The sequence below is a fragment of the Quercus lobata genome, chromosome 5, assembly GCF_001633185.2.
Source record: "Quercus lobata isolate SW786 chromosome 5, ValleyOak3.0 Primary Assembly, whole genome shotgun sequence".
Lineage (NCBI taxonomy): Eukaryota > Viridiplantae > Streptophyta > Magnoliopsida > Fagales > Fagaceae > Quercus > Quercus lobata.
This window is the reverse complement of record NC_044908.1, coordinates 54739906-54811994: the sequence shown is the minus strand read 5'-3', so window position 1 is coordinate 54811994 and position 72089 is coordinate 54739906. Positions and strand designations below refer to the sequence as shown.

The following is a 72089-nucleotide window of genomic DNA, read 5'->3' as shown; positions in this document are numbered from 1 at the left end:
GGTGACCGGATTTCTAGGTTTTCCTCACGGGAGGCCGAGGAGCACGTCTGTGGGGTCGGTTTCGACAGGCGAAGGCTTGATGTGCACAGATCTGAAAAGTTAAGTCACTGCTTTGCTTGAGTTTGTGGATCTTGGACACAGCACTGCACCACGATGGCTACGAGATGCCATGGATTCTAGATCCAGCAGAGAAACACGTGTGACTTCAGATGGTGGTATGCACGTGAGAATCTTCTTTGCTGTGTAGAGATGTTTGTTTGATGCCAAGAACGAAGTTTGGCTCTGATACCATGTTAAATATTAGCATAGAGATATGTTATATCATATTGTGTATGCTAGAGTGGATGCGGAAGGAGAAGCATAGAAGAGGAACACTGAGAACATGAGGGTTACGTGGTTCAGCCTTACGGCCTACATCTACGGAGGAATCCCTTAAGGGCTACATCTTTATTGTATGAGAGTGTAGTACAATAACCTCCTGTGTTACAATGAGCCATAACATGAGTATATATAAACAACTAAACCCTAGACTACTAGTACAAACAGGACTGGACTTGGACCTATTATATTGGACTAATATATGTTTAATATATATCTCTAACAGCATCTATGTCCTCCATCAATGTCATGTACCTCAGGGGTGTCTTTGATTGCGGCCGATTTATCTCCTTGACGACCTGGCCAACGCGTTCTTTGCCATTAGTTTCTTTCGCATCACTCTCCATTAATCTTTCTGCAGAGTCTACTGCTTGCTAGTCACCTCCACATACCTTTACCTCCATAAGACTGAAAGAAAAATAGCCTGAAAAAGCAAAGCAAAGCAAATCAAAGAGTACCCCACGTTTCCACAGCCAGCAAATCATCCTTAAGGCATTTTTTCTTTTCTTGAGCTCTTTATCTTTCAAAAGAAGAATATGGCATTGCTTTTTTTGGCAATGAATCGTGACTGCAACACCTCCTCCAGTCAATCTTCATACTTACATTACAGTATCTTCTTTCCTCTTTATCTTTTGCTTTACTTCTTTAATGATGCATCAACCCGCTTTTCCCATTTCCAATACACTCATAAACCGTCTTTTCACTCATGCTTTGTGAGAGAGAGACAGAGACAAATTTAGATTGTTTGTTTGAGTTTTAGAGAGAGACCCAGATGGATTTCAGTTCGTTCTTGACGTCCTTAGGGACGTCCTTTGTGATATTCCTGGTTTTGATGCTGTTGTACACGTGGTTGTCGAGGAAGCCAGGGAACACCGTGATATACTACCCGAATCGGATCTTGAAGGGTTTGGGTCCATACAAAGGAGGGTCCAGTACCCGGAACCCGCTTGCTTGGATCCGGGAGGCTATGTCTTCTACGGAACAGGACATCATCGACATGTCGGGATATGACACTGCTGTCTACTTTGTGTTCTTGAGGACTGGTTTGTCTCTGCCTCTCTCTCACTCTGCCACTTTCTGTATGTAATTTTGGTCAAGTCCTTGTAGGACTACAATAGAATTCTATGATCACAATCTCTCCCACGATTGTTCTATGTGGCTGTCCATGAATGATGAAAAAGAAAAGTTGTAGGTTAATGTGAAAGTGGTAGATTACTAGATAGGTTAGTTACGGAAAGAAAAAGTGTGGTAATAGTTGTGGTCCTAAAATAATTCTTAAAACTATTGTCAATTGAGTTTTCCTTTCGGCGGAATTCATGTAAATTTTTTCTTCTTCTTAGAATCAGGTCTGAATTAAATTGTAGACAAATTACTTACGTTGGTTTTTGTTTTTTTGGGAAGGATTATTATAAAGCTATTGTTTAAGATTTAATATTATATGACTTTAAAATTAGAAAAAGTTTAATCTATTATGTGGTAATTGAAGAGATCATCCATGTGCAGTGTGACTTGTTTAAAAAATTCACATAATTAGTCTTATATTTGCCATGTAATGAGTTGAAAAAGATAGTTTTAGACTAGTTTGGAATCAAACTTTGTCTAACAATAAAGCAATAGTATAAGGAAAGTTTGTGGGAGGTGATTCAAGTAAGGACGTAGTTGCAAAATATATTTTTGGAGAAGTCAAAGTGTGCAGTAGTTGCAAATGTCTACCTAGGATTACAAGATACAATCTTTTGATAATTGCCCTCAATATTGTAGTTTGACTGTTGAGATTTTTAGCAGGCACAAATGTCGTGATCTGTATTGATATTTGAGGAATTGGAATGGCAGAATAGCTTGCAAAAACGCATCATTGTGTATGTAATTTTAGAATCTTCAGTATTTGGTTATGTTAGAGGTCGGTTCAGGTGTGATGACAAGGACCCTTGGCCCAAGCAATGTGTCATGGGTTTAAGTCAAGATTAGTCTCTTTAAAATTGAGAATAAGACTGCCTACCAACAACCTTTTCCAATCCCATAAAACTGGAATCTTTTACATTGAGTATGACATTTGTTTTTGGTTATATTATTATCTTTTCAAACAAGAAAGGGATAAAGGAATTCCATTTTCAAATAAGAAAGGGATGTAGGACTTTCATTTTCAAATAAGAAAGGAATAAAGGAATTTCATTAGTGGTTAATATAATCTATCCTTGTGAGAGGCACTATGAAGTGCAGAGCCTCCTCCCTCAAATCATAAAATAAATAACCGAGTGGCAAGTGGACTTGTTTAATCATAAACTTGTCACTAGAACGTTTGTCTTGGTGTGTGACACTATTGCAATTAGCCTCACCGAAATGTTTTTCTTGTTAGAATGACATACTTACAGACATATACATGTGTGTGTGTAATATAGGTTAGTATCTTTAAGTAAAACCACATTGTATTCCCATATTTTAACCAATGAATGGCTAAAGTAATTGTTAGTTTAATTGAATAAATGATAATCTGAAATCTTTGAAACATACAAATGATATGAGAAATGAAAATCCTTAAGATAAGATAGATAATGAAGCATGTAGTTTTTCAGTGTTATGCAATGGTTAGGTCATTTTATGGTAGCATTAAACATCAATTGTTCTATTCAACATTTCAACTTAATGGGAATGAGTGAATGTCACTTTTGCTGTCCAAACCTTAAACTAAAGGTTGTATTAATATGTTAACCATACATTACTTATATCTCAAAACATGTTACATTCTCCAGAGAAAAGAAACAAATTTCTTATATTCTCCTTTTCCCAATTAATCTGCAGTGTTGGGAATCTTGGTTTTAACTGGCATAGCGCTGCTGCCGGTTCTTCTACCAGTTGCTGCGACTGATGATAGCGTGAAGTCTACAGCAGCCAAAACCAATGGGACTTTCAGCGATCTTGACTATTCATACATGGGAAATGTTAAGGTATTCTACACTACCTTTCATGATCTGGATCAATAGTTCTGTTTCTTTTATTCTCTCGGCCTCAGGACATGGGATATCAAATGATCAAGAGAACTTAGATATTTATTGATCTTGTCAAAGTCCATATAGTAAATTTTCTCAACCACTAAATAATATTTTATACATATCAAATGAATATGTTCAGGGAATCAGGGGCGCAATTTGCAGAGCTGGTGGTGCCATCAAACTAATCTATCGTTTCTTAATGAATTCAAACTATAAATGGCTTTCTATTTTGTTTGTTAGTTAGCTATCTATTCCTGATTATTTCTTCTGAATTCAGTTTTCTGTGTTTCATTCTAAATGGCAGGCGAGGAGTCCTCGCTTGTGGGCATTTCTGATAGCCACTTATTGGGTTTCATTTGTCACATATTACCTGCTGTGGAAGGCTTATAAACATGTCTCTGGACTGAGAGCTAATGCTCTCATGTCTGATGAAGTGAAACTGAAACCAGAACAATTTGCCATTCTTGTTAGAGACATACCTCCAGTCCCTGCAGGTCAAACAAGACAAAGACAGGTTGATTCATACTTTGAAAGTATCTATCCGAAGACGTTTTACAGATCAATGGTGGTCACAGATAACAAAGTGGTAAGGCATTGAGTTGCTATGTATTTTTTTTGTGCATTAATTTGACTGTTAAATATTGCACAGTACTTATAGAATTGTTTATATCTATGCACTTTAAGTGATATATTTGTCCGAACAATTTACTTTATCATAATTTATCAGATTTCGGTGATACTAAGTAAATTGTTATTATAATACATAGATATATCATATTTGAAGGTTCAAATTTAAGACAATATTTCATTTGAAACTGAATTGTGCCAGCATTCAAGATGAATTAGAAAATATACCATGGGTCAGATGATTATCTCATTTGACTTGAACAGTTTATGGTGTATTTTTACATTTTTGGTGGTGGTATATGCTGTTATAACATTGATTGATTCTGTTAGGTGAACAAACTTTGGAAAGAGTTAGAAGGGTACAAGAAGAAGCTTGCCCATGCTGAAGCAGTATATGCAGAGTCAAAGAAACCTGGCAAACCAGAAGGAGCAAGGCCCACTAACAGAATTGGCTTCCTTGGTCTGATTGGTAAAAAAGTTGATAGCATGGATTACTATACTAAGAAGATTAAAGAAGTAACCCCAAAACTGGAATCGGAACGAAAATTCACTCTCAGAGAGAAGCAGCAAAATGCTGCTCTGGTCTTCTTCAGGAGCAGGGTGAGTGCAGCTTCTGCAGCTCAGAGTCTACATTCTCAAATGGTTGACAAATGGACAGTTTCAAATGCTCCTGAACCTCGCCAAGTGATATGGACTAATCTTAAAATCAAGTTTTATCAGAGGCAAGTACGACAATATGTCGTTTATGTTATAGTGGCCTTGACGATAGTTTTCTTCATGATTCCAATTGGATTTATTTCTGCTTTCACAACACTGGAAAATTTGAAGAAATATCTACCATTTTTAGAGTCAATTGTGAATTTGGACGCGATCAAGACAGTGTTGGAAGCTTACCTCCCTCAGCTTGCACTCATTATTTTTTTGGCTTTGCTGCCCAAGTTCCTTCACTTTCTCTCCAAGGCTGAGGGAATACCCTCTGAGAGTCACGTAGTAAGAGCTTCTTCAGGGAAATATTTTTATTTTACAGTGTTAGATGTGTTCATTGGAGTGTCGGTGAGTGGAACATTGTTCAGTACATTGAAGACCATTGAGAAGAATCCTAACTCTATAGTTCCCTTACTAGGGAATAGCCTGCCACTCAATGCGACGTTCTTCCTGACCTATGTGGCTTTGAGGTAAGATTATTTTGCATTTCTTATATTTATGGTTTCTTTTGTATTCTGTAAAACCGAAAAAAAAAAAAGGTTCTTGTTGATGTGAAGGCTGTTCTTTTGAGTTTTGATCATGATCTGGAGGGATAAACATTTTTTGTGACTCAAAGGTTATGGAAAATAAAAGGAACTATATTATTTCTATTGGTGCCAATGCACCCTTTGTATCAAAATCTGGCTTATCCCATTTTTTTGGATCAGGATTTTGATGAGATAGATTGTCTTCACGATTTTTATTTTTTATTTATTTTTAATACATTATTTGGTCTTTTATTTTTGCATACCTATCTGCTTGCAAGAGGTCACTTTCCATTTAATTTAATAATTCTTTGTTTTCCAGGTTCTTTGTTGGCTATGGTCTTGAATTGTCCAGAATAGTTCCTCTAATTATATTCCATTTAAAGAAGAAGTATCGTTGTAAGACTGAGGCTGAGCTGAAGGAAGCTTGGCTTCCAGGAGATCTTAAGTATGGAACTAGGGTTCCTGGTGACATGTTGATTGCCACAATTGTCCTCTGCTACTCTGTTATAGCTCCTATTATTATCCTATTTGGTCTGGTTTACTTTGGCCTGGGATGGCTAATTCTTAGAAATCAGGTAAAGTTAATTTATTTTTGTTGAATTTATTTATTTATTTTTTTACCAATCTCTTTGCTGAGCTCTAGCATGCTCAACTATTTGCCCTTTTTTTATTCTCATGTCAATTTAGTTTTCTTTCTTGTGTTTTATGTGACAGGCACTCAATGTTTATGTTCCATCTTATGAAAGCTATGGAAGGATGTGGCCACACATGCATAATCGCATCCTTGCAGCTCTAATATTACACCAAGTTACTATGTTTGGTTACTTTGGGGTGAAGAAATTCTACTATGCACCATTCATAATTACACTCATCATACCGTCCCTGATATTTGGCTTTGTCTGCCATAAGAAATTCTACAGATTTTTCTGTGACACACCTCTGGAAGTTGCTCTCCGCAGTTCAAAGGAAATTCCTAATAATGATATGGAACTAATTTTCAAATCTTACATCCCACCAAGCTTAAGTTCTGAGAAGATTGATGTTGTACCAGTTTGAAGATGCCTTGTCAAAAGTTTCAAGATCAGGGTCATTAGTTTGATGTACATTTGTGTTTGTTGGTGTCTGTAATCTGGTTAGCAAAACTTTTTTGAAATTTAGCATATTTGTTTATATGTTAAGCATTGGGAATCATGACATTGGGTTGTCTGTAATATATTATGTAAATTTGCACCAGTTGTGTGGAGTTATCTTATTTAGTCCTGTTTAATCTTTCACTGTCAACTCAAAATGATATCATTGAATTATCCTGGATTAGCAACTGTAGATTACATTTAAGGTTATTGCATTATTCTGCCATACAATGTCTTCAATTTGGTGAGGCTTATTTTCCTAGGTTTTAAAATTTCGTTCTTAGCCTCTGACCATTTTCATTTCATGAAATAAAAATAGAGTAAAGTTTCTCGCTCACGATATAACAAGGAATCCAAGCTGAGTTGTTATCATTACTAAGAATCGAGGCCCAGATCAGAGAGCATAAAACCAAATTGTTCACCTAAACTAAATGTTCTGCCATGGTGTGCCATCACTTGGATACACCAGACTTGACTCTTTGTTTCTCTATGGCTTAGTTGTCAGTCATCTCGCCTAAAACTAGAGTTGATAACGCATTCTATAATGTCAGCAATCATATCTGAAACTACAATCACATGCCTTCTATAGATCTATGAGCGTTTGGATTCAACTTAATCCAGCGTTTTCACTGTAGCATTTACGTTTTGCCGAAGCTGGGACCCACGCACACGCTGAAACTGCGTTTTCGTTTTTTTTTTTTTTGTTCCAGCCGCACTATTTGACCAAGTCAACCGTGAACAGTGCACGGTGTATTGTTCACAGGTTCCACAAATCCTACTTTTCAGCCATATCTATATCTATATATTACTAAAAGCTGAAGCGTAGCATTTAATGTTACTGTGCTCACGTTGAGCCACATCAACATCCATGTCATTATCCTTTTTCTTTTCAATTTTCCTATAATTGTTTTTTAACATTTACTTTTTTTTAATGATTGCACTTTCTCCAACCTTTCTCATGCCTCTACCTTTTCATCTTCCCACTACCTGTAACCTTAATATCACTTTTCATCTTTCTTTATTTTGTCTCTTCATCTTCTCCTCCCTTACCTTTTCATCTCCTCATTACCTTCAACCTTAATATCACTATTCATCTTTCTATTTATTTTCGTTTATTTTGACTCTTCATATTCACACCGTCTTCTATAAATTTGTTATTCTCTCTTCCATTTTTTGCATAGTTTTCCATCACAGAAATGTTGTTTCTCTCTCTCTCTCTCTCTCTCACACACACACACACAATTTTTTTTTTCTTGCATCTCAGCTTAAGTTGATAAATTTTATTGTTTGTTATAACTCTACGTTGGGTTGGTATGATCTAGTTTTGTGTTTTAAGTTTTTTATTTTTTTTTTATTTTTTTTACATAACATGATTTGGGTAATTTGGTGTTTATTGTTATATATATATGTATATGTGGGGCCCAATAATTTATGGGCCAGGCCCACTTGCTTATGGGGAGTCCAAAGGCCCAAGCCGAAAAAGGTTATGGCCCGGAGATGCAGCCGAGGACAGTTTAGTCCTCGGCAGACCCAAAGCTCCAATGAGAAAAGGGGTGTAGGAACAAATTTGTAAGGAGATCTAAAATATCTTGGGAAAGTTATCCTTACTACCCTTCCCAGATAAGACTCTGCACCTAACAGAGCCGTATTCTTCAGCTTTATCAACCATCCCCAGCAATTCTGGGATTAGACTGATGGGACAAATATCAGTCTTGTAAATGTTGACCCTACACGTGGACGAAGGACAACGAACGCAGGCTAGTATAAAAGAAAAAGTAAGTGAATCTGGAAGGGGGTCTCCATCCCACCTCCAAAAAGACTCCATGGGTGAGAACACCTGAACAACAGATGCACATCAGATAAAAGACCCACCATTGGGCAACCGGGGTAAGACCTTAATGATCCTCGGATCAAGTCCGAGGAGTCCAACCCCATAGGATGCGATGCTGAAGGACTTAAATGTTCAAACCCAACTCCTTTTTCTACATGATTTCCTCTAAAATCAAGACCGGAACATCGCTCCATGACCAAAGGCAAGCTTTTCAAGCCCACTCTCTACAAATCATATTGTGAGGGATCTTTCATGTGCGAGCCCAACATCCTTATTGGGCCTCAAAAGAATCGTGTCCCTACAATTGGCGCCGTCTGTGGGAAAGGCTTGCACGTTGGCGCGGGTGGCGGTGGAGTCGACTCTCTAGCAAGCAGAGGTGCGTGAGGTTTCCTACGTCTCCGGCAACACACAGCTGTTGCTCCGACATAAACTTCTGCTAGGGGATACGCCTTACGGTGCCAACGGCGCGGGCAGCTCTAGGCGCTTTTGGCCATAAACCAGCTCTCCCCGCCCTGGTCTAGGGGCTTACGTTCGAAACATAAACGAATACAAAAAAAAAAATCACAAGTTTTGGACAGAACCAAGGCCTTGCACGGTCCTCGGACTCAAGCCTATGGGGAAACTAAGTACAGAAAAGAAATCTCACAAGTTTTGGATAGAACCAAGGCCTTGCATGGTCCTCGGACTCAAGCCTATGGGGAAACCAAGTACAGAAAAGAAATCTCACAAGTTTTGGACAGAACCAAGGCCTTGCATGGTCCTCGGACTCAAGCCTATGGGGAAACCAAGTACAGAAAAGAAATCTCACAAGTTTTGGACAGAACCAAGGCCTTGCATGGTCCTCGGACTCAAGCCTATGGGGAAACCAAGTACAGAAAAGAAATCTCACAAGTTTTGGACAGAACCAAGGCCTTGCATGGTCCTCGGACTCAAGCCTATGGGGAAACCAAGTACAGAAAAAAATCAAGTTTTGGACAGAACCAAAGACTCAAGCCTATGGGGAAACCAAGTACAGAAAAGAAATCTCACAAGTTTTGGACAGAACCAAGGCCTTGCATGGTCCTCGGACTCAAGCCTATGGGAAACCAAGTACAGAAAAGAAATCTCACAAGTTTTGGACAGAACCAAGGCCTTGCATGGTCCTCGGACTCAAGCCTATGGGGAAACCAAGTACAGAAAAGAAATCTCATAAGTTTTGGACAGAACCAAGGCCTTGTATGGTCCCCGGACTCAAGCCTATGGGGAAACCAGAAAAGACAAGTTTTGGACAGAACCAAGCCATGAAGTACCTCAAGGACAAAGCCTATGGGGAAAAGTACAGAAAAGAAATCTCACAAGTTTTGGACAGAACCAAGGCCTTGCATGGTCCTCGGACTCAAGCCTATGGGGAAACCAAGTACAGAAAAGAAAAAATCACAAGTTTTGGACAGAACCAAGGCCTTGCATGGTCCTCGGACTCAAGCCTATGGGGAAACCAAGTACAGAAAAGAAATCTCACAAGTTTTGGACAGAACCAAGGCCTTGCATGGTCCCCGGACTCAAGCCTATGGGGAAACCAAGTACAGAAAAGAAATCTCATAAGTTTTGGACAGAACCAAGGCCTTGCATGGTCCTCGGACTCAAGCCTATGGGGAAACGAAGTACAGAAAAGAAATCTCACAAGTTTTGGACAGAACCAAGGCCTTGCATGGTCCTCGGACTCAAGCCTATGGGGAAACCAAGTACAGAAAAGAAATCTCACAAGTTTTGGACAGAACCAAGGCCTTGCATGGTCCTCGGACTCAAGCCTATGGGGAAACCAAGTACAGAAAAGAAATCTCACAAGTTTTGGACAGAACCAAGGCCTTGCATGGTCCTCGGACTCAAGCCTATGGGGAAACCAAGTACAGAAAAGAAATCTCACAAGTTTTGGACAGAACCAAGGCCTTGCATGGTCCCCGGACTCAAGCCTATGGGGAAACCAAGTACAGAAAAGAAATCTCACAAGTTTTGGACAGAACCAAGGCCTTGCATGGTCCCCGGACTCAAGCCTATGGAGAAACCAAGTACAGAAAAGAAATCTCACAAGTTTTGGACAGAACCAAGGCCTTGCATCGTCCTCAGACTCAAGCCTATGGGGAAACCAAGTACAGAAAAGAAATCTCATAAGTTTTGGACAGAACCAAGGCCTTGCATGGTCCCCGGACTCAAGCCTATGGGGAAACCAAGTACAGAAAAGAAATCTCACAAGTTTTGGACAGAACCAAGGCCTTGCATGGTCCTCGGACTCAAGCCTATGGGGAAACCAAGTACAGAAAAGAAATCTCACAAGTTTTGGACAGAACCAAGGCCTTGCATGGTCCTCGGACTCAAGCCTATGGGGAAACCAAGTGCAAGAAAAGAAATCTCACAAGTTTTGGACAGAATCAAGGCCTTGCATGGTCTTCGGACTTAAGCCTATGGGGAAACCAGGTACAAAAAAGAAAAAATCACAAGTTTTGGACAGAACCAAGGCCTTGCATGGTCCTCGGACTCAAGCCTATGGGGAAACCAAGTACAAGAAAAGAAATCTCACAAGTTTTGGACAGAACCAAGGCCTTGCATGGTCCTCGGACTCAAGCCTATGGGGAAACCAAGTACAAAAAAGAAAAAATCACAAGTTTTGGACAGAACTAAGGCCTTGCATGGTCCTCGGACTCAAGCCTATGGGGAAACCAACTACTTGTAAGGAAAAACTACATTACATGGACTTTAGGATTTATCCGAGGAAAACTTTCCACTAACAATTGGGTTAGTTCCTAAATTGCGAGGATTCTCAAGTCTGCTTTCGGATCTGCAACACCAAAAGGATCGATGCAATATAGAGCAATATGTCGCCTGAAAAACAATCTGAGTTCTCTACTGCTCAGTCAACTCCTCGGATGGATTATTTAGAGATTATCATTCTCGGACGGTATTCTCGCACTTATCACAGAATATTCAATTGTTACCTCGGTTAGTTTCCTAAGTTTAACTTACTATGAATTATCGTCGTAATGCCTGGTAGTGTTGGTAAATTAGAATTAGTTGGATTATGTTTCAAGGTTTCCCGCTCTAAGTATCATTGAAGAAACACACACATGGAGCACGCCCTTTCACAAAGTAGTGTTGCAAAAAGAATAGTATTCAAAACAAGTAAATAAATTTCCCTTTTTACTAAAACAAAGAAATAGTACAGCGTACAATGAAAAACTGGAATAAGCTTATGTCAAAGCTCACTACATAATCGAAAGGAAAGATACAAGAGAATAAGATAAAGCCGAGGAGGTAGCATAGAGGAGAGGTTGGCTACTGCTTCAAGACCTTGTTCTTCCTCAATGCTTTTGCATGCCCATAACTTAGGCAGCAAAAGAACCCAACTTGAGCCTCACACCGCTGAAGGAAAGGTGCAGGGAGCCGGAAGTTGAGGAGCCTTCACCAAAAATTTGCTTGCAACAAGGCAGAGGTGATGATGGCGGAGAATCTTTCTTCTGACACGCCAAAATTCTGGCACGAACAGAACCTGCTTCGGATTTTGACTAAAAGAGGGAGAAATACCCTTTCCCCTCTGTCGAAACGGAATATTCTTTTGAATTTATGCCTCCTTTGCCCATACATCACTATTTTGAGTCTCAGGAGGACACGACGCCTCTGTGGTGGAGAGAGCTCCTTTTCCCCAACCCTCGCCTCAAACATGATATACTAAAGGAGGAAACTGAAGGATTTGTGCGTAGGTAAAGCAACTTTCTCTCCTATTTATTTAAAAAGATAAGGTGGTGGCATTTAATTCACGTAGCGTCCCAAGGAACGCTACAGACAAAATGTCTCCGGCTCGATTTCCAACGCCATTTGCAACCATGAGATTAAAGGAGTCTCGTGAAGGCACACCTCGAACACTGGGACGCCAAAAAGTACCGCGTGACCAAAGACTACGGAAATACCTCTTAATTTGTGGGCCTGGTAAATTCGTGGCCCAGGCCCGTTCTGCATGGGGGCCCAGGGACTACGGCCCACGCCGAGGGATAGTCGTTGCCGAGGACAACCTCCTGCTCGGCACCTTGTGAAATACCTGAGGAAAGGGAGAAACTGAACTATGGTCCTCGGACTCAAGCCTACACAAAAAAAAAAAAAAAAAAAGTTTTGGACAGAACCAAGGCCTTGCATGGTCCTCGGACTCAAGCCTATGGGGAAACCAAGTACTCCAAAAAAAAGTTTTGGACAGAACCAAGGCCTTGCATGGTCCTCGGACTCAAGCCTATAGGGAAACCAAGTACTCCAAAAAAGGTTTTGGACAGAACCAAGGCCTTGCATGGTCCTCGGACTCAAGCCTATGGGGAAACCAAGTACAAAAAAAAAAAAAAAAAAAAAAAAAAAAAAAAAGAAGAAAAAAGTGTTGGACAGAACCAAGGCCTTGCATGGTCCTCGGACTCAAGCCTATGGGGAAACCAACTACCCGGATGGGAAAGTCCTCGGCTCAAATACTGTAAATTATTAAGGCCAATAAGAGTGCTAGATGATGGCGGGACGCTCCACTATTCGGTAGCCTAAGGGGGCTGTTCATTTTTGCGGGTGGTATGTCTTCGAATGATTACTTCCCACACCGCATAAAGCATCCAGTTCTAATCTCGGCATTGTTTTGGGCAAGTATCGTTATTCACAGGTGTGCATCGCTATGACAAACAATTTTATTAAAGTTATGGTGACATCTTTTCATTAGCAAGTATTTTGGCCTTAGTTGTCATTTATTCAAATGCTATATTATTGTGCCGAGCAGCGCTTGCGAATTTATAAAAACATAGAGACAGAACATGCGAAGTAAAATAACAACAATTTTTATTAATATGAAAAATTATTACAATGTACAAAGAAGGGCTCAAACAAGCCTATACACAAGGTGAACTGCCGAAGCGACGATAACATCCGCAGTACAGATAAGTAAACAGTCAGGTGTCTTTTAAACTCGTCTTCAAAGTCTCTCCAATCTCTGCCTCAGTATTGCTCATATTGAGAGAAGAACCTTCTTTGGAAAAAAATGAAGGAGAAGGAAGAAGAAGATGAAGGAGAAGGAAGAAGAGGATGGAGGAGATGAATGAGAAAGATGGAGGAGATGAATGAGGAAGATGGAGGACATGAGTAAAGAAGGAGGAGAAGAAGAGAGAAGAGATGAAAAGAAAGAAAAAGGAGCAAAAGAGGGAGAAGTGAAAGCACCAGGATGGATCTGGTGCTGGGAAGACTAAGAAAGGGAGGCGGAAGGGGCCACCAGTGAACAAAGAGAGGAAGAAGCAGAGGCGCTTAGTCCCTGCCTCGTTCCTGACTTCTAACACACTGGGGCCATATTAGGTATGCTCGTAAGAGAGCGGTTGGTTATGATGATGGAAATTCTCGACTCAGTCACACCGAAAATTTGACGTGATGAGCCCCTGCTTCGGATTTTGGCTGAAAGGAAGGGGGGGCAAATCTTAAGTCTCCGCCATCCTTGCCCTGACCGAGCCATTTCGAGCTTCGTTAGGACATGGCGTTTCTGGGAGGGGAATGGTTTTTTCATTGCTTACTACTATGGTGAGTGCATTTCAAGTTAAGGTATAACCAGAGAGTAAAAATAAACTCCGGAAGGAATCTAAGGGTTTCAAATTTTGGGGGGATTAAAGGGATTCATCTGTGGGAGAAACATTTCTTGTTTCTCCTCTTTATATAGGGGACGAAGAGGAGAATACTTAATGTGTTCAGATCCCCAAGGAAAGCTGCAAACAAGAATACACCCGTTTCGTTCCCCCACGCCATCAATAACCGTTAAATCTGGGAGGTCTCGTGAAAGGAAGATATTAAAGACGACTTCGGATAACCAAACGGCATAGGCGCATCATGAAGAAATTAAGAGGAGCATCTTGTAGACCGATACACTTCCTGGGCAGGTGAAGAGTCGCCAGCGTCAGTCAAAGGCTGAATTAAGTGAGTCATAATAAAGACTTGGTATTACCAAAACCCCCCACTCCAACCAGGATGTTGGACAGCAGGGTTTTGAGGGGCTATTGTGGGGCCCAATAATTTATGGGCCAGGCCCACTTGCTCATGGGGAGTCCAAAGGCCCAAGCCGAAAAAGGTTATAGCCCGGAGATGCAGCCGAGGACAGTTTAGTCCTCGGCAGACCCAAAGCTCCATTGAGAAAAGGGGTGTAGGAACAAATTTGTAAGGAGATCTAAAATATCTTGGGAAAGTTATCCTTACTACCCTTCCCAGATAAGACTCTGCACCTAACAGAGCCGTATTCTTCAGCTTTATCAACCATCCCTAGCAATTCTGGGATTAGACTGATGGGACAAATATCAGTCTTGTAAAGGTTGACCCTACACGTGGACGAAGGACAGCGAACGCAGGCTAGTATAAAAGAAAAAGTAAGTGAATCTGGAAGGGGGTCTCCATCCCACCTCCAAAAAGACTCCATGGGTGAGAACACCTGAACAACAGATGCACATCAGATAAAAGACCCACCGTTGGGCAACTGGGGTAAGACCTTAATGATCCTCGGATCAAGTCCGAGGAGTCCAACCCCATAGGATGCGACGTTGAAGGACTTAAATGTTCAAACCCAACTCCTTTTTCTACATGATTTCCTCTAAAATTAAGACCGGAACATCGCTCCATGACCAAAGGCAAGCTTTTCAAGCCCACTCTCTACAAATCATATTGTGAGGGATCTTTCATGTGCGAGCCCAACATCCTTATTGGCCCTCAAAAGAATCGTGTCCCTACAATATATATATATATATATATATATATATTATATTTTTACTTTTTAATCTTTCATCTTATTTTATTCAATATTTAAACTCAATCACATCCTCCATATAATTAAATTATTTATATTTTCTTTTTTTAATTAAACATATAATATTTTATTTAAATTTAAATAAATTAAATTGTACTCACTTTTTTTTAACATTTACACTTTCTCCAACCTTTCTCTTTCTCTTTACATTTTTATCTCCTCACTACCCTCTCTCTTAATATCACTCTTCATCTTTCCTTTATTTTGTTTCTTCTTATTGTTATCCTTTTAGTATAAATTTGGCATTCTCTTTTCCATTATATGCATAATTTTTCTTTACAAAAAAATTTATTTCTCTTTCTCTCTCAATCTTTGGTGATATATATATAATTTGCATCTCTGCTTTAGGTTGAGAAATTTTTGTGTTTTTTAGAACTCTACTTTAGGTTGATCCAATTTAATTGTGTTTTAAGTGTTGTTGGTTTTTTTATTTTATTTTATTTTATCATATTGCATTGTAAAGAATTAAAGATAGTATATAAGTATGTAATATTTTAATATTACGTAATATGATTTAAATAATTTGGTATTTATTTAGAGATAATTAATTTGGTGTTTATTTTTATATCTTTTATTTTTATTTGTTTCTTCTCAGATTATTTTATTCAACATTGTTATTATTATTTTTGTTGAATTAATATATTAGATTGTATATTTTTTAAAAGTCAATATATTAACTTGAAATAAAATGAAAAACCAACTATTAACCAATAATAACTAAAATAATAATATTATCACGCGCAACGCGCGGGTCTACGACTAGTTTTCATTAAAAATGGGTCTCACGGCACTATTTACACATCGCTACCATGTTTTCAGTTTCAGCAAAAATAAGCTCTATGTACATTATGACACTTGATTTCTATGTGAATGTGAACAATGACATGGAATTGTCTTCAAAGTGGAAAGACAGTTATTTTTTTATCTTTCAAAATTTTAGAGTGTCTTATACTAATTTCTAGTTTGGTTGAATCTTATATTTCTGTTATTGCTTTTCTTTGGTACTTTCAAAGGAATTTTTGCTCATTTTTTCATGTAAGCAGCCTCCATTGTCGTGTGCTTTCCAAATCCTAATGAACATTAATAACAGTAAGGGCAGAGCTATTAATTTTTGTTTGGGACCAAGTTGTGATACTAATAAGTTAGTCGAGGCAAACCCCCACACACATACGACAATACATGCATATGTATATATAAGCCATAATTTTTTTTTTAATACTACAATTAGTCATAATTCATTGAATAGAAAATTAGGTATTTTTTTTAGGTACAAGGTATTAGGTAATTAAATTCAAATACATAAGAGTTTGTTTAAGAACAGCTTATTTTGCTGAAATTGAAATTTTTTGCTAAAAGTATTGTAGATAAAGCTAAAAGGTAGCTGAAATAACACAATGAAGCCATAAATAGTACAAAAAAGTGTAATTGGACCCATGAATAGTAGCAAAAATGAACTAAATAGAAAAAAAAGTTGGCTTTTTAAGCCAATACCAAATGCAACCTAAGTGTATGTATGTGTGCATATTTGCTTAAGAGATGTTGTATTAACCAATGAAGAACAAATAATGTTTTTTTTTTTTGATGGGAAATAAGAGAATTTCATTCAACAGAAAATGTATTACAAAGAAGAGCAGAAGCTTGAGCATTACAAACAAAGATCCTCAACGAGAAGATGCTCAAGAAAACTTGGAAAAGATCTTTTCCAAACCTATGATACACCAGAAAACCCAGCCACCTTTGCAAGCTCATGGGCAACTCTGTTGCCTTCCCTTTTCAGATGTTTAAAAGAACACCAGGAAAACACAGCAGTCAATTCTCTGATGTTTCTGATTATGTGCCCAAGCTCGCCTCCATGGATTTCATCATTAATTGCTAGAATAATGGATAAGGCGTCGGACTCAAAGATAGCGTGGGAGACTTCTAATTCCGCTGCAAGAAGCACACCATCTTGCAAGGCCAGAGCTTCTGAGACCTCAGTCGAGAAAGATGCAGGAAGAACCTTGTTTGATGCTACTAGAACTTCACCCATATTATCGCGGATGACTACACCGATGCACAATTTCCTCCCATCTTCAAAGGCTACTGCATCAGTGTTGATTTTGATAAAGCCCGTAGGTGGAGCATTCCACTTGGACTGAGGGATGGACTGAGAAAGACACGGACAGGAGCAAGCAGCCTTGTATTCGGCCAAGACTCCACCTGCCATTTCCCAAGCATGAATTGGAGGGGAACCCGAGTCCTCATGGATTGCTTGATTGCGATTCCACCAAATAAGGACAATTAAATTTGATACAATTATGTGTTTGAATTTAAATAGAGAACCTATATTGTACCTAAGTTTTATCCATATATATATTTAGTTTGATATTAGACATGTACATATATACAAAAATTGTTTGTGATACAAAAATTATTTTACAATATTCATAATGAAATTCTTAAATTTTTATTTTCAATTTAAATTACCAAATCGTCTACTAAAGTGGAAAAAAAAAATGGAACCAATGAAGTCTTCAAAGACATAAACAATTCAAAATTTTAACAAACACAAGAACAAATTTTTACAATAAAAAAAAAAAAAAAAAAAAAAAAACTAAGAAAACAAAAAGTATCAATTGGTCAATATATTTTTAAGAGCACTATGGAGTATGGACTAACTCAAATTAATAATTGGGAGGGAGGCCAAGTCCTATTTTGGAAGGCTATATTTTTAAACTCCTTAATAATTGTATATGTTATAAAAGAAATTGAATAATTTTATGATATTATTACTATTTGACCCTTATTTTAAAATAAATGTTTGCATATATAAGGGTATTTTGGGAGTTTTAGTTTAAATTTAATTAAACTAGATTTAATTTCCTCTGATTTCTTCTGATTATGGGAGAATGCAAATTTGAAGTTTTGAGAAAATAAAGAAAATGAGTGTTTCTTTCTACTTATTCCATTTCATCCCACTCATTACTCCTAAATAAGGGAATGGAAGAAACATTCCAAAATAATTCATTTTCATTCCTTCCTCTTAAACATAGTGTGAGATAAGCTTTCTAAGTGCACTATATTAATTTATTCAATTAAATTTGGATACATAATTATATTGATTAATAAAGTATAAACAATATTAGTTTGTATTGAGTACAGTTAAATTCAATTAATCTACATAATTTAATTGGAATTCTAATGCAGTGTACCTCAAGAACTCTATTGTGCAGCTGAGACCTTGCATAGCTAGATCAACTTTGACCTCCACTTCAATCCCTCCAACTCCAACTTTTGCAACATTTATGTCCTCCATGAATGTCACGCGCCCCAAGGGTGTCTTTGATGGCTGTCGATTAATCTATCCTTTATGACCTAGTTAACGCCTTCTACACTCTCAGTAACGGTTTTAAGAATTTTTTCTAGAGTAATCATTAAATAAGAACTTATTACTTATGATTTATGGTAAAAATATTGTAAACTTAGCATTACTTTTTATTTTTTAATCAAATCCTTGAAATTTTGAAGTTAGTATGTTTAATATTTTTCTTGGGATTTTGAATTCAAGGATGTCTAATAAGTTTTTGGTAGACAAAATAGGTTAGTTGGTAGATATATAATTTTTTTTTTTTGCTAGTCAGGTTGTGAACACCTGACTTCAATGTAGAGCTGCCACTGTTGGCCTTTGCTTGATTTCCCAAAGTAGCTTTGAAACATTGAAAAAGCAAAGCAAAGAGTACCCCACAATTACCAGGTAATCTTCCTTGAGGTATTTTTTCTTTCCTTTTTTTTTCTCTCTTTATCTTTCAAACAAGGAATATGGCATTGCTTTTTCTGGCAATGAATCGTAACTGCAACAAAAATGTTTGAAATTTAAAAGATAGAAAAAGAAAAAACTATTTAAAACCTTAACGAAAAAAAAAGTTATTAGGTTTTGACTGTAAAAAATTTAAGTTTTGAATCTTTTTTTTTTTTTCCTTTAAAAAATAATTTGAGTCTTTCCTTAAAAAAATGGGGAAGGAAAAGCAATTAAAAAAAACTTTGAGCAGCCCATTTGGCCCAACCAAAATGGGCATTGCCCATGAGTAAAGTCATGAGTTGAGGTTTTTCTTGTTATCTTGGTCCGTTCATTGGTTAACGACCCTCTTGGCCCAGCCCACTTGGGCCATGTATCTAGTAAAAACAGGGTGGGTCAACCCAACCCAGCCCATTGTTGACCCTTAGCAATGGGCATAAGGATTCTTTTATTCACTGGTGCTTTTGGATTACAAAATTTGGGCCTTGCGGATTTGAATTTGGGTGCTTAAATCAAAATACCTTATTTGGATTTGTAGTTAACAAATGGAGCGTTGGCATGGCATTGCTTTCCCTTCTTTGGATTACAAAATTTGTGACAATTGAATTATCAAGAGGAAAAAAAAGTTTTAAGGGATTTTGAAAAAAAAGTTTTAAGGGATTTTTCTAAGTTTTTTATATAAAAGAAAAAAAGGTTCAAAACTAAAAATTCTTGGAAATTTTAGTTTTTATTTTTTTTGGCTGAACTATAATTCTAGTTTTGGGATATCTTTCTCTGGATAATGAATATAAAAAAGTGTTGAACAATTACCATATAGTGACAAATTGCTTCCTGTTATTGCAATAACATATGGAAACCTGAGTTTGTGGGAGGCGATTTAAGTAAGGATGTAGATGCAAATTGCAATTGATATTTAAGGAGAAGTCAAGTGTGCTATATGTGGAAAGACACTAAATGTCTATAGGATTACAAGATATAACCTTTTCATAATTGCCCTCAAATTTGTCGTTGAAATTATTAGCAAGTTTCACACAGATATTGTTATCTGTATAGCTGTTTGAGGAATTGGAATGGCAGAATAGCTTTCAAAATGCATCATTGTCTATGTAATTTAGAATCTTCATTATTTGGCTATATAAGAGGTCAATTCTAGGTGTGATGGCAAGTACCTTTTGAAAGTTCAAATATGTGTATAAACAACCTTGAACGTTTAGACCCCCAACTTACAAATTAACCAATTCAAGCTTTATGTCAAACAACTAGTGTGTGGAAAATGAACATAAGCTATAATATAGAATTGGATAAACTATCTAAGCCAAATTAAAATCACAACCCACAGCAGATAATAAAAGGCAAAGATAAAAGGGAAGGAAGATGCAAACACAAAGACAACACGCGATGTGTTATCGAAGAGGAAACCGAAGCCCTCGGCGTAAAACCTCTCCGCCGCCCTCCAAGCGGTAAACAATCCACTAGAAAATGTAGTTGGGATACATGGACAGCAATAGACCCTCCAAGCCTAATCTACCCAGTGCACCTAAGCCTTCCAAGCTTCTTGCTCCAACAAGGTTGCTTCCAAGCTTCTTGCTCCAACAAGGTTGCGCCGAACCTTTTTCTTTTCTAGCTTCCCGGATTCCGCTACTAGACCGTAGCATCAACTAATGTAGATTGGTTCCTTCCTAACTGCTTCCCAGAAATCCAAACAACCCTCTCACAGTGATGAATCTGGTGAGAACAAGGTTTGGTAAAATGCCTCTCAAGGATTTGACAATGGAAAGGAAGAGAGTTGAGGAATTTGAAGAGACTCTAATGTATAGATTGTAGGTGAATCAATCTTGTTTTTCTTTAGGGTTTCTCTCTCAAAATTCTCTCTGGAAACTCTCTTACATTTGTGGGTATAAGGGGTATTTATACTGGGGTGAGAGAGGAATGTGAAACGTTAGGTTTTTACAAAACAGGGGTGGCTCGCGGCTTGGCCTCGCGACTTGACTAAGTCGCGAGACCCAGTCACGAGATAACTGTATGTCCAGTTATCCTGTTTTGTCCTGTAGTGCTCCAGCTAGCATGACTGTTCACCTTCTAGCACGCTTGGCACGTATGCTGCGTTTGGCGGCTTGAAGCCGCGAGCTACCCGCGAGAGCAAGCCGCGAGTCTCTGTTTTCTTGCACACTCTTGAGCAATTAACACTCTATCTCACTCACTACCCTTACATCAAATCCATCTAAATACAGGGTTACTAAATGCTGAAATACAAGAAAATTTGGCACGAAATAAAGCCAATAAAATGGTTGATTAAGTTCAACCTTACAATCTCCCCCTTTGGCTATTCCGTGACAAAACCCTAAAACAGACTCTAGACTTAACATGTGAGTTGGGAACAGTTGAACAAAACTCACTCATACCTAACTCTAGAAGCTGTGTAGCACTTGAATCATAAGATCATAAAACTCCTGAAACACAACAATACACCATGATCATTGTATGCAAAAAAGCATGAAATGCATATGAAACAAGCTAAAGGTGATCAAGCAAAGATGAAGTGAAGAATCAAATCATGGCTTGATCAACCAAGTGAACACCTTAAGGTAGAGTTCACAGTGCTCATTCACACTTGGAATGAACACTTGAACATACAAGTTAACAAGAACAATGCAGGATACTTGTATGCCCAACACTCAATCAATGCATAATACACTAAGTATATGCATCTAAGAATAATCCTACAAGGGCACAAGAGTGACAGTACATAAATCAAAATGCAAGACATTTAGATAGAAGTACTGATTTCAACATAGCATAAAAGGCTGCATTAAGCAAGGTACAAACCATAAAGCCTACAGAATATGCATAAAAACATTAACCCTAAAAGCTTACATAAGCACATGGGTACAAACACAAAATACTGAATATAAATTTAAACAATATAAACTAAAAGTGCTTAAAATTTCTCCCCTTCAAAATGATGAGAAGCTGTGATGCACTTGGAACATATATACTTGTAGCCTGAAACACTTGCACAAAACACATTAGACTCCCAAGGTAAAGCAAGTAATAAAGGACAAGTATAATATAACAAGTAAATTACGATCAAGTAAACATGATATGAAATATGTGAGCAACTTGATCAAACTGAAAATCATATAGAAATGACTACAATGATCACATAGCAAATCAAATGATCATCTGAACATGCATTCAATGAAGCATAATAGCATAGGGATATATGCATGTCCAAAGCATAGACATGATGCAATGAGAACAACAAAGCATAACTCAAAGCACCATAAAGCCAACAAGAAAACAAACAGAACAAAGTTTTCTAGTTAACACAATGTCTTCTCCCCTTTGGTATATGCATCTCCACTATGGAAAATCTCTCCCTCTACAAATGTGCACGAGAAATAGAATTTCTCTCTCTAAGGATGTGCACAAGAGTCATATAGAAATGACAAAAACTCTCCGGTATACTCTTTAGAGTACACCCTTTGCCCAAGCACGATCATTAGTGGTTAATAGAATCTTTCCTTTTTGAGAGGCACTATGAAGTGCAGAGCCTCCTCCATCCAAATCAGACAACAAATAACCATGTGGACATGTTTAGACAATGTATGTGCCACTATATTTCTTACTGGTTTTTTCATGATTGATGCTGCACCTTTCGAGCACCAGCCTGATAGTGATAAAGTTTACATCCACAGTGATTATGCCCATAGAATCTAACTACTTTGATAAAGGGTAAAGTATGGATTACAGCTAGCAGAAAGAGAGAGAGCCTATAACATATGCAACTATGTGCAAATGCTTAGCTTAATTGTGAGATTCCTTTATGGCAAAACACTCAGAGAGAGGCAGATATAGAGCCTGGAAACCTCTATGCTAGTGGTTAGCTTAATAGCGAGATTAAGGACTTCAATTCTTTTCACTAGTATGTTTGTCTTGGTGTATGAATCTCCCACCACTGAATTGTTTTTCTTGTTAGATTGACATGCTTACAGACTTATACATGTGTGTAATATAGGTAGTATGTAAATTCTGAAATCTTTAAGCAAAGCACATTGTATAGTATACCCCTAGTTTAACAAATGAATGACTAAAGTTATTAGTTTAATTGAATATATGTTAATTTGCAACAATTTGAAACTTGCAAATGATATCAACATGTGAATTCCTCTCTTTATCAAGAATGAAAATCCTTAATCTAAGATAGATAGTGAAGCATGTTAGTTTTTCAGTGTTATGCAATGGTTTAGGTCTTTGAGAGTACTATTAAGTATCGGTTGTGCCTTATTTACAACATTTCGACTGAATGGGAATGAATGAATGTCACTTTTGACTGTCTGAACCTTAAACTAAAGGTTGTATGGATATGTCAAAACATATATGTTACTTTTCTGGAGAAACACAACAAATTTCTTATATTCTCTTTCCCAATTAATCTGCAGTGTTAGGAATCTTGGTTTTATCTGGCATAGTGCTGCTGCCAGTTCTTCTACCAATTGCTGCCACTGATGATAGTTTGAAGTCCACAAGAGCAACCGCAAGCAATGGGACTTTCAGAGACCTTAACAAGTTATACATGGGGCATGTTAAAGTATTCTACACTACCTTTCATGATCTGGATGGATAGTTCAATTTCTTTCATTCTCTCAGGACATAGGTTATCAAATGATCAAGATGACTTAGATATTTGTTGGACTTGTCAAAGTGCATATAGTAAAGTTTCTCAAGCACTAATTAATATCTGAAACATATCAAATGAATATGTTTAGGGGCACAATTTGCAGAGCTGGTGGTGTCATCCAACTTATATATTGTTTTGTAATGAATTCAAACTATTAATGGCTTTCTATTTTGTTTGTTAGTGAGCTATCTATTCCTGATCATCTCTTCTGAATTCATTTTTCTGTGTTTCTTTGTAAATGCAGGCAAAGAGTCCTCACTATTAATGGCTTTCTCTCTCTCTCTTTTTTCTTTTTTCTTTTTTTATTTAAATAATTACAAAATTCAAGTATAATTCACAAAAATCCTAATCAAATTCTATAATCACAAGACCCTTTTGTAGTGGTACTTTGGGTTAAGTAATGTGTTTAAACTTGATAAGAAAGTGTGATTAAGTGTGTATGTGTTTAACAATTAGTTTATTTCTCAAAAAAAAAAAAAAAAAAAAAAAAAAAAAAAAAAAAAAAAAAAACTATAATCACACACATATAAAAGAAGGAAGCCGTAATTCTCAATTAATTCCACAAACTATATCAAATGAAAGTTTGAAACCATAATTAAACAATAACCCATTTATTGTTTAATTATGGTTTCAAACTTTCATTTGACAACAACAACAATCTTTAGCATATTATAGTCACAAAAATTGTATAGATTTCCAATAATTAAGAGACTAAAAAACTCTTATTTAACAACAACAAGAAGAACAACGTTATTAGAAAACCAAAGAGGAAAATACTTAAGATAGAGAAAAACAAAGGTAAAAACCACAAGAAGAATAAATTGATTTGAGTGTAGTACAAACTTATAATATGACCATTGGAGAGTATTGGACTTGTAGCATTCTCATTTAAGCACGGTGACCCACCGACTCTATTTTCTCCACTTTAATTTGAGTTTCTCTTTTTTTGACTTTATATTGTCAGGTAATTAAAAACTAAAATTTAAAAAATAAAACAAAAGTTAGATATATATACTTTTTAAAAAAAAAAATCATGAATTGCTTTGAAGATTTCAAAATCCCAACAGGACAAGAGTACATAAAAATTCAAACCTCAAAACCTCTGATAATAAAAAAATAAACTCAATCTAACTAGTCCAATTAAAAACACATTAACATTATCTATTTATATTTTTTGGCTAAATATTAGGAACATAATCTAAATATCAGAAACACTTATTCCGACTAAAACTAGTCGAGAGGGGGAACAATCTATATAATTTTAACTCAAACCCTTTATTTCTACCTCCTCTACAACTCCAAAATTTCTTGTAGGTTTTTTCTCTATTTGCGTCCAACATGATCTTCAAGAAACAACTTGTTCATGGAAAAGTGGTGTTAATTCCTGTGGTGTTAATTCCCGTCCTGCAGGAACAAGAAAGATGATGTATGAGGATGAGTTTTGGTTCGCACTACACCCCTAAGGACAAAGGAGGAAATCCTCAATCTGAAGGCAATGATGCTCACTTTATCTGTGCAGAGAAGAACACTATTGGCGTGGCCGACAGTGTTGGCGGTTGGGCTAGATATGGCGTAGACGCTGGAAAATACGCATGCCAACTGACGTCGAATGTTGTGACCGCAGTCCAAAAGCAACAACCACCACTCAATCGTATTGTGGACTTGAGACAAGCTTTGGAGGAAGGTTTCTTGAATACCAAGGTTATGGGTTCATCCACGGCTTGTATTGTGACTTTCACGGATTATTATTTACGTGCTATCAATGTGGGAAACAATGGGTTTATGATTTTCAGGAACAGTAAATGTGTGTATAAATCACTAATACAACAACATGGCTTTAACTATCGGCACCAGTTGGGAAATAGCATGACATTTGATAAGCCATGTTTAGCTATTGTAACAACAGTGGAACGTTTATTACCTGGAGACATTATAGTTCTTGGTACTGGTGGGCTTCTAGACAATATGTTCACTGTAGAAATCGAAGATATTATCAGTAAGGGCACTTTGGAAGGTGTAAACACAGAGAAGTTGGCTTCCACTTTTGCACACTTAGCATTGTTCAATTCCATGGATGAAAATGTTGATAGCCCATTTGCACAAGCTGCTCGGCTGGCTGGACTGTGACAGTGCAAGCTCAGAATCAAATATTGAAGGAGAAGAAGCAAATGTTCCAACGGCTAGTTCTCAGTCCAAAACGGTGTCGTGTAGTAAAGTGGTTAGACACAAAACACGCCTAAAGTGTAATGGTGTCGTTTCTCATTAAAACCTAACGGTGCTGTTTTGGATTATATTAGTTATTGAAGGTCTGAAGGATCACACACGTGTAAGGATTTGTTATGACTCGTGTGAGACAGTTACAAGTATGTTATACCAGACTCCGTTGGGCTTCTCTCTCCCTCCTTCTCTGATGTACCTATATATATGAGTATCTATTCACTTGTAAAGCATTGTATTGTATTGTTCTCTTTCATAGCAATAATACTTGTGCTTTTCAGTTTATTTTTCAGTCTCTGTTTTTCATTCCTGTTTTGGTTAACACAGTAACAGTGAGATAGAGAGTGGTTTTCTCATGGTATCAGAGCATTGATCCATATCAATGGCTTCTGCTCAGTCCAGTTCATCTTCTTCATCGTCTTCTTCAAGTGTTGTGCCTGCTATGGTTTCTTCAGGCCTGCCAGTGAATTCTTCGTTGCTATTGCTATTAAATATGTCATCTATGATGACTGTGAAGTTGGATTATGGGAATTATGTGGTGTGGAAACATCAAATTGAGGTAATTCTTGATACCTACTCCATGATTGATGTTCTTGATGACTCAGTCACTGCGCCAAATAGATTTCTTAAGGATTCATCTGGTAATTTTACTACTGAAATTAATCCAGCATTCATAGCTTGGAAGAATCGTGAACAAGCAATGTTCAGATTCTTGAATTCAACTCTTTCTCTTGCAATTCTTGCTCTCACAGTTGGGCAAAAATTTGCTAGAGGAGTTTGGAGAGTGTTAGAGAGGAGATTTGCATCAATTTCAAGATCTCATGTTATGAGTCTCCGTAATGAATTGAATGCAATCAAGAAAGGGAATAAATCAATTGGTAGTTATTTTCAGAAAATTAAGCAAGCTCGTGATAGATTAGCTGCTGTGTCTATGTTTGTGGATGATGAAGAGCTTCTCCACATTGTTCTTGATGGTCTTCCATCTAGCTATGATTCTTTTAGTTCTGCTATTAGAACTAGGAGTGATGTGTTGTCAGTGGAAGAATTGAATGCATTACTTAATGCTGAAGAGAGAGTTATTAAGAAGAGATCTAATGGTGTTGATCAAGTTTCTATGGCCATGGCTGCAAACTTTCATTCACAAGGCTTTCCTCGGGGAAGAGGAGGAACAAATTACAACCAGAGAGGGAGAGGTGCTCGTGGACATGGACCTCACTCTGGTGGAATGAATCACTCTGGTGGAATGAATTCAATGAATTCTCATTTTGGAGGGGGAAATTACTTCAATTTTGGTGAATCTGGCTCTCAGTTCTTGAGTTTTAATCTTGGTAATCAAGGTTTTCCATCTCAATTTCAGTCTTTTAATCAACCTAAACCTTCTCAAAATCAAGGTCAATCCAATAGGCCTATTTGTCAGATATGTGGAAAGAATGGTCATTCAGCTCTTGACTGTTACCATCGCATGGACTTTGCATATCAAGGAAGGCATGCCCCTGCTAAACTTGCTTCAATGGTGGCCAATGCTGCTCAAATTCAGGCTTCCAACTCTTGGCTTACTGACACAGGCTGCTCAGATCATGTAACTCCCAATTTGTCACAACTGTCTCTTCATTAGCAACCTATTCAAGGCAATGAGACTATCACTATTGGGAATGGTCAGGAATTGCCAGTCACTCACATTGGTAATGGTAAGCTTCAAATCCTAACTCATAATTTTAGGCTTGATAATATTCTAAGGGTGCCTGACCTTGCTTCTAACCTTCTATCTGTTCATAAACTGTGTCTCCAAAATAATGTTTTTTGTTATTTTGATGCCAACAAGTTCTTAATTCAGGATTTGCCCACGGGGAAGATCCTCTATGCAGGGTTGAGTAGAGATGGGGTCTATCCTATTCCATCCATCTCTGACCTATCCTCATCATTGAACCATTTCAAGTTCTCTGCCTTTGTGTCTGTGAAACCACACCAGATTTTGCTCTGGCATCACAGACTTGGCCATCCTCACTCTAGAATTTTATATTCTATTCTTAAGATTGTATTTTCATCTCTTTCTTTGTCCATGATTGATGAGGTTTGCTCCCCTTGTGAACATTGTATAAGTGCTAAGATGCACAGACTTCATTTGAATAAATCTTCAATTGTTTCCACTTCTGTTCTTGAAATTATGCATAGTGATGTTTGGGGTCCCTCTCCTATTATTTCCTTACTTGGCTTTAATTACTATGTACTTTTTGTTGATGATTACACTCGTTTCACTTGGCTAGTTTTGCTTAAGTCTAAACATGAAGTTTTATCTGTCTTTAAGCACTTCAAGAACATGGTTGAAACTCAACATAATTCCAAACTTAAAATTTTAAGAACTGATAATGGTTCTGAATATACTAATGCTGAGTTTCAATCCTATTGTTCTGCTCATGGTATTCTCCATCAATCTTCCTGTCCTTATACCCTGAGCAAAATGGAGTTTCAGAAAGGAAGCATAGACATGTTGTTGAAACAGGTTTTTCTCTCCTTTATCAGTCACATCTTCCTCTTAATTTCTGGTCATATGCTTTCACTACTGCCACTTACCTTATAAATAGGCTTCCTTCATCAGTGTTAAGTTTTCAGTCTCCTTGGAAAAAATTGTACTCTAAAACACCTTCTGTTCTTGCTCTTAAATCCTTTGGGTGTGCTTGCTATCCTTTTCTTAGACCCTATAATAAGAACAAGCTACAACCTATGTCTACACCGTGTATTTTTCTTGGCTATCCACCTTTGTCTAAAGGGTATATTTGCCTTGATCCTATATCCAACAGAATTTATATTGCTTGTCATGTTCTATTTAATGAAACTCTCTTCCCTTTTGCAACTAATCCCAATCTTACTAATCCTCATGTTCCTTTTTCTTCTTCCTTGTCTGATTGGTTGTCTCATCCTGTTCCTACTTCTTTAGCACCCCCTAAATCTGTTGATACTCCTCATTCTTCTTCTTTTTCAGTTGATTCTGATTTGTTATCTTCTCTACTTCGCTCGTTTCTTTCTACTTCTTCTCCAATCCCTGTTGTTCCTACTCCTCTTGCTACTCCTTCCTCAGCGTCTGCAACTTCTTCCTCTATGCTCCTAGATTCTGTCCAACCTTCTTTATCATCTTCCAATCCTGCTCCTCTTGCTCTTGTTCCTTCCTCCACCAATACTCATCCTATGGTCACAAGGTCTAAGCATGGAATATATAGGCCTAAAGTTATGCAGGTACAATGTGATTATACTGAAGCAAAACCTCCTTCCTTTGCTATTGCTTCCAAGCATCCTCAATGGGTGGCTGCCATGGATGCTGAATTCCAGTCATTACAGAAGCAATAGACTTGGTCTTTGGTTTCTCTTCCTCCACATAAAAATGTTGTAACTTGCAAATGTATTTATAAGCTTAAAAGGCATAGTGATGGGTCTGTTGCCAGGTATAAGGCTAGATTAGTGGCTAGGGGCTATCTCCAACAGTATGGATTAGATTATGATGAAACCTTCAGTCCAGTTGTTAAGCCTGCTACTGTTAGACTTCTTCTTGCTTTGGCTGTGCAACATGGTTGGCAATTGAAGCAATTGGATGTTTCAAATGCTTTTCTACATGGTCTTCTGAAGGAGGAGGTCTTTATGGCTCAACCTCAAGGATATGTTGATCCTTCTTTTCCTAATCATGTGTGTCTTCTCCAAAAAGCCCTTTATGGTCTCAAACAAGCTCCTCGGGCTTGGTTTGAGAGATTTACCTCTTAGCTCCTTCATGTGGGTTTCTGTGCTTCATCTGCTGATGGAAATTTGTTCATCTTGAGGCATCAATCTTTCATTGTGTATTTGTTGCTCTATGTAGATGATATTATCATCACTGGTCATAGCTCTTCTTTTGTTTCTACCATCATCAACCTTTTGGGCAAGGAGTTTGATCTTAAAGATCTTGGCTTGCTTCACTACTTTCTTGGTCTACAGATTGATTATACCTCCACTGGTCTGTTCATGCATCAGTCCAAATATGCCTTTGATCTTCTCAAGAAGTTTGGCATGATTGATTACAAGCCCTGTAAGACACCTTGCTCTCCTAATCATCATCTCCTTTCCAATGACAGCCCTCTTTTATCTGATCCTAAATCCTATAGGAGTCTTGTTAGGGCTTTACAGTATCTCACCTTCACCAAGCTAGACTTGTCTTTTGCTGTTCAATAGGCCTGTCAACATATGAGCACTCCTACCCAAAATCACCTTCAAGCTGCTAAACACATCCTGAGGTATCTTCAAGGTTCCCTTCATTTTGGGATTGCTTTTACTCCAGGTCCCATCTCCTTATTTGCTTATAGTGATGCAGACTGGGCTGGGGATCCTGCGGATAGAAGATCTATTACTGGTATGGTAGTGTTTTTTGGTAATTCTCCCATAACCTGGTCTACTAAGAAACAGTGCACTGTGTCTCATTCTTCCACAGAGGCTGAGTATCGTGCTTTAGCTTCTACTACAGCTGAGTTGTATTGGCTTCGAATGCTCCTTAGAGATTTTGGCATTTTTCTTCCTCAACCTCCGCTTTTTTGGTGTGACAATGTTTGTGCTTTGGCCATTGCCTCCAATCTTGTGTTTCATGCTCGCACCAAGCACATCGAGGTTGATTACCATTTTGTTCGTGAAAAGGTCCTCAGGCATAACTTACTCATTAAATTCATTTCCACTCATGATCAACTTGCTGATCTGTTTACCAAGGGCCTTCCTTCGCCCCGGTTTAATTGGCTTACTTCCAAACTTATGTGGAAATTCCCCATTCGTTTGAGGGGGGATGACAGTGCAAGTTTAGAATCAAATATTGAAGGAGAAGAAGCAAATGTTCCAACGGCTAGTTCTCAATCCAAAACGGTGTCGTGTAGTAAAGTGGTTAGACACAAAACATGCCTAAAGTGTAACGGTGTCGTTTCTCATAAAAACCAACGGTGCCGTTTTGGATTATATTAGTTATTGAAGGTCTGAAGGATCACGCACGTGTAAGGATTTGTTATGACTCGTGTGAGACGGTTACAAGTCTGTTATACCAGACTCCGTTGGGCTTCTCTCTCCCTCCTTCTTTGATGTACCTATATATATGAGTATCTATTCACTTGTAAAGCATTGTATTGTTCTCTTTCATAGCAATAATACTTGTGCTTTTCCAGTTTATTTTTTAGTCTCTGTTTTTCATTTCTGTTTTGGTTAACACAGTAATAGTGAGATAGAGAGTGGTTTTCTCAGACTGAAGCACGGCGGAGGAAAGAGAGATGATATTATAGTTATTGTTGGCCATGTTATTTCATAGATTGAGTTTAGGTGTGTTATTCATCCCAAAAAAAAAAAAAGTTTAGATCTTCTGTTTTGTTTTAGTACTGTTCTTATTTGTAAAGAAAATGTTTTGCATTGAAACAGTGCTGAGCCTTTTGGCTCTTAGCTCAGCTTTGTATTGTGTTTTTTGATCATCAATAATATTTCATTCATCACTTTGTTGGGCTCGTGGAGTTCAGTTTTGTTAACTTGAACTGTTTTTTGCCCTTTTTTTGGACTCATTTGTTTGAGGAATTTATTTATTCCTTCATAATTAGAGTTTGCTATATGTATTTTTCTCTCTAACATTGTGAAAATTGCTGCAATTATATGAATGTAAGCATATTGACGACCACGCAAATTTTTGTTTTGGTTTAGGTTGGGATGAATGGAAATTTGGAACTAGATCATATTGCTAGAGCTTGGTATTGTTTTGCATCTTTGCCAAGAAATTGTGAAATCATTTCCAATAATTAAGAGATTAAAATTTTATTTGACAACAATTATTAAAAGAAAAAAGAAATGATGACGACAACAAAAACATTAACAGAAAGCAAAGGGGAAAACAATTGAGAGAGAGAGAGAGAGAGAGAGAGAGAGAGAGAGAGAGAGAGAGAGAGAGAGAAGACAAAGACCAAAACAACAAGAAAAAATTAATTTGAGATTTTTTTACTAGAAAAGTTAATTTGAGATTCTGAGTTTGTTAATGTAGAGACTAGAGATTGCATGTTTTTTTTTTTTTTTTTTGGAAGTGATAGAGACAACTATTGTCATTGCTTGTTCCATAATTTATAAAAAGGAAAATCTTGTTGCACACTATCATTGCAAATTTTGTACACACTATCTTTGAAATCGTGTTTTGAAACTCAATTTTAGCTAAAATTGTAAAATTGTGAAATAGTGAAATCGTGTTTTGAAATAATGAATTCATTGTTTTAATTGAAATTGTGTTTGTGAAAGCACGATTTTAGCCCACGTGTGGTAGTGTGAATTCCACAAGAGCAACCGCAAGCAATGGGACTTTCAAAGACCTTAAGAAGTTATAAATAGGACATGTTAAAGTATTCTACACATAGGAAGCATGGGTGCGGCTCCAGGGGTGCTGCACCCGCATTCGACATGCACGGATGCGCCATGTGGCCGTCGACATAGCTGCACTTGCATCTGTGGCAAGTCCTTTTTTTTTTTTTTTTTTTTTTTTTTTTTTGTATTCGGGCCAATTTGGGTGCCGAAATGGGCTGAAATACGTGTGTAAATTTTTTTTTTAAAAAAAAAGGAAAAGAAAAACCTTAAAGACTTAGGCAAACCTGTACAGCTTACATCGGTGAGTTTGATCTAGCAGTGATTAGTTATTTTGAGGGAATTGAGAGTGAGAAGCGGAGAAGAAATACAAGATGACCAACGTAAACTAAAGAACAGAGAGCCCGAGAAAAGTAGAAAGCAAAGAAAGTTGAAGATGAAGATGAGAGATTAATGTTCACATTAACTTATGTTAGTGTTATTTTATTAATATCTCATTAATTGCCTAAGTTTACACCACACCTTTCTCTATTCTTCTCGTCTTTTAGCATACCTATCGTTTTAGTATTTTTAAAAGGGCAAAATAAATAATAATAATTAAGGACTAATAGTAATAACTAACCACATAAGGCCCTAAAGAGAGATAGAGAGACATAAAAATGTTATAGATTATCAAATAAAACGCACTATTCCACTATATATTACCAAAATAAAAGACTTGAAACTAACAAAACATTTGAAAGAGACAAAGAGTAAGAGCAAGGGTTACCACATCTGTTATACTGGCCTCCCACCACCATCAAGACGCCGAAACCCATACGGTTAATTTTTTTCTTTAATCTATTTAAAATTAGGTGCTTAAATATGATTTAGGTTTGGGTAATTTTGTTGAATATTTTTTATTTTGGGTATATAAGTAGAGAGAATATTTGGAGCACAATGTAAAGCCATATTTTACTATGGTTTAATTTTAAATCATTTATAAGACACATGAATATACACTTGCCTATGTCGTGTCTTAATGTCGTACTATCGATGAGTAGAAGACCGTGAGAGAGTTGAGCATACTTTCATTTCATGGAATGAAATATGTGAACATATCACAAATTAGTTGATTTTCATGGTCTCGTTACTTTTTGCATTGATCTTTGGTTGCATTATTTAAAAAAAAAAAAAAAAAAAAAAAAAAAAAAAAAAAACTTACCTTGAGAAGGCTACAAATATGCAGTGAACCTACTAAATTAATTTTTAATATTTCAAAATGTATATGTTTTTTTACTCTAATTTAGTTTAGTTTACTTTTTCGTTAAAATATATGTATAATATTATCCAAAATTTTTTTTACATAAAATATCACAAAATATTCGTGCATTACACGTGCAACTTACTAGTTTTTATAAAGCCACTACTCACTAGCAACCTTTTCCGTCATTTGGTAACCTGGAAGAGTTTTATACAATTTTTTTTTAATCAGTTTTATATAGAATTATAGGATACACTTACGTTTTTTAGTTATCTATGCTACACATAAAAGCATGGACTCTTTAAGGTGAAGTTTGTATGACCATTATATGAAAATATATTTAATAATTTTTTAATAAATGTATTTCGCCGCACTTGCACCATACTTTTTCAAAAATTGCCAAGTTGCTGCACTGCACCCGCACCCACACCTGAAACTGAACCCAAATCCGCACCCGTGCTTCCTAATTCCACACTACCTTTCATGATCTGGATTGATAGTTCTATTTCTTTCATTCTCTCAGATATTTATTAGACTTGTCAAAGGGCATATAGTAAAGTTTCTCAACTACTAAGTTTCCGTTTGGTTACACATTTCTGCATCCACGTTTGCGTGTTTGCAAGTTTTACTCCTTTTTTTTGTTGTTTGGCATGCGTTTCAGGAGCAAATAACACTGTTACAGCTACTATTCATGCACTGTTCATGAACAGTAGCTGTAATATTTGACTTTTCAGCACATCAGTGGGTTTGTGCACTGTTCACAGGACCCACAAATCTCACTTTTCAGCAACTTTTTTCATTTAAAATGAATCTCACGATACTATTCACACATTTAAAAATTACTTTGCTATAGTGTTTTCAGTTTTCAGTTTTAGCAAAATAAATTCTATCCAAACGAACCTTAAATAAAATCTCAAACATATCAAATGAATATGTTCAGGGGCACAATTTGCAGAGCTGGTGGTGCCATCCAACTAATATATCGTTTCGTGATGAATTCAAACTATTAATGGCTTTCTGTTTTGTTTGTTACTAAGCTATCTATTCCTGATCATTTCTTCTGAATTCAGTTTTCTGTGTTTCTTTGTAAATACAGGCGAAGAGTCAACCTATTGGGCATTTCTTATAGCCACTTTTTGGGTTTCATTTATCACGTATTACCTCCTATGGAAGGCTTATAAGCATGTCTTTCGACTGAGAGCTGATGCTCTTATGTCTCCTGAAGTGAAACCACAACAATTTGCGGTTCTTGTTAGAGACATACCTCCATTCCCTGTAGGTCAAACAAGAAAAGCAGAGGCTGACTCATTTTTTAAAAGTATCTATCCCGAGACATTTAACAGATCGATGGTGGTCACAAACAACAAAGAGGTAAGGCATTTTTTTGCTATGTACTTTTCTTTTTGTGCGTTAATTGGACTGGTAGAGATTGCACAGTACTTGAGGGATTCCTTATTTCCTACGCACTTAAGTAATATATTTGTCCGCGCAATTCGCTTTCTTCTTTTAAGTAATTTCTCAGCTTTTGATAATGCTAAATTATTAATATAATACCTCGATATTTCATATTTAAAGGATCAAGTTTTAGATAATAGTGCATTTGAGACTAAAATGTGCAAGCTTTCACGATGCATTAGAAAAAACTACAGTATGTCAGATGATTATGTCATTTGATTTGAATGGTTTATGTTGTGTTTATAAATTTTTGGAGGTGCTATATGCTATTTTGTTTACATTGTTTGATTCTCTTAAGTGAACAAAATTTGGGAAGAGTTAGAAGTGTACAAGAAGAAGCTTGCACATTCTGAAGCAATATATGCAGAGTCTAAAACAACTGGCAAACCAGGAGTAAGGCCCACGGATAGAATTGGCTTCCTCGGTTTGATTGGTAAAAAAGTTGATAGCATAGAGTACTATAATGAGAAGATTATTGAACTAAACCCAAAACTGGAAATGGAACAAAGAGACACTCTTAGAGACAAGCAGCAAGATTCTGCTCTGGTCTTCTTCACGCGAAGGGTGATTGCAGCTTCTGCAGCTCAGTGTCTACATGCTCAAAAAGTTAACAAATGGAGAGTTACAAATGCTCCCGAACCATGCCAACTGATATGGACTTGATGATGCTGTAAAATCACCAGTGAGCTACACGATCCACGCTCGCTTAAACTAACAACTTGCAAGAAGAAAGAAGTGATCTCGCAGAGGGCACCGGTGTGGTGTCGGCCAAATATCCTCTGAAGGTCAAGTTAGAATTATTCTCAATTCTAGAGTGCTAGAGAAGGTAAATTATGCGTTTGTAGAAAAAAAAAGTACCTGCCCCCTTGGGCTTAAAAAGACACAAAAAGATTGTAGCAAGAATAGTTAAAGAAAAACTAGTAAATTGTAGCTAAAGATTAAATAAACTGGGAAATTAGGGATTTGTTCATATTCTCTCTACTGGTAGTATTTTCGTAGATGCTCTGCATTCCAAGGGTGCTACACCTTTGTTCATCCATTGTCTCGAGGTGGTAGGTCCCCTTCCTTTGCCATGATGCGATCCTGTAGGGTCCTTCCTAGTTGGGGCCGAGTTTTCCTTGTGAAGGATCTCTAGCGGCACCCATTACTTTCCGTAGTACAAGATCACCGACTTGGAAGTCCCTATGCCTCACTTTGGTGTTGTAGTGTTTTGCCATGAGATTCTGATAACGCGCCAACCTTTGCTCTGTTGTCGCTCTGACTTCGTCCACTAGGTCAAGCTGGAGGCGTATGGCCTCTTTGTTCTTATCTTTGTCGTAGCTCTCCACCTAGTAGCTTGTGAGCCCCACTTCTGCGGGAATGACAGCTTCGATTCCATATGCAAGTCGAAATGGTGTTTCTCCAGTGGGTGTTCTTGCCGTGGTCCGGTATGCCCATAGGACGCTTGGTAGTTCGTCCGGCCAGATACCCTTTGCCCCCTCGAGTCGGATCTTGATTATCTTGAGTAAGGACCTGTTCATGACTTCGACTTGCCCGTTTACCTGTGGGTGTGCGGGTGACGAGTAATGATTCTTGATCCCTAGCTCCAAGCAAAAGTCTCTGAACGCGCTGTTGTCGAATTGCTTACCGTTGTCAGAGACCAGTACTTTGGGTATCCCGTACCTGCATATGATATTCCTTCATAAAAAACTTCGGATGTTCTTCTTTGTGATGGTGGCTAAGGCTTCTGCCTTTACCCATTTAGTGAAGTAGTCTATGCCAACTACCAGGAATTTTAGCTGTCAGATCGCTGTCGAGAATGGGCCTATGATATCAAGTCCCCATTGTGCGAACGGCCAGGGTGCCGTCATAGGTGTCAGTTCTTCGGACGGCTGCCTGATGAAATTGCTGAACCTCTGGCATTTGTCGCAGGACTGGACATAGGCTTGCACATCCTTCATCATTGTAGGCCAGTAGTATCCTGCTCGGATCAACTTGTGTACTAGTGATCGTGCGCCCGAGTGGTTTCCGTAGATACCCTTGTGTACTTCTCTTATCATGTAATCTGCTTCCTCTTGGCCTAAACACCTCAGGTACGGTCGAGAGAAACCTCTTTTATATAAGACGTCCTTTATCAGCACGAACCGTGATGCCTGGACGTTCAACTTTCTTGCGGCGCCCTTCTCGTCTGGTAACACCCCAGTTTTTAGATAGGATATCAATGGCGTAGTACAGTTGCATTCAAAGTTTACCACCTGCATATTTGTTCCGTCATCGATAAGTGAGGAGATTTGAACGAATGATAATACCTGTTCGGGAACCAGCATAAATTCGACGGATGCAACTTTTGCTAGATGGTCAGCGCATTCGTTTTCTTCCCTTGGGATCTGAATGAATTCGACTTTGAGGTCGCTGATTCGGTATTTTACTTCTTCTAAATACTTCTTCATTCTATCGTTCTTGCACTCGTAGTCACCAATGATCTGGCTCGTTACCACCTGTGAATCACAGTGTACGACTATGTTTTCTGCTCCCGCGGCCTTTGCAAGGTCTAGCCCTGCCACCAAGGCTTCATACTCTGCCTCGTTGTTGGTTGTGGGAAAATCCAGTCGGATCATACATTGGATCTTATCCCCCTGTGGAGTTTGGATCACTACGCCGGCTCCTTCGGTTCGTCTATTTGAGGATCCGTTTATACAGATATTCCATTGTTCTTTCCCTTCCTCCACTTGGCCTTCCCTGAGAGTGAACTCGGCAATGAAGCCAGCTACTACCTACCTTTTTATGGCCGTCCGCAGGTGGTATTGGATATCAAACTTGCCCAGCTTTACTGCCCACAAAGCCATTCTTCCTGCTGCTTCTGGGCTACTCATGGCTTTTCTCAATGGCTTGTTCATTAAGACAACGATTGTATGCGCTTGCAAGTATGGCTTAAGTCTTCGTGCGGCGATTACCAACGCGAAAGCCAATTTCTCCATTTGAGGGTACCTCTCTTCTGCTCCTCGGAGTGCTCGGTTGGTAAAGTAGACTGGTTTCTGGGATCCATCCTCCTCTCTCACCAAAGCTGCGCTTACTGCAGCTTGTGAAACGGCTAAATACAAGTAGAGTTCTTCGCTTGGCATGGATGGACTGAGCAATGGTGGAGATGAGAGATATGCCTTCAAGTCATGTTGTCTGGCATTCATTCGTCCACTCAAATGATTTCCTTAGAGTGCGGAAGAATGGTAAACACCTGTTCGTTGCCCTTGAGACGAACCTGTTTAGGGCTGCTATCTTTTCGTTTAAACTTTGGACCTCCTTAACCGTCCTTGGTGGTTTCAACTCCATTATGGCCCGCACCTTCTCTGGATTGACCTCTATTCCTCTTTGGGACACCATGAAACCCAAGAACTTCCTAACTGTCTCCGAATGCGCACTTGTTTGGATTCAGCTTCATCTTGAACGATCGGAGCGTATCGAATGTCTCCCTGGGGTCGTCTAGGTGATCAACTTCATGCAGGCTTTTTACCAACATGTTGTCAACATAAACTTGTACGTTCCTGCCGATCTGATGTGCAAACATCTTGTTCATTAGCCTTTGGTATGTTGCCCTAGCATTTTTGAGTCCGAAAGGCATCACCTTGTAGTAGAATAATCCCTGGCTTGTGACGAAGGTGGTCTTCTCTTGATCAGATTCGTCCATCCTGATCTGGTTGTAGCCGGAGAAAGCGTCCATAAAGCTTAGGAGTTGGTGTCTTGCAGTTGAATCCACCAAGGTATCTATTCATGGGAGCGGGTAGTTGTCTTTAGGGCAACCTTGTTGAGGTCTATGAAATCTACGCACATTCTCCAGTTTCTGTTAGCCTTTTTAACCATAACGATGTTTGCCAACCAGTCAGGGTAGTATACTTCCCGGATGAAACCTGCCTCCAATAATTTTCGAACCTCCTCGACTGTGGCCTTGTCCCGCTCCTGGGCGAAGACTCGTTTCTTCTGCCGGATTGGAGGAAATGAGGGCGACACATTTAACTTGTGGACCATGACTGAGGGGTCGATTCCTGGCATGTCTTCATGACTCCAGCCGAACATGTCTTGGTTATCTCTGAGGAAAGTCGTGATCGTTTGGCGCACTGGCCAACTAGCTAGTGTGCCAATTTTAGTCGTCTGTTCAACTCGTGTGTCATCAAGTCTCACCTCTTCTAGCTCTTCAACTGGCTCTGCTAATGCTCGCTGCTTTCTGATACACATTTTTTGCTGTTGATCCTTCATTTCTAACATAGCAATATAGCATTCCCGCGCTGCTATTTGATTTCCCTGTAGTTCTCCCACCCTGTACTCCGTCGGGAATTTAATCATCAGGTAGTATGTTGAAGTTACCGCCTTCCAAGAATTGAGAGTGGGTCGCCGAGGATGGCATTGTAGGCGGACGAGCAGTCGACCACGAGAAAAGTTACCTCCTTAGTGATCTACTGAGGATAGTCACCTGCCGTCACAACTAGTGTTATTACGCCCAAGGGGAACACCTTCGTTCCCCCAAATCCCACGAGTGGGGCATTCGTTGGGGTCAACCGTTCCCTGTCAATTCTCATTTGCTGGAGTGCTGGATAGTATAGGATGTCTGCTGAGCTGCCGTTGCCGACGAGGACCCGATGCATGTTATAATCCCCTATTTGCAAGCTGACCACAAGTGCGTCGTCATGAGGATGGTGAAGTCTCTGAGCGTCATCCTTTGAAAATCCAATAATAGGGTTATCTATTCGCTGCAACTTGGGTATGGATCCTATAAGTTGGATGCCATGGACCATCCTGAGGTAGGTTTTGCGGGCTTTTTTGGAAGATCCAGTTGTGGTTGTGCCCCCTACGATCATTCTTATGTCCCCTATAGGTGGTCTAGGGCACTCGTTCTCCTGTCGTGGGGCCTGTTCCTATGGAGGATCGGTTCTTTCCCTACTGACAAACCTCTGTAGCTTCCCTTGTCTGATAAGAGCCTCAATCTGCTGTTTCAGTTCGTAGCAGTTGGCTGTGTCGTGCCCGTGATCTCGGTGAAAGTGACAATACTTGTCCCTTGGCCTTTTGTTGGGATCTCCCTTTAATCTACCAGGGAACGTTAGTGCTCCTTCATCTTTGATTTGCATCAAGACTTGATCGATCGGGGCGGTTAATGGGGTGAAATTGGTGAACCTTCCAGTGGGGGGTCTAGGGCACTTTTCATCTCGTTGATCTCCGGTTCTAGCAACCTTTCGCCCCCTATCTTGTCGCGTGCCCTCTTGTCTCTCCCTCTTCTTAAGCTTTTCTTTGCGGGTTAGCAATGCATCTTCTGCATTCATGTATTTGGTAGCTCTGTAGAGCACGTCCATCATGGTCTTCAGGTCATTCTTGTATAAAGAAAACAAAAACTTACCCTTCCATAGCCCGTTAGTAAATGCAGCTACGAGTATCTTATCGTCAGCTTTGTTAATTGAAAGGGCTTCGTTGTTGAAACGAGTTATGTAGGCCCGTAGCGTCTCGTCTTCTCGTTGCTTGATGCTCATTAAGCACTCAGTGGACCTTTTGTACCGATGTTCGCTTATGAAGTGCGAGTGAACTGGGCGCTCAACTCCTTGAAAGTATTGATGGAGCTTGGTGTCAATCTACTAAACCAAACCCTCGTAGGGCCCTTCAGCGTCGTTGGGAATGCCCTACACATGATCTTGTCTGGTACCCCTTGAAGGTGCATTAGGGTCTTGAAAGTCTCTAGATGATCGAGGGGGTCCTTGATCCCATCGTAGCTTTCGATCTGGGGCATGCGGAATTTCGGTGGCAGGGGGAATGAGTTGACGGAGGTAGTGAATGGTGAGTCGGTTCTGTTTACTAGGTCATCAAGATCAGTGGATACTCGTCCCTTGAGGGCATTCATCATGACCTTCATCTGCTCCTTCATCGCTTGTATCTCTGTGATAATAGGTGGAGGGGCAAAATCCATGAGAGATGGAAGGCTTATGTTTTGCCGCTCTGGTCTGCTTGGGGCGTTGCTGCCCTCTGGCTTCTCCTGGTCCCTTCTTTCGGCATTGTTACCTTCTTGGTTTTCCTCCTGAACGTTAGGTCCTGCATCCCTTTGGCATAGCTACTCCTCCAGATCATGGTTCTGCTTTATGAGTCGTTTTACTGCTGCCATGAGAGTTTGGACCTGTCTCTCTAATGCAGTAGATCTTGACGGCTCGTCTTCTTGAAAGTTGTTGGTGGTAGCCATTGAGCGAGTGAGTACCATGCGACTCTTATGTTCGGGAGGCGATAGTCTGGCTAAACTCTTCATGTTCCCACAGACGGCACCAACTGATGATGCCGTAAAATCACCAGTGAGCTACACGATCCACGCTCGCTTAAACTAACAACTTGCAAGAAGAAAGAAGTGATCTCACAGAGGGCACCAGTGTGGTGTTGGCCCAATACCCTCACAAATCAAGGTACGCATAATTTACCATCTCTAGCACTCTAGAGTTGAGAATAATTCTAACTTGACCTTCGGAGGGGATTTGACCGACACCACTCCGGTGCCCTCTGCGAGATCACTTCTTTCTTCTTACAGGTTGTTAGTTTAAACGAGCGTGGATCGTGAAGCTCACTGTTGATTTTACGGCATCATCAGGACTAATCTTAAAATCAAGCTTGATCAGAGTAAAGAACAGCAATATGTCATCTATGTTATTGTGGCCTTGACTATAATTTCTTCATGATTCCATTTGGATTTATTTCTAATCTCACGACACTAGAAAATTTGAAGATATATCTACCATTTTCAAAGTCAATTGTGAATGTGGATGCAATCAAGATAGTGTAGGAAGCTTTTCTCCCTTAGCTTGCACTTATGATTTTTTCGGCTTTGTTGCTTAAGTTCGCTGAGGGAATTCTGTCAGAGAGTCATGTAGTGAGAGCTGCTTCAGGGAACTATTTTTATTTCAGTGTTTAATGTTTTCATTGGAGTGTCACTCAATGCAACATTCTTCCTGACCTATGTGGCTTTGGTGTAAGATCATGATTTTGAAATTCTTATATTTTTTTTGTTTCTTTTTTACTTTATAACCTTCCTACCCCCCCCCCCCCCAAATAAATTATGTTCTTGTCAATGAGAAGCTGGTTCTTTTGTTCATGTTCTGTAGTGATGACATATTTCATGATTAAAGTCTAAAAGGTGGATGTGCACCCTCACATGATATAGAATATAAATGGAACTATTTTATTTTCTTTGTGCCATACAGTACCCTTTGTATCAAAATCTGGCTTATCCCATTCTTCCCGATCTGGATTTTGATGATATAGCTGGTCTTCATATACTATTTGGTCTTTTATTTTTGCATTTCTATCTGTTTAGACGAGGTTAAGTTTTTGCTTGGGCATTAGACACATTCCTGTCTAATTATCATCACTATCCGTGCATTATCCTAACAATTTTTCACTTTTCATTCAATTTAATAATTGTTTGATTACCAGGTCCTTTGTTGGCTATGGTCTTGAACTATCCAGAGTAGTTCCTCTAATTATATACCATTTAAAGAGGAAGTATCTGTGTAAGACTGAGTCCGAGTTGAAGGAGGCTTCGCTTGCCTTAGATCTTGGGTATGGAACTAGGGTTCCAAGTGACATGTTGGTCTTCACAATTGTCCTCTGCTACTCTGTTATGGGTCCTATTATTATTCCATTTGGTGTGATTTACTTCGGCCTCGGATGGCTAATTCTTAGAAATCAGGTAAGGTTCATTATTTTTATTGAGTTTCTAATTTTTATTTGACCAGGCTATTTTCTAAGCTCTCTCATGCTCAATTATTTTCCCCACTTTTTTTCATGACAATATAGTTTTCTTTCCTATGCTTTATCTGACAGGCACTCAAAGTTTATGTTGCATCTTACGAAAGCTATGGAAGGATGTGGCAACACATGCATAAACGCATATTAGCGGCTCTGATACTATACCAAGTTACTATGTTTGTGTTGGGCTTTGTGGAGCCTAGTTTTGTTTGATCCGGTTCGACGACCCGACCCGACCCGAATAATATTGCGTGGTTTTTAATGGGAGATCTACTGAGGCCACAAAGAGAAAATATTGTAGCCGCAATGTTGTATTTTTTCTTCCCTGATAATAGTGAAATCCATGTAACTCCGTGGACGTAGACAATGCCGAACCACGTAAATACTGTCTTGTGTGTGTAATTGTTTTTCTTTGGTGTTTGTTTTTCTCTATTTTTTGTTTCTCACAGGTTGGAATTTTGGTTAAAATTCGCTACAGTTTGGTTCCTTTGGGATGATGGAATTCTACTATGCACCATTCCTAATTCCACTCATCATACTGTCCCTGATATTTGGCTATGTCTGCAGTAAGAAATTCTACCAATTTTTCCATGACACGTCTCGGGAAGTTGTTTGTGATAATTTGATGAAAAGTCCTAATATGGAAAAAGTTTTTAGATCTTACATCCCACCAAGCTTGAGTTCTAAGAATATTGATGATGATCAGTAATGTCACAAGAGTTTAGTAGGCATCTTGGCTCTGTGACTTTGATCTGGTGAGGCTTATTTTCCTAAGTTTTAAAATTTTCTTCTTAGCCCTTGACTATTTTCATTTCAGAAAATAAAAATAGACTATCAGGATCGAACAATTAAATCCAAGCTGAGTGGCTAGGAATTGAGGCCAGAGACTATTAAAGCAAGTCTTTCACCAAAACCAAATGTTCTGCCATGGAGTGGCCATCATTTGAATATACCAGAGTTGACTTTGTGTTTCCCTGTGACCATGGCTCTATCACCACTAAAACAACAATGGTCTGCCTTATATAATGTAAGCTATCGTCCCTCAAAATACAGTCACTTGCCTTCTATGATTTTGTTATCTTCAGCTTAATAGGTGACTTTTCTATGCACATTGTCATAAGACACTTGAATTCTGTGTGACAATGACATGGATTTGTGTTCAAGTGGAACAATTACATTAGGTAATAACAAGAATGAACCCTTTATGAATGAGCCAAGATGCTGGTTAGAAGTTTTGAACTCAAAACCTCGTGAATCTTATGAAGCCTTGGGAGCTAGTATACCAAACCCAAATGTTATTTTTAATTTCACAATTTTAGCATGTCCTGTACTTAACTAGTTTTGTTGGGCAGTAAGGGTTAGATAAGGGCAATCACTTATTCATAAAACCAGCATTCTTAAGACTAAAGAGTTGGGTGGTCTCAATGAATCTTAAACTTCTGTTATTGCTTTCTAGGTTTGATCTATCCAAAGGAATTTTTGCTAATTTTTTCATGTCAGCAGCCTCCATTATTGCATGCTTTCCAAATCTTAATCAACAATAATAACAGGTTGACTACTTGTTGAAAAATTTATGAAGGTGACAGCAGGCTGGCTTGTGCCTGAGTTTAGAACATCAGAATCAGTTGAGATAAGGCCAAAGCCTGACTACTATCTTCATTGTTCTCACGGTCAAATTTTTGGCTTGTGAAATTATATCCTTTGGCTAATTTCAAGTCTATTGTGTCTGTTCCAGCATTAGTGAATCATTTGTTAGATTCTAAAAAGTGCCTGTGGTATAAAAATGATTTGCGGAACATGGTGACAAACATGATGCCGAAGGATTGAATAAACAAAGGATTTAATTTGGACTGCAATTTAGAATACAATGTCACAAATCATCAATATATATATAAAAGCAGAGACATCATGCGAGAGAGCATGAGATTCTGCCATGTGGTGCAATCTATGAAGAGAATTGAGATACTCTTAAGTCCTATTAGAGATAAGAACAAATTTAAAAGTGAAGACTCTTTATTCTCTTTGGTTCAATGTCACAAATCAATATATATATAAAAGCAGAGACCTCATGCCAGAGAGCATGAGGTTCTGCTATGTGGCGCATTTTATGAAGAGAATTGAGATACTCTTAATTCATATTAGAGATAAGAACAAATTTAAAAGTGAAGACTCTTTATTCCCTTTGGTTCAACGTTTCAAGGCTAATTTTTGTTACATTTTGTATTCAATGTTTTAGGACTACTATTTATTTCATTTGGTTCAATGTTTCAAGACTTTTCATCTCTCTTACACACACAAAACCCTTTTCATTTCCAGTCATCATTTTCACTTTTACTCCTTTTCATAGCCTTTCATATCATCCTATCTCAAATACTCTTAGAAAAAAATGATGTCATTTAGCTTCAACCTTTCAATGACACCTACAAAACTCCAACGTTGCAGTATCATTTGATTGTAACCCGTATGAGTAGGCTATGACCAAGGAAGGGGGCTTGCATTTTTTATTCAATGACAGTAGCTTACGGTTTTGATGTTGAAGTCAGACATTGTAGATTTTGTGAAGGTTATGATTTGCTTGGAGTATTTGGGTGTTTGAGATTTCGGTTTGGGAATGTTATAAATGTATTTTATTTTAGAACTAAAGAAAAAGAAAAAGAAACATTATAATTGATTATTTATGAAGTTAACTTTTTATTTTATTTTATTTTGTGTTAGAATTCATAATTTGTAGGTTTCTTTGTATGTAGCCATAGTGGTAAAAACAAAAATCGATGGTGACTTGAAAGTATTTTTCGCTTTTTTTTAAAGGATATATAAGCCCAGCTAAAGTCAATTGAATTTTGATAAATGAATGTGTTTTTAGCAAATTTCTCTTTGTTTAATCACATTCTCTTTATGTTTATACTAACAAATGATTTCCTTAATTCTATTGAGATAATTAATTGGGTGTTTATGATCAAGGTCTCCATGTTTGGTTATGAGAATAGGGTGATTGAGAAAGTATTTGGTAGGTTGCTTAAATTTATGTAATTTTAGGCTATAAAAGTATTTTATATTTTGAATTCTTATTTGTAGATTTCAAAATCATTTAATCAGTTTGAAAAATAAAATCTACTTTTAACGGTAAATATTATAATATATTATAATCTTACAATATTATACAATTTTTAAAAATAAATTATGAATTAAAAAAAAAATCAAGTTTCAAAATATTTAACAATATTGTGGGCAAACATAAATATTATAAAACAAAATAAGTATGAAGTATTATATGTAGATTTTAATATATATAAAAATGATTTCAAATGAAATTGTAAAGTAGTCCGCGCATCGCACGGGATATCATCTGGTTGATATCAACATCCTCAATGGAACTAAGAAGCTTAAAGCTCAAAACTGCTTGATATTGCAATTTGAAACATGTATGTATCTTCATGTTAATGCAATTCATTCTTTGATGCTACAGATAATGGAGAAGGAACATCTTCAGGTTCTCTACTCGGTTTAATCCACCTTCCATGTTTGTTAAGCACAAGCCCCTTGTAAGGCAAATGATACCAAAACTTAGGGATCCTCAACTCCTCAATTAGCATATCTGTTGTCTTGTTCACCAATGCAACATCTCTCCGAGCATTCCACCTAAACTTGCGCTGCTTACTAAGAAATCCATCTACGTGATGGAGGTATATCTCCAAATTATGGCTGCCTATCAAATCAGACTCACGCTTTAAATAAGGTGACATGAACATGTCAAGTTCCAACTGGCTTCCTACATGCCTATAAACCCAATTGAATTTTTTAGTAACAAAATTAAGCTTATGAAGAATATTGTTACATATGCACCCTGGAAATTTTGGGACTATATCTTGCTTAACTACAATGCGTAGTGTTTTTACCCCCATTTCATCAAGCTTTTCCTTAAATGCCAAGTTCCCAACCCTTGGTGCTCCAAAAGAAATGACACTAATGGGAAGGCCAGGGATTGAAGTTGCAGCTTCATAAGCATTGAGGAGAGCCAAAGCACCACCAAGGCTATGCCCAGTGATGGTGAAGCTTATTTCTTCACCTTTTGCTTTATAGAACTTTACGAGTCTGTTCACCTCTTCCATGACTTGCTCAGAAGCACTCAACTTGTTATACCTGGTGAGCTCACTCTTTGAATTATATATTCTACAAAACCCATGCTGAACCTTTATTTTCCCATCCCCAATAGGCTCAAACATTGCCTTAAGATCAGTGAACCATTCAGTTGGAGCAATTGTACCTCGCCATGCCATGACTATGTCTCTTCTTCCAATCCTTTCTGATTCTTCATCATTGCTAACCGCTACATAGCCCATCCAATTGGAATCTTTGCTCCATGTTTCACCTAGATGTGACCTCTCAAACCAACTCGGAACATCTACATGTGACATGGCGTAGATGTACTTGGTAACCTTGTAACCATGATTTGTTAGGCCTAATTCTTCGAAAAGCTTGTGCCGGTTGTATCTACAACTCCCACAAAACTCGGACAAAGGATCAAATTCAAATCCATCATAAGTAGCCTGCGCAAATTCTCCGTATTTAATAATTTCTCGTCGAAGCCAAGGATGGAGAGGGTCAAGAAGACTGTCCCAATTGTGCAAACCATGAATTTCACGCCATTTTGTTGATATGATTTCCTTTGGAGACTTGGTGGGAGTCATTAGATCACCCCAGTCTATAAAATCTGAAGCTGTGTGTGGCAATTGGAGGAGGGATAATAGGGATTTTGTGACAACATGAGAAGCTTTTTTCTTTGTATGTGCTTGTTGAATTGGCTTAACAGCCTCCTCTGCTTGAACACGGACGAGGGAGAGTTGTTTCATGCTTGAAGCACAAGTTAGATGAAAATGATTAAGCTTCGTAGTGGATGATGATGCCATTTTGATGGCCTTCCAAGTTACACCGAACTTCAACTTCAATACCCATTTGATTTTCTTTGCTCCTTTTTCTTTTCTGACTTGCCTCAATGGTGATACCTCCATGATGGTCTTAAGGGGGTTATGCAAGACAACTTGTAATATCAAATTAAGGATGAAGATTGAACTGATCAAAAGAAAGAAAGAAAGATGAAGATTGAAGGAGATTAATATCAGCTTGTGTTTTGTTTTTGAAAATCAGTGTCAACATATGTGGGGTGTTAATGAGACTTATATATACACAATGATAGTCGGTTGTTGAAGTTTGATAGAAGCCTTCGGTTTGAATTGTTCAAGCTCACGCCTTTGACTGTGAAACGGTAGACCTTGACTGTGAAATGGTAGTTGAGACTTGGAGTGGTAGTTGAGACTTGGGAGAGTTGGACTGGGTTTTTCCTCTGAGGCGCGGTCATGTTCTTTTCAAAAGCCATTTGTTACAATATTAGATTATTTTTTTTCCTAAATAAAGTATATCATTTATGTATAATATAAAATCTTTTTTGACTTTTTGTTGACAATTTTAAATTTTGACACATCAGTTTTACAAGCCTTATAAATTATCCCTCATTATAATTTATTTTAATTAATTGATTAATTTTTTAGTTTTAACTTTTTTTTTTGGGACTCTTCCATATTAGTCCCAAAGTAAACTAAACAAACTGACTACTACACAACTACTACTAAATAGTAACATATAAACACTCTTAAAACCTAAAGATAAACTCAAGGGAGTAAAGAAATGCTAAGAGAGAGAGAGAGAGAGAAAATAGTCAAAAACTCTCTCTCTATATATATATATATATATATTTTTTTTTTTTTTTTAATCAATGTTTTTTAGATTCATGCTAAGAGTTGGCCGCTCTCTACAAAGATACTAATATTTTTTCTAAGTAATTGTGATCAATTGTATAGTGCCCTATATTTTTAGACTACTTCTCTGGGTCAGCTTTTCAATGGGTCCATTTAGTGGGCTCATAATCTTAATAATTTTCCATAGATTATGTTATTGTATGCTAAATTTACAGTGTTTTCTTTTGTAGCATGCAACTTATCCAAATTTGGACGGTTGCACCCCTTTCTATGATAGTCATGGAGGTTAGCATTTGACTTTTATTTATTGGTCTATATTTTCTTCCCATCCCATTACAATTTTCTTTCCATTAAAGTTGGATGTCGAGTTGAAGTTTCTGTTAGCTAATTGAATTTTTTCTCTCTTATATTTTTTTATTGTGTAGTCATATATATATATATATATATATATATGTATGTATATATATAATTTATAGGTACTGAATCTTCTAATTCTTTAAATTCTTTTTGCTTTTTAGAACTTTTAACTTTTGAATTCTTGGGTTATTTTTTGCTAATATTTGAAACAATTTAGTAGAGTTCAAAGACTATAGTCATGGATTATTCTTTTGAGGGTATGACATCTTTCTCTTATATTTTTCTATTGTGTAGTTTTATATATTTTTGTTTTGTTTCGTTAATTTATAAACTCTAAATCTTTTGATTTTTTTTTTTTTAAACTTATTTTAACATTGAATAAAGTGAAGCTATTTAAAATATGCTAACTATACACGAGTTAACTACTAGTATATTATATAAGACCAATTAATGTTAATTTACATTTTTTTTTAACTTTAAAATGGCTGCTAATATTAATATATATTATATTTTAAAAAAAAAACATTAATATAGATTATATATTATATTGTAATTTATCATATTAGATATTTTTTCATATATAAGACCAATGGGTCATGGCTGCTAATATTGATATATATAATATACTAATTAGTGGGTTGTTTGAGTAAAAGACAATAATTTAGGCCTAGATTCAATTTTGGTAGGTGTATTGACTCAATTTCGTTGCGTATGGCAAAATGAAAGTGTAATGCACGTGGCTAGAATACGCTATGCACCAACGAGAAAGGTCACGGAAATCGCCACCCAGCTTAAGCAAGGGCCTCGCAATAACTAACTAATATACTTTCCTTTCGTGTCTTAATTCGCTCATGGTTCAATATTTTAGTGTCTTTCTTTCGAAACACAATATTTTAGTGTCTTAAGCATAGAGGAACCACACCAAATCCTTGAAATTTTGAAGTTAGTATGTTTAATATTTTTCTTGGGATTTTGAATTCAAGGATGTCTAATAATTTTTTTTGGTAGACAAAATAGGTTAGTTGGTAGAGATATAATTTTTTTTTTTTTTTTTTGCTAGTCAGGGTGTGAACACCTGACTCCAATGTAGAGCTGCCACTGTTGGCCTTTGCTTAATTTCCCAAAGTAGTTTTGAAACATTGAAAAAGCAAAGCAAAGAGTACCCCCACAATTACCAGGTAATCTTCCTTGAGATATTTTTTCTTTCCTTTTTCTCTCTTTATCTTTCAAACAAGGAATATGGCATTGCTTTTTTTGGCAATGAATCGTAACTGCAACAAAAATGTTGGACATTTAAAAGATAGAAAAAGAAAAAAAACTATTTAAAACCTTAATGAAAAAAAAAATTATTAGGTTTTGACTGTAAAAAATTTAAATGAGTTATGAATCTTTTTTTTTTTTTTTTTTTTCCTTTAAAAAATAATTTGAGTCTTTCCTTAAAAAAATGGGGGAGGAAAAGCAATTAAAAAAAACTTTGAGCAGCCCATTTGGCCCAAACAAAATGGACATTACCCAAGAGTAAAGTCATGAGTTGAGGTTTTTCCTTCATCTTGACCAGTTCATTGGTCAACGACTTGCTTGGTCCAGCCCACTAGGCCCATGTACCTAGTAAAAACAGGGTGGGTCATCCCAACCCAGCCCATTGTTAACCCTTAGCAATGGGCATAAGGATTCTTTTATTCACTATGGTGCTTCTGGATTACAAAATTTGGGCCTTGCAGATTTGAATTTGGGTGCTTAAATCAAAATACCTTATTTGGATTTGTAGTTAACAAATGGAGCGTTGGCATGGCATTGCTTTCCCTTCTTTGGATTACAAAATTTGTGACAATTGAATTATCAAGAGGAAAAAATTTTTTTAAGGGATTTTTCTAAGTTTTTTATATAAAAGAAAAAAAGGTTCAAAACTAAAAATTCTTGGAAATTTTAGTTTTTATTTTTTTTGGCTGTAATTCTAGTTTTGGGATATCTTTCTCTGGATAATGAATATAAAAAAGTGTTGAACAATTACCATACAGTGACAAATTGCTTCCTGTTATTGCAATAACATATGGAAACCTGAGTTTGTGGGAGGCGATTTAAGTAAGGATGTAGATGCAAATTGCAATTGATATTTAAGGAGAAGTCAAAGTCTATATGTGGAAAGACACTAAATGTCTATAGGATTACAAGATATAACCTTTTCATAATTGCCCTCAAATTTGTCGTTGAAATTATTAGCAAGTTTCACGCAAATATTGTTATCTGTATAGCTGTTTGAGGAATTGGAATGGCAGAATAGCTTTCAAAATGCATCATTGTCTATGTAATTTAGAATCTTCATTATTTGGCTATATAAGAGGTCAGTTCTAAGTGTGATGGCAAGTACCCTTTGCCGGAGCACGGTCATTAGTGGTTAACAGAATCTTTCCTTTTTGAGAGGCACTATGAAGTGCAGAGCCTCCTCCATCCAAATCAGACAACAAATAACCATGTGGACATGTTTAGACAATGTATGTGCCACTATATTTCTTACTGGTTTTTTCATGACTGATGCTGCACCTTCCGAGCACCAGCCTGATAGTGATAAAGTTTGCATCCGCAGTGATTATGCCCATAGAATCTAACTACTTTGATAAAGGGTAAAGTATGGATTACAACTAGCAGAAAGAGAGAGAGCCTATAACATTTGCAACTATGTGCAAATGCTTAGCTTAATTGTGAGATTCCTTTATGGCAAAACACTCAGAGAGAGGCAGATATAGAGCCTGGAAACCTCTGTGCGAGTGGTTAGCTCAATATCGAGATTAAGGACTTCAATTCTTTTCACTAGTATGTTTGTCTTGGTGTATGAATCTCCCACCGCTGAATTGTTTTTCTTGTTAGATTGACATGCTTACAGACTTATACATGTGTGTAATATAGGTAGTATGTAAATTCTGAAATCTTTAAGCAAAGCACATTGTATAGTATACCCCTAGTTTAACAAATGAATGACTAAAGTTATTCGTTTAATTGAATATATGTTAATCGGCAACAATTTGAAACTTGCAAATGATATCAACATGTGAATTCCTCTCTTTATCAAGAACGAAAATCCTTAATATAAGATAGATAATGAAGCATGTTAGTTTTTCAGTGTTATGCAATTGTTTAGGTCATTTGAGAGTACTATTGAGTATCAGTTGTGCCTTATTTACAACATTTCGACTGAATGGGAATGAATGAATGTCACTTTTGACTGTCTGAACCTTAAACTAAAGGTGTCAAAACATATATGTTACTTTTCTGAAGAAACACAACAAATTTCTTATATTCTCTTTCCCCAATTAATCTGCAGTGTTGGGAATCTTGGTTTTATCTGGCATAGTGCTGCTGCCAGTTCTTCTACCAATTGCTGCCACTGATGATAGTTTGAAGTCCACAAGAGCAACCGCAAGCAATGGGACTTTCAGAGACCTTAACAAGTTATAATGGACATGTTAAAAGTATTCTACACTACCTTTCATGATCTGGATGGATAGTTCAATTTCTTTCATTCTCTCAGGACATAGGTTATCAAATGATCAAGATGACTTAGATATTTGTTGGACTTGTCAAAGTGCATATAGTAAAGTTTCTCAATCCCTAATTAATATCTCAAAAATATCAAATGAATATGTTCAGCGGCACAATTTGCAGAGCTGGTGGTGTCATCCAACTAATATATTGTTTCGTAATGAATTCAAACTATTAATGGCTTTCTATTTTGTTTGTTAGTGAGCTATCTATTCCTGATCATTTCTTCTGAATTCAGTTTTCTGTGTTTCTTTGTAAATGCAGGCAAAGAGTCCTCACTATTAATGGCTTTCTCTCTCTCTCTCTCTCTCTCTCTCTCTCTCTCTCTCTTTTCTTTTTGCTTTTTTTATTTAAATAATTATAAAATTCAAGTATAATTCACAAAAATCCTAATCAAATTCTATAATCACAAGACCCTTTTGTAGTGGTACTTTGGGTTAAGTAATGTGTTTAAACTTGATAAGAAAGTGTGATTAAGTGTGTATGTGTTTAACAATTAGTTTATTTCTCAAATTAAAAAAAAAAAAAAAAACTATAATCACACACATATAAAAGAAGGAAGCCGTAATTCTCAATTAATTCCACAAACTATATCAAATGAGAGTTTGAAACCATAATTAAAAAATAACCCATGGTTTCAAACTTTCATTTAACAACAACAACAATCTTTAGCATATTATAGTCACAAAAATTGTATAGATTTCCAATAATTAAGAGACTAGAAAACTCTTATTTAACAACAACAACAAGAAAAACGTTATTAGAAAACAAAAGAGGAAAATACTTGAGATAGAGAAAAACAGAGGTAAAAACCACAAGAAGAATAAATTGATTTGAGTGTAGTATAAACTTATAATATGATCGTTGGAGAGTATTGGACCTGTAGCATTCTCATTTAAGCGCGGTGACCCACCGACTCTATTTTCTCCACTTTAATTCGAGTTTCTCTTTTTTTGACTTTATATTGCCAGGTAATTAAAAACTAAAATTTAAAAAATAAAACAAAAGTTAGATATATATATATATATATATATATATTTTAAATCATAAATTGCTTTGAAGATTTCAGAATCCCAATAGAACAAGAGTATATAAAAATACAAACCTCAAAACCTCTGATAATAAAAAAACACATTAACATTATCTATTTATATTTTTTCGCTAAATATTAGGAACATTATCTAAATATCAGGAACACTTATTCCAACTAAAACTAGCCAAGAGGAGGAACAATCTATATAATTTTAACTCAAACCCTTTATTTCTACCTCCTCTCCAACTCCAAAATTTCTCGTAGGTTTTTTCTTTATTTGCGTCCAACATGATCTTCAAGAAACAACTTGTTGATGGAAAAGTGGTGTTAATTCCTGTGGTGTTAATTCCTGTCCTGCAGGAACAAGAAAGACGATGTATGAGGGTGAGTTTTGGTTCGTACTACACCCCTAAGGACAAAGGAGGAAATCCTCAATCTGAAGGCAACAATGCTCACTTTATCTGTGCGGAGAAGAACACTATTGGCATGGCTGACGGTGTTGGCGGTTTGGCTAGATATGGCATAGACGCTGGAAAATACGCACGCCAACTGATGTCCAATGTTGTGACCGCAGTCCAAAAGCAACAACCACCACTCAATCGTATTGTGGACTTAAGACAAGCTTTGGAGGAAGGTTTCTTGAATACCAAGGCTATGGTTTCATCCACGGCTTGTATTGTGACTTTCACGGATTATTATTTACGTGCTATCAATGTGGGAAACAGTGGGTTTATGATTTTCAGGAACAGTAAATGTGTATATAAATCGCTGATACAACAACATGGTTTTAACTATCCGTACCAGTTGGGAAATAGCATGACATGTGATAAGCCATGTTCAGCTATTGCAACAACAGTGGAACGTTTATTACCTGGAGACATTATAGTTTTCGGTAATGGTGGGCTTCTAGACAATATGTTCACTGCAGAAATCGAAGATATTATCAGTAAGGGCACTTTGGAAGGTGTAAACACAGAGAAGTTGGCTTCCACTATTGCACACTTGGCATTGTTCAATTCCATGGATGAAAATGTTGATAGCCCATTTGCACAAGCTGCACGGCTGGCTGGACTGAAGCACGGCGGAGGAAAGAGAGATTATATTACAGTTATTGTTGGCCATGTTATTTCATAGATTGAGTTTAGGTGTGTTATTCATCCAAAACAAAAAAACAAAAAACAAAAAAGTTTAGATCTTCTGTTTTGTTTTAGTACTGTTCTTATTTGTAAAGAAAATGTTCTGCATTGAAACAGTGCTGAGCCTTTTGGCTCTTAGCTCAGCTTTGTATTGTGTTTTTTGATCATCAATAATATTTCATTCATCACTTTGTTGGGCTCGTGGAGTTCAGTTTTGACAGTTTTGTTAACTTGAACTGTTTTTTACCCTTTTTTTGGACTCTGTTTGAGGAATATATTTATTCCTTCAGAAATAGAGTTTGCTATATGTATTTTTCTCTCTAATATTGTGAAATTGCTACAATTATATGAAGGTAAGCATATTGTCAAACCACATAAATTTTCGGTTTGAATAGGGTTGGGATGAATTGAAATTTGGAACTAGATCATATTGCCAGAGCTTGGTATTGTTTTGCATCTTTGCCAAGAAATTGCGAAATTATTTCCAATAATTAAGAGACTAAAATTTTATTTGACAACAATTATTAAAAGTAAAAAATTTGATGATAACAACAAAAACGTTAATAGAAAGCAAAGGGGAAAACAATTGAGAGAGAGAGAGAGAAATAAGACGGACCAAAACAACAAGAAAAAATTAATTTGAGATTTTTTTACTAGAAAAGTTAATTTGAGATTCTGAGTTTGTTAATGTAGAGACTAGAGATTGCATATATATATATATATATATATATATATTGGAAGTGATAGAGACAACTAAATGTTATTGCTTGTTCCATAATTTATAAAAAGAAAAATCTTGTTATACACTATCATTGCATATTTTGTACACTCTCTTTGAAATCGTGTTTTGAAACCCAATTTTAGCTAAAATTGTAAAATTGTGAAATAGTGTTTTGAAATAATGAATTTACAGTTTTAATTGAAATCGTGTTTGTGAAAGCACGATTTTAGCCCACGTGGCATTGTGAATTCCACTAGAGCAACTACAAGCAATGGGACTTTCAGAGACCTTAACAAGTTATACATGGGACATGTTAAAGTATTCTACACCTAGGAAGCACGCAGGGGCGGAGCCAGGAATTTTTGTTTGGGGGGGCCAAGTTGAAACACTAATATATTTATCAAGACAACTCTATACACACACACACACATAAATACACATGGTTTTTTTATTATATACACACACTTTTTTATTTGATAAGTTATATATATACACACACCCAACAAAAAAAGAGCTTAATATTTTCAATCAAAATTATGTTTGATGGCTATCTTTCATTAAATTAATAAAATACATTTTCACAATTTTCATAGTGAAATTCTTAAAAAGTTTCATTTTCTATAAAAATTATCAAATTTTATACTAATGTAAGTAAAATTATTCAATTGAACTAATGTAATTTTCAAAAACAAGAATGATCCAAAACTTGAAAGAACAAATTAGGCTCCAAACATATTTGAAGTTATTTTGCTTTGACCTATTATGTGGCAACTAAAGAGACATTTAATGTTTAGTTTTAGTAACAATAATTTTTTAATGAGTCAATGACTTGTTAATCGTCACATAATAGATTGAAAAAGATAAATTCAAACATGTTTGATGCCAAACTTTTTCAAATATTTAACAGATATAAAAGCACATTTTACAATAAAAAATAGAATTGCGAAAAATAAAGTTATGTCTCTATAACTATTAGACCAATTTTTTTTTTTTTAAAGCATCATTGGACTAATTCAAATACTTAGGGGAGGCCACTTTTATTTTTGTAGACTAAATTTTGAAAACATTAAAATAATTATATATATTTAAAAAAATTTCAAAATTTTGGGGGGCCATGGCCCCCCCACCCTTCAACATGGCTCCGCCCATGGAAGCACGGTTGCGGCTCCAAGGATATTGCACCCGCATTCAACACGCACGGATGCGCCATGAGGCCGTCAGCGCAACTGCACGAGCATCTTTAGCAAGTCTTTTTTATTTTTTTTATTTTTTCCATTCGGGTAATTCGGGTGCCGAAATGGGCTGAAATATGTGTTAAAAAAAAGAAAAGAGAAAAAAGAAAAGAAAAGAAAAAAACCTTAAAGACTCAGGCAAACCTGTACAGCTTACATTGGTGAGTTTGATCTAGCAGTGATTAGTTATTTTGAGGGAATTGAGAGTGAGAAGTGGAGAAGAAATACAAGGTGGCCAATGTAAACTGAAGAACAGAGAGCCAAAGAAAAGTAGAAAGCAAAGAAAGTTGAGGTTGAAGATGAGAGATTATAAAGGGGAAGTGGAGGTGTCAGAAAACGTGTGGAGTAGAAAAGGTAAAAAAAAATAATAAAATATATATAAATGTGTTAACAGGTGAGTGGTAAAGAGAAAAGGAAAAAATAATATAGAATACGATAAATGTTGGAATTATATATATATATATATAGACCTCATTGGGAGAGTATGAGGTCCTCCTATCTTGTGGTGCTCTAATTTTGCAATTAACATTTTTTTTTTTTTTTTTGGTAAGCATGGAGAATTTTTATTAACTACAAAAACGAAATAGGGGAGCAAAAATGCTCATACAAAGTGCCCACAGCATCAAGGCTAACTAACAGCGCCACATCAGCTTGTGAGGATTGATAAAAAACAAAATCTTGAGAAAGTAAAGCGCCTCTCCTAGCAAGGGCATCGACGCATTTGTTTGCCTCCCTAAAACAATGTTGGACTTGAACTCTTAGAATTTTCTGCAACCCCTCTTTGCAATCAGCCAAAATGACATCAACTTATGTTCACATTGACTTATGTTACTGTTATCTTATTAATATCTCATTAATTGCCTAAATTTACACCACACTTTTCTCTAAAAAAGGCAAAATAAATAATAATAATTAAAGACTAATAGTAATAACTAACTATATAAGGCCCTGAAGAGAGATAGAGAGACATAAAAATGTTATAGATTATCAAATAAAACGTACTATTCCACAATATATTACCAAAATAAAAGACTTGAAACTAACAAAACATTTGAAAGAGACAAAAAGAGTAAGAGCCAGGGTTACCACATCTATTATACTGGCCTCCCACCATCATCAAGACGCCGAAACCCATATGAGTAATTTTTTTCTTTAATCTATTTAAAATTAGGGGCTTCAATATGATTTAGGTTTCGGTAATTTTGTTGAATATTTTTTGTTTTGGGTATATAAGTAGAGAGAATATCTAGAGCACAATGTAAAGCCATATTCTACCATGGTTTAATTTTAAATCATCTATAAGACACATGAAAATACACTTGCCTATATCATGTCTTAATGTCGTACTATCGATGAGTAGAAGACCGTGAGAGAGTTGAGCATACTTTCATTTCATGGAATGAAATATGTGAATATAACACAAATTAGTAATTTTCATGGCCTTGTTACTTTTTGCATTTATCTTTGGTTTCATTATTTAAAAAAAAAAAAAAAAATTACCTTGAGAATGCTACAAATATGCAGTGAACCTATTGAATTAATTTTTAATATTTCAAAATGTATATGTTTCTTTACTCAAATTTAGTTTACTTTTTCGTTAAAATATATGCATAACATTATCCAAAACTGTTTTACATAAAATATCATAAAATTATTCATGCATTGCACGGGAAACTTACCAGTTTTTATAAAGCCACTGCCCACTGGCAACCTTTTCCGTCATTAGGTAACCTGGAAGAGTTTTATACAATTTTTTTTTTATTATTATAATTTCTATATAGAATTATAGGATACACTTATGTTTTTTAATTATCTATGCTACACTTAAAAGCACAGACTCTTTAAGGTGAAGTTTGAATGGCCATTATATGAAAATATATTTAATAATTTTTTAATAAATGTATTTCGCCGCACTCGCATCATACTTTTTTAAAAATTGCCAAGTTACTGCACCCGCACCCACACCCGAAACTGAACCCAAATCCGCACCCGTGCTTCCTAATTCCACACTACCTTTCATGTTCTGGATGGATAGTTCTATTTCTTTCATTCTCTCAGGACATAGGTTATTAGACTTGTCAAAGTGCATATAGTAAAGCTTCTCAACCACTAAATATTATCTCAAACATATCAAATGAATATGTTCAGGGGCACAATTTGCAGAGCTGGTGGTGCCATCCAACTAATATATCGTTTCTTAATGAATTCAAACTATTAATGGCCTTCTGTTTTGTTTGTTACTAAGCTATCTATTTCTGATCATTTCTTCTGAATTCAGTTTTCTGTGTTTCTTTGTAAATACAGGCGAAGAGTCAACCTATTGGGCATTTCTTATAGCCACTTGTTGGGTTTCATTTGTCACGTATTACCTCCTATGGAAGGCTTATAAGCATGTCTCTGGACTGAAAGCTGATGCTCTTATGTCTCCTCAAGTGAAACCATAACAATTTGCAGTTCTTGTTAGGGACATACCTCCATTCCCCGTAGGTCAAACAAGAAAAGCACAGGTTGATTCATTTTTTAAAAGTATCTATCCCGAGACATTTAACAGATCTATGGTGGTCACAAACAACAAAGAGGTAAGGCATTTTTTTGCTATGTACTTTTCTTTTTGTGCGTTAATTTGACTGGTAGAGATTGCACAGTACTTGAGGGATTCCTTATTTCCTATGCACAAGTAATATATTTGTCCGCGCAATTTGCTTTCTTCTTTTAAGTAATTTCTCAGCTTTTGATAATGCTAAATTATTAATATAATACATTGATATTTCATATTTAAAGGATCAAGTTTTAGATAATAGTGCATTTGAGACTAAAATGTGCAAGCTTTCACGATGCATTAGAAAAAACTACCATATGTCAGATGATTATGTCATTTGATTTGAATGGTTTATGTTGTGTTTATAAATTTTTGGAGGTGCTATATGCTATTTTGTTTACATTGTTTGATTCTCTTAAGTGTACAAGAAGAAGCTTGCACATTCTGAAGCAATATATGCAGTCTAAAACAACTGGCAAACCAGGAGTAAGGCCCACGGATAGAATTGGCTTCCTTGGTCTGATTGGTAAAAAAGTTGATAGCATATAGTACTATAATGAGAAGATTATTGAACTAAACCCAAAACTGGAAATGGAACAAAGAGACACTCTTAGAGACAAGCAGCAAGATTCTGCTCTGGTCTTCTTCACGCGAAGGGTGATTGCAGCTTCTGCAGCTCAGCGTCTACATGCTCAAAAAGTTAACAAACGGACAGTTACAAATGCTCCCGAACCATGCCAACTGATATGGACTAATCTTAAAATCAAGCGTGATCAGAGTAAAGTACGGCAATATGTCATCTATGTCATTGTGGCCTTGACTATAATTTCTTCATGATTCCATTTGGATTTATTTCTGATCTCACGACACTAGAAAATTTGAAGATATATCTACCATTTTCAAAGTCAATTGTGTAGGAAGTGTAGGAAGCTTTTCTCCCTTAGCTTGCACTTATGATTTTTTCGGCTTTATTGCTTAAGTTCCTTTTGTTTCTCTCTAAGGCTGAGGGACTTCTGTCGGAGAGTCATGTAGTGAGAGCTGCTTCAGGGAACTATTTTTATTTCAGTGTTTGATGTTTTCATTGGAGTGTCACTCAATGCAACATTCTTCCTGACCTATGTGGCTCTGGTGTAAGATCATGATTTTGAAATTCTTATTTTTTTTTTTTCTTTTTTACTTTATAACCTTCCTACCCCCCAATAAATTATGTTCTTGTCAATGAGAAGCTGGTTCTTTTGTTCATGTTCTGTAGTGATGACATATTTCATGATTAAAGTCTAAAAGGTGGATGTGCACCCTCACATGATATATAATATAAATGGAACTATTTTATTTTCTTTGTGCCATACAGTACCCTTTGTCTCAAAATCTGGCTTATCCCATTCTTCCTGATCTGGATTTTGATGATATAGCTGGTCTTCATCTACTATTTGGTCTTTTACTTTTGCATTTCTATCTGTTTAGACGAGGTTAAGTTTTTGCTTGGGCATTAGACACATTCCTGTCTAATTATCATCACTATCCGTGCATTATCCTAACAATTTTTCACTTTTCATTCAATTTAATAATTGTTTGATTACCAGGTCCTTTGTTGGCTATGGTCTTGAACTATCCAGAGTAGTTCCTCTAATTATATACCATTTAAAGAGGAAGTATCTGTGTAAGACTGAGTCCGAGTTGAAGGAGGCTTCGCTTGCCTTAGATCTTGGGTATGGAACTAGGGTTCCAAGTGACATGTTGGTCTTCACAATTGTCCTCTGCTACTCTGTTATGGGTCCTATTATTGCTCCATTTGGTGTGGTTTACTTCGGCCTCGGATGGCTAATTCTTAGAAATCAGGTAAGGTTCATTATTTTTATTGAGTTTCTAATTTTTATTTGACCAGGCTATTTTCTGAGCTCTCTCATGCTCAATTATTTTCCCCACTTTTTTTCATGTCAATATAGTTTTCTTTCCTATGCTTTATCTGACAGGCATTCAAAGTTTATGTTGCATCTTACGAAAGCTATGGAAGGATGTGGCAACACATGCATAAACGCATATTAGCGGCTCTGATACTATACCAAGTTACTATGTTTGGTTCCTTTGGGATGATGGAATTCTACTATGCACCATTCCTAATTCCACTCATCATACTGTCCCTGATATTTGGCTATGTCTGCAGTAAGAAATTCTACCAATTTTTCCATGACATGTCTCGGGAAGTTGTTTGTGATAATTTGATGAAAAGTCCTAATATGGAAAAGGTTTTTAGATCTTACATCCCACCAAGCTTGAGTTCTGAGAATATTGATGATGATCAGTTTTAGAAAGGTAGTTTACGTAATGTCACAAGAGTTTAGTACGCATCTTGGCTCTGTGACTTTGATCTGGTGAGGCTTATTTTCCTAAGTTTTAAAATTTTCTTCTTAGCCCTTGACTATTTTCATTTCAGAAAATAAAAATAGACTATCAGGATCGAACAATTAAATCCAAGCTGAGTGGCTAGGAATTGAGGCCGGAGACTATTAAAGCAAGTCTTTCACCAAAACCAAATGTTCTGCCATGGAGTGGCCATCATTTGAATATACCAGAGTTGACTTTGTGTTTCCCTATGACCATGGCTCTATCACCACTAAAACAACAATGGTCTGCCTTATATAATGTAAGCTATCGTCCCTCAAAATACAGTCACTTGCCTTCTATAATTTTGTTATCTTCAGCTTAATAGGTGACTTTTCTATGCACATTGTCATAGGACACTTGAATTCTGTGTGACAATGACATGGATTTGTGTTCAAGTGGAACAATTACATTAGGTAATAACAAGAATGAATCCTTTATGAACGAGCCAAGATGCTGGTTAGAAGTTTTGAACTCAAAACCTCGTGAATCTTATGAAGCCTTGGGAGCTAGTATACCAAACCCAACTGTTATTTTTATTTTCACAATTTTAGCATGTCCTGTACTTAACTAGTTTTGTTGGGCAGTAAGGGTTAGAGAAGGGCAATCACTTATTCATAAAACCAGCATTCTTAAGACTAAAGAGTTGGGTGGTCTCAATGAATCTTAAACTTCTGTTATTGCTTTCTAGGTTTGATATATCCAAAGGAAGTTTTGCTAATTTTTTCATGTCAGCAGCCTCCATTATTGCATGCTTTCCAAAGCTTAATCAACAGTAATAACAGGTTGACTACTTGTTGAAAAATTTATGGAGGTGACAGCAGGCTGGCTTGTGCCTGAGTTTAGAACATCAGAATCAGGCTGGCTTGTGCCTGTTCCGGCATTAGTGAATCATTTGTTAGATTCTAAAAAGTGCCTGTGGTATAAAAATGATTTGCGGAACATGGTGACAAACGTGATGCCGAAAGATTGAATAAACAAAGGATTTAATTTGTAGCGCAATTTAGAATACAATGTCATAAATCATCAATATATATATAAAAACAGAGACATCGTGCGAGAGAGTATGAGATTCTGCCATGTGGTGCATTCTATGAAGAGAATTGAGATACTTTTAAGTCATATTAGAGATAAGAACAAATTTAAAAGTGAAGACTCTTTATTCCTTTTGGTTCAATGTTTCAAGACTAATTTTTGTTACATTTTGTATTCAATATTTTAGGACTACTATTTATTTCATTTGGTTAAATGTTTCAAGACTTTTCATCTCTCTTACACACACAAAACTCTTAGCATTTCCATTCATCATTTTCACTTTTACTCCTTTTCATAGCCTTTCATATCATCCTATCTCAAATACACTTAGAAAAAAATGATGTCATTTAACTTCAACCTTTCAATGACACCTACATAACTCCAACGTTGTAGTATCATTTGATTGTAACCCGTATGAGTAGGCTATGACCAAGGAAGGGGGCTTGCGTTTTTTATTCAATGACGGTAGCTTACGGTTTTGATGTTGAAGTTAGACATTGTAGATTTTGTGAAGATTATGATTTGCTTGGAGTCTTTGGGTGTTTGAGATTTTGGTTTGGGAAAGTTATAAATGTATTTTATTTTAGAACTAAAGTAAAAGAAAAAGAAATATTCTAATTGATTATTTATGAAGTTAGCTTTTTATTTTATTTTATTTTGTGTTAGAATTCATAATTTGTAGGTTTCTTTGTATGTAGCCATAGTGGTAAAAACAAAAATTGATGGTGACTTAAAAGTATTTTTCGCTTTTTTTTAAAGGATATATAAGCCTAGTTAAAGTCAATTGAATTTTGATAAATGAATGTGTTTTTAGCAAATTTCACTTTGTTTAATCACATTCTCTTTATGTTGATACTAACAAATGATTTCCTAATTCCATTGAGATAATTAATTGGGTGTTTATGATCAAGGTCTCCATATTTGGTTATGAGAATAGGGTGATTGAGAAAGTATTTGGTAGGTTGCTTAAATTTATGTAATTTTAGGATATAAAAGTATTTTATATTTTGAATTCTTATTTGTAGATTTCAAAATCATTTAATCAGTTTGAAAAATAAAATCTACTTTTAATGGTAAATATTATAATATATTATAATCTTACAATATTATACAATTTTTAAAAATAAATTATGAATTAAAAAAAAAAAATTAAGTTTCAAAATATTTAACAATATTGTGGGCAAACATAAATATTATACAACAAAATAAGTATTAAGTATTATATGTAGATTTTAATATACATAAAAATGATTTCAAATAAAATTGTAAAGTAGTCTGCGCATCGCGCGGGATATCATCGGGTTGATATCAATTTAAGTGCCCAACATCCTCAATGAAACTAAGAAGCTTAAAGCTCAAAACTGCTTGATATTACAATTTGAAACATGTATGTATCTTCATGTTAATGCAATTCATTCTTTGATGCTACAGATAATGGAGAAGGAACATCTTCAGGTTCTCTACTCGGTTTAACCCACCTTCCATGTTTGTTAAGCACAAGCCCCTTGTAAGGCAATTGATACCAAAACTTAGGGATCCTCAACTCCTCAATTAGCATATCTGTTGTCTTGTTCACCAATGCAACATCTCTCCGAGCATTCCACCTAAACTTGCGCTGCTTACTAAGAAATCCATCTACGTGATGGAGGTATATCTCCAAATTATGGCTGCCTATCAAATCAGACTCACGCTTTAAATAAGGTGACATGAACATGTCAAGTTCCAACTGGCTTCCTACATGCCTATAAACCCAATTGAATTTTTTAGTAACAAAATTAAGCTTATGAAGAATATTGTTACATATGAACCCTGGAAATTTGGGGACTATATCTTGCTTAACTACAATGCGTAGTGTTTTTACCCCCATTTCATCAAGCTTTTCCTTAAATGCCAAGTTCCCAACCCTTGGTGCTCCAAAAGAAATGACACTAATGGGAAGGCCAGGGATTGAAGTTGCAGCTTCATAAGCATTGAGGAGAGCCAAAGCACCACCAAGGCTATGCCCAGTGATGGTGAAGCTTATTTCTTCACCTTTTGCTTTATAGAACTTTACGAGTCTGTTCACCTCTTCCATGACTTGCTCAGAAGCACTCAACTTGTTATACCTGGTGAGCTCACTCTTTGAATTATATATACTACAAAACCCATGCTGAACCTTTATTTTCCCATCCCCAATAGGCTCAAACATTGCCTTAAGATCAGTGAACCATTCAGTTGGAGCAATTGTACCTCGCCATGCCATGACTATGTCTCTTCTTCCAATCCTTTCTGATTCTTCATCATTGCTAACCGCTACATAGCCCATCCAGTTGGAATCTTTGCTCCATGTTTCACCTAGATGTGACCTCTCAAACCAACTCGGAACATCTACATGTGACATGGCGTAGATGTACTTGGTAACCTTGTAACCATGATTTGTTAGGCCTAATTCTTCGAAAAGCTTGTGCCGGTTGTATCTACAACTCCCACAAAACTCGGACAAAGGATCAAATTCAAATCCATCATAAGTAGCCTGCGCAAATTCTCCGTATTTAATAATTTCTCGTCGAAGCCAAGGATGGAGAGGGTCAAGAAGACTGTCCCAATTGTGCAAACCATGAATTTCACGCCATTTTGTTGATATGTTTTCCTTTGGAGACTTGGTGGGAGTCATTAGATCACCCCAGTCTATAAAATCTGAAGCTGTGTATGGCAATTGGAGGAGGGATAATAGGGATTTTGTGACAACATGAGAAGCTTTTTTCTTTGTATGTGCTTGTTGAATTGGCTTAACAGCCTCCTCTGCTTGAACCCGGACTAGGGAGAGTTGTTTCATGCTTGAAGCACAAGTTAGATGAAAACGATTAAGCTTCGTAGTGGATGATGATGCCATTTTGATGGCCTTCCAAGTTACAACAGACTTCAACTTCAATACCCATTTGGTTTTCTTTGCTCCTTTTTCTTTTCTGACTTGCCTCAATGGTGATACCTCCATGATGGTCTTAAGGGGGTTATGCAAGACAACTTGTAATATCAAATTAAGGATGAAGATTGAACTGATCAAAAGAAAGAAAGAAAGATGAAGATTGAAGGAGATTAATATCAGCTTGTGTTTTGTTTTTGAAAATCAGTGTAAACTTATGTGGGGTGTTAATGAGACTTATATAGACACAATGATAGTTGGTTGAAGTTTGATAGAAGCCTTCGGTTTGAATTGTTCAAGCTCACGCCTTTGACTCTGAAATGGTAGACCTTGACTGTGAAATGGTAGTTGAGACTTGGAGTGGTAGTTGAGACTTGGGAGAGTTGGACTGGGTTTTTCCTCTGAGGTGAGGTCATGTTCTTTTCGAAAGCCATTTGTTACAATATTAGATAATGTTTTTTCCTAAATAAAGTATATCATTTATGTATAATATAAAATCAAATTCTTTGACTTTTTGTTGACAATTTTAAATTTTAACACATGTTTTACAAGTCTTATAAATATACACCTCATTATAATTTATTTTAATTGATTGATTAATTTATTATTTTTAACTTTTTTTGGAACTCTTCCATATTAGTTTTACGTAAGCTCAAAGTAAACTAAACAAACCAACTACCACTAAATAGTAACATAAAAACACTCTTAAAACCTAGAGATAAACTCAAGGGAGTAAAGAAACGCTTAGAGAGAGAGAGAAAATAGTCAAAAACTCTCTATAATTTTTTTTTTTAATCAATGTTTTTTAGATTCATGTTGAGAGTTGGCCTCTCTCTACAAAGATACATATATTTTTTCTAAGTAATTGTGATCAATTGTTTAGTGCTTTATATTTTTAGACTACTTCTCTAGGTCAGCTTTTCAATGGGTCCATTTAGTGGACTCATAATTTTAATAATTTTCCATAGATTATGCTATTGTATGCTAAATTTACAATGTTTTCTTTCGTAGCACGCAGCTTATCCAAATTTGGACGGTTGCACCCCTTTCTATGATAGTCATGGAGGTTAGTTTTTGACTTTTATTTATTGGTCTATATTTTCTTCCCATCCCATTACAATTTTCTTTCCATTAAAGTGTCGAATTGAAGTTTTTGTCTAATTCTTTAAATTCTTTTTGCTTTTTAGAACTTTTAACTTTTGAATTCTTGGGTTATTTTTTGCTAATATTTGAAACAATTTAGCAGAGTTCAAAGACTATAGCCATGGATTATTCTTTTGAGGGTATGCCATCTTTCTTTTATATTTTTCTATTGTGTAGTTTTATATATTTTTATTTTGTTTCGTTAATTTATAAACTTTGAATCTTTTGATTTTTTTTTTTTAAATTTATTGTAACATTGAATAAAGTGAAGATTTTTAAAATATACTAACTATACACGAGTTAATGACTAGTATATTATATAAGACCAATTATTGTTAATTTACATTTTTTTTTAACTTTAAAATGGCTGCTAAATGCTAATATTAATATATATATATATATTTATTATATTTTCAAAAAAAAATTATAAATATAGATTATATATTATATTGTAATATATCATATTAGATAATTTTCATATATAAGACCAATGGGCCATGGCTGCTAATATTGATATATATAATATACTAATTAGTGGGATGTTTGAGTCAAAGACAATAATTTATGCGAACCAGTCAACTTGGGTCCTGCAATTGATACTTGATCTTGTCTGCACTTTGGTGCTTTTGGGACCTTGGGCTTTTCTCTGTTTGTTTGATTTGTCTTCTTGAAAAGGGTGTTCAACAGGATTGTTTTCTTGTTAAGTTGCTTAGCTAGCTGGTTCATTTTAATTGCGTTTTCGTTGTTTAGGTTTGCGGGCCCTGCGCCTGCAGGTTAGGTCCTTTGGGTCCGTTTTCCCTTTTGTCTTTTCTGTTGTATGCCAATTTCATGAAGCAATGACATCTTTGTTCCCTTTCAAAAAAAAATAATAATAATTTAGGCCTAGATTCAATTTCGGTAGGTGTATTGGCCCAATTTCGCTGTGTATAGCAGCCAAATGAAAGTGTAATGCACGTGGCTAGAATACGCTGCGCACCAACGAGAAAGGTCATGAAAATCGCCACCCAGCTTAGGCAAGGGTCTCGCAATAACTAACTAATATACTTTTCTTTCATGTCTTTATTCGCTCATGGTTCAATATTTTAGTGTCTTATTTTTGAAAAACAATATTTTAGTGTCTTAAGCATAGAGGAACCACACCAATTCATCTTGAACTTGGTGGATAAACTATACTGCGATGACAATATCATAGAGGATGTCCTGCGAAGAAATAGCTCAATTCCAGGAGTTCAATTCATATTATCAACCCATGACCAACGAAAGATGGGATGGTCGCATTGGATGATAAATTTGAATATTCAACCGTAAGATTTTACAAATTTTTTGAATAACTAATATATATATATATATATATATGAGTTAGGTTTAAATTACACTTAGTGTAACTCTAAATAATGTTACACTATCTAATTTTTTTAATTAGATGTGAATTTTGATAAATTCACAGTTGGATTACATTATCTTGGTATCTTCTTCAAAACAAGATTGATTGTGGAAATATTTTAAGCCAAAATAAATATTATGAACAAACAAAGTTAATCCAAAAGAAAATAGATATAAGAAAAAAAAAAAAAACTACAAAACATATCTGCATCTAAACACAAAAAAATTAGATCACTACCACGACGAAACAACAGGCACAAAGCAAACAAATAACTAAGCCGCAACAAACCCAAAAGAGAGCCTTCAACAAACACTCTATCCCTCAACACCACATATACATGCATTGGAGACTTAAGTCGGTTAACCCTGCATGGCCTTCAACCAAAAGAAATTTAACATATATACAAACAATTTAGGAGGCATGTCCATGTGCAAAGTACTACTCCAAGCAAACCACCTCCTATGCTAAGTAGAACTCCAAAGCCAAGACAATGCAGGACTTATATCCTACAAGTATACAAACTTGCTTAATCAAATAAAGTGCCACCTTTGACTCCAAAAAATATTGAGTCCACATGAATTAATCCCACGTGACCATCAAATTGAAGCCACATCAACAAATCTTTACATTAAAGACATGATGCGCCTACCTCCAAAAGAAGAAACCTTAGTAGGCCCCCACACATCTTTGTGTACAAAGTCAAGTATACCCTTAGTATGATGACCAAACTTAATCCTAGTTTGCTTCTCAAAAGCAAAAGGCTTACAAATTTCCAATTTGCAGGTTTTGGCACTCTCACTCAAAGTATTCTCACTTGCATGTCTCAAAAGTCTTGTATTATTTGATGCAACCTCCCTAGTTGTATTAGAAATTGTGGTTGCTCCATCTACAACTATACTCCCTTTGAGGAAATACATGTTTTTTCGATGTGTGGCTATCAACAATACCAAAGCACCACTTAATACTTTCAAATTTCCATTTTCCATAACAATCTTGAAGCCCTTGGATTCTAATAAACCAAGTGAGATGAGATTACTCTTCAAATCTGGAACATAAAGAACCACATTCAGAACATGAACTATTCCGTCATGCAACTTTATCTTAATTTGACCTATCCCTGAAATCTCATAGGTTTGATTATTACCCATGCGGACTGAACCAACGTTTGATTCAACAAGTTTGTAAAACCATTCCTTCTTCGGACACATGAAAAGTGCGAGTTGAATCCATAACCCACTCATTTGAAGAATTAGTCAACGCAAAGTTAAGAGTCCTCATCAACACTATCATGTGTTACATTTTCATTAAAATCCTTCTGGTCCATATTTTTCAACCAAGGTCAATCTTTTTCCCAACGCTCAAATTTAATTATCAAATTTGAGTGAATACAAATCATTCTCTCTCAAAAATATCGGATTGCACCTAAATCAACACCCTCAAAGAGATTTTACCACACACTGTATCCCACAACACCGATTAGACTTATATAGAAGAGTTAAGTCGGTTAACCATGCGTGTCCTTCCAGGAAAAGGAATTTGCTAATAAACAATTCTCTTTGGAATAAATTTCACGTGCACACTACTCCAATGCAAACCGACTCCTATGATAGGTAAAATTCCGAAACCAAGACAACTAAGGACTTCAATCCTAGTCAAATTCGGCCAACTCTCCAAAGCAATGTTAAGACTTACATTCTTGCAAGTTCACAAAATTGCCGAACCAAATAAAGTGCCCCTCTGACTCCAACACCAATATTGAGTCATGTCATGGGAATTAATCCCACGTGACAATTAAATTCAAGCTACGTCAACATTATTAGTAGACTGAATTCTTGGGGATAAGAAAAGGTCATCCCTCTAACAATACTTGAGGACCCTTCTTTACTAGTGCAAACCCATACAAGAGCCATAGCAACTTTGTTACATAGTGAGGATGACAATATTCTTCACAGTCCTCTATATAAGCATCCACTAACACGATCCACAATCAGCTCAAAAAACTAACCTATTTTGAGAAAATGAGAGCTTTACACATGCCACCAACATTGAGTAACTCCCAAGTTAGATGGGAGTCAAGCTTTATAGTTTATACAATAGGCTGCTAGAATTTGCCCCTCCATATCTCGAAAAAAACCTGCTCCAAAGACACTAACATTAAGGGCTTGTTCGATGGGTGGTGAAATTATTTATAAAATTGACATCATCTTTTGGAGAAAACAAAGAACTCACATTAGAAAACATCATTTTGGTATTTTCTAAAAACATTGCATTCGAGACATGAGCCATTCATCCAACCAATATTTTTTAGTAGGTTCCACAAGTTTCTGTTTGTAAGTAATAAAAACATAATTTAAAAATACTTATCAAACAGTGTTACTTTGACACTTAGAGCACCATTCCATTCTCTCAAGTGAAAACTGTAAAATGAAGAGAATCATGTTTAAAAGAAAAATACTAAAACTACAATTTTTTTACAAATTGTTGATGCGGTGAGTGGTTATTGACAAATAAAAAAGCAATATCAATGGTAAGCTTAAATGAAAACCAATATAATTTATCACCTCAACAATTTGTAAAAAGGTTTGTGGTTGTAGCATTGTATTCTTCTTCTTCTTCTTCTTCTTCGAACATTGTAATCTCTATTAGAATACAGCAAGCCTTTGAGATGAACTTAAAAATTACACTTATGAAGTTACTTTTTTTTTTGCTTCACTTAGAATCCATTTGGTTGGGGAATGGAAAAGTTGAAGGATTAAGAAAGAGATGGAAAAGTTAGAGGATAGAAGAGATTTTAGTTTTTTCTCATGATATTTTTTTGGGGTGAAAAAGAAAAGAAAACTAAGAATAGAAAATGTAGATTATAGAAATTTACTCCTATGCCCCTAATACCAAGAAAAAAACAGTAGTAGTATATAAGAAAAAATGAAACTAAAAGTTAAGGAAAAAAAATAAAAAATAAAAACCAAAATAAAAAAATGTAACATACCTAAAAGGGGAAACAAATGCAACGTTTAAATGGGGGAAAGCAAATGGGCAATTTTCCATCAAACCCACCGCTCTCCCACTTTTCTCTCCAATTTTCTCCTCAATTTGTGGAGAAAACTATTTTTTTTGACAATTCTTAAGTAGTCTCGAAGCAGTTCACTAAGCTTGGAGCAATTCTTAGGGACTATCTAAATTTTTTCCATTTTCTCTCAAATGGTCGGCCTAAAGACAAAACTCTTAAATCCCACCATTCTCTCTCCTCTCTCCCCTCCCCAACCAAACACCATTTTCTCTTCTCCTCGCATTTCTCGCCAACCATATGGATCGTTAAAAACATGAAAGATAAAGAAAATTATACAAATGAAATGATACAAAGTTTAAGGACTTGACCCCTTTAACAATCAAGTTAAAAAGACAAGGAATTTTGTGAAAAACAAATCAAACACGTCAGCAAGGGACATAGGTTAGGTTCGGTGATGAAAGTCCTTGTCATCAAGACCAATGATGAGTTGAGGTAATGTTCTCTCAAAACCCACCACTGTCTTTTTGTCTACTATCTACTCTACTCTTCTCCCCCAAACTTCTCTAACCAAAAAATAAAATCAAAAGCATCATCAAACAATACACTTTGTCAAAAACAAAAATGACCAAAACAAGAACAACTATGTGAATAATATCCTTGACAACTCCACTAGAAATCGTAGTAAAAAACTGCATCTTAAGATTCCTCATGTGGCAGTCTATTCCCATACTTTTATTAATTATGCTATTTATTGGGTTGTACATCATGACATTATTTAATAGTTTTGCTAATCAATTAGTTATACCTCAAGTATGAAGTTTCGTTCATTGGTGGTGATTGGAGTGTTGTGTTAAATTGGGAGACACATTAGACTCTTGAAATTTGTAATCCTTGGATGTCCCAGGCCTAGATTTGTTGTGGGGTTGCATTTCTTAGGAGGACTGTGACTTTATGTTGATAGGAGGCTTCGGTTTGAATGTTCAAGCACACGCCTCTGATAGTGAAATGGTTGCCTTTGGTGGTTGAGACTTGGACTCGGTTTTCCTCTCATGTAATATATAATATATTATATAAGACCAATGACAGCTAATATACTTTTTTTTTTTTTTTTTTTTCTTTTTTTAAAATGGCTGCTAATATTAATATATATTAACCTTTCAAAAAAGAACTATTAATATAGATTATATATTATGGGTCCGTTTGGATACAGCTTATTTTGTTGAAAAGTGAAAAAAAAACTAAAAACTGAAAAAAAAAAAAAAAAATTACTGTTCAAATGTGGATATTGTTCATTGGTCTGTTTGCACTGTTCATGGCGGTGAAAAAAAAAAATGTTGGACGTGGACGCGGACGCGCAAAACGCGCAATACAAACAGATACTATATGTAAAATATCACACAATATAATATCAACCTAGTCTAACTGGCAACTGCTCAACCCAAAAATTTAACAAAAACAAAAAATAATGATACCAAATATTTT

At 36.4% G+C, this 72089-nt stretch overlaps 5 protein-coding genes and 2 pseudogenes across 5 annotated transcripts; 4 read left to right on the top strand and 3 right to left on the bottom strand.

Moving 5' to 3' along the window:
• Positions 1-951: 951 nt before the first annotated feature.
• On the top strand, positions 952-6479 carry LOC115993032 (CSC1-like protein ERD4). Its single transcript, XM_031117300.1, has 6 exons — positions 952-1421; positions 3178-3323; positions 3673-3954; positions 4326-5170; positions 5547-5802; positions 5942-6479. Exons 1-6 carry the CDS (start codon positions 1151-1153, stop codon positions 6281-6283), a joined length of 2142 nt encoding a protein of 713 aa, XP_030973160.1. The 5' UTR covers positions 952-1150; the 3' UTR covers positions 6284-6479.
• A 10240-nt stretch (positions 6480-16719) lies between these two features.
• LOC115990707 lies at positions 16720-17217 on the bottom strand. Its single transcript, XM_031114508.1, has one exon. It carries the CDS (start codon positions 17215-17217, stop codon positions 16720-16722), a length of 498 nt encoding a protein of 165 aa, XP_030970368.1.
• Positions 17218-22371: 5154 nt separating this feature from the next.
• LOC115990706 lies at positions 22372-43155 on the top strand (annotated as a pseudogene).
• Positions 43156-45883: 2728 nt separating this feature from the next.
• Positions 45884-47577, bottom strand: LOC115990705 (phospholipase A1-Igamma1, chloroplastic-like). Its single transcript, XM_031114507.1, has one exon. It carries the CDS (start codon positions 47453-47455, stop codon positions 45884-45886), a length of 1572 nt encoding a protein of 523 aa, XP_030970367.1. The 5' UTR covers positions 47456-47577.
• Positions 47578-53414: 5837 nt separating this feature from the next.
• Positions 53415-54260, top strand: LOC115990704 (probable protein phosphatase 2C 55). The gene has a single exon (XM_031114506.1). The coding sequence runs from the start codon at positions 53415-53417 to the stop codon at positions 54258-54260; it is 846 nt and encodes a 281-aa protein (XP_030970366.1).
• A 1858-nt stretch (positions 54261-56118) lies between these two features.
• LOC115990703 lies at positions 56119-61090 on the top strand (annotated as a pseudogene).
• Positions 61091-63464: 2374 nt separating this feature from the next.
• On the bottom strand, positions 63465-65267 carry LOC115992275 (phospholipase A1-Igamma1, chloroplastic-like). Its single transcript, XM_031116426.1, has one exon. It carries the CDS (start codon positions 65143-65145, stop codon positions 63574-63576), a length of 1572 nt encoding a protein of 523 aa, XP_030972286.1. The 5' UTR covers positions 65146-65267; the 3' UTR covers positions 63465-63573.
• Positions 65268-72089: the final 6822 nt, after the last annotated feature.

Coding starts and splice junctions, on each gene's coding strand:
- LOC115993032 (XM_031117300.1), top strand. CDS start 1,151: ATGGATTTCAGTTCGTTCTTGACGTCCTTAGGGACGTCCTTTGTGATA. Junction 5,171..5,546: donor CTGACCTATGTGGCTTTGAG/GTAAGATTATTT, acceptor TTTGTTTTCCAG/GTTCTTTGTTGGCTATGGTC. Junction 5,803..5,941: donor GGCTAATTCTTAGAAATCAG/GTAAAGTTAATT, acceptor TTTATGTGACAG/GCACTCAATGTTTATGTTCC.
- LOC115990705 (XM_031114507.1), bottom strand. CDS start 47,455: ATGGAGGTATCACCATTGAGGCAAGTCAGAAAAGAAAAAGGAGCAAAG.
- LOC115990704 (XM_031114506.1), top strand. CDS start 53,415: ATGATCTTCAAGAAACAACTTGTTGATGGAAAAGTGGTGTTAATTCCT.
- LOC115990707 (XM_031114508.1), bottom strand. CDS start 17,217: ATGGCAGGTGGAGTCTTGGCCGAATACAAGGCTGCTTGCTCCTGTCCG.
- LOC115992275 (XM_031116426.1), bottom strand. CDS start 65,145: ATGGAGGTATCACCATTGAGGCAAGTCAGAAAAGAAAAAGGAGCAAAG.